Here is a 60,948-nt window from a genome sequence, read left to right on the forward strand (position 1 = left end):
TCATTCAGTTTAAAACCCATTCAATAATTAACCTGGTAATATTCTAATGCAGACATGACCTTTCCCTGACTATACTCTGAAAACAAGATGGAGACAAAGGATACATTTGTAGTTAAGATATAGCACTAGAATGCAGAAGGAGCTGAGGTCTGTTCCTGGCTCTGCCACAGTTTTCCTATGCAACCTAGTCAGATTTCACAAGTGAAGCAGGGTTAGAACAACTCATTACTTGGGAAATTTCTAAGGTCCTGTCTAACCTATATTTTTGTGTTAATGTCTAACTCATAGGAACATAAGAATTCCCTTACTGACTCAGATCCGAGATCCAGCTAGTATCAGTTCAGTATCCTGACACTAACAGTGGCCAGCATCAAATGCTTCAAAGGAAAGTGCAAGATAACATGCTATAGACAGATTTGGAATACTCTGTCCTCCAGGAGAGTCTCCACTTAACCCCTAACAGTTAGAGATTGGTTTAAAACCTGAAGCATATGGGGTTTTATTCATTTACTTTTATAACTCTGGATATTCTTATTATCCATATAAATGTCCAATATCACTTTGAATCTTGCTAAGCGCAAGCTTCAGCAACATCCGATGGCAATGAGTTCCAGAGTCTAATTGTTCATTGTGCATAAAAGAATTTCTACTTATTGGTTTTGAATTTCCTGCCTTTCAATGTTATTGAATGTCCCCTTCTTCTTGTAGGAGTCCCCTTGATCTTATATTAGTTAATTGTGTTAATTGATTGACCATTAAATTAACTAATTTGATTCTAAATGCAAATGTAACACTCCACAAAGGTTTGTTCCTAGTTGAGGATCACCCTCATGCTTGGCTAGGACCATATGAACCAAGGACCCAGAACAAATCTGCGTGTCGTGGAACTAATGTTTGTAGTCTGTCTACAATAGTGCTAGTTAACTGGAAATCAGTTAACTGGAGATAAAACATGATCAAAATTCAAGTCATGACAGGGCCGAAGGAAAACCCAGGTTATAAAGAAAGCAGTGTTGGTGATTCACTAGATGGAAACAGAACTCTTCCCTCTAAGTCATTACCAAAACAACATTCCAGATTGGTGCATGGAGGCTGTGTGTTGAAGGAAGTGCCATCTCTCAAATGAGAAAAAAAATTGAAGTCCTGATCACTTGTGGTCATCCTATAAATTCTTTTCCCAATAGCAGGGAAGTTAGCATTAGTCTACTGATCAATTCCTAGTTTGGGTAAGTTTTGCCTATCTAAATCCCCCTGCAGCTCCTATTGGATATCATTTTCTTCATGTCTTTTCTTAAAGGTTTGTGTAGTATTATTCTACATTAGTAAATTGAGGTGGCCAGAAATATGGTTTGTTTCCAGTGGAAGATTTTGAATTTTGGCAGAAATTCAAACACCAAAAACGGAAAACCTAAATATTTTGTCCAATTGCAAGACCTAGTGGGAGTTATAGTTCAGATGCCTTAATTCCTGTTCTTCTCTATACACCAGGGTTGCTGGTCAAACTACATCTCCCATGAAGCACTATGGGCTCCCCTTTGGAGAGGGGAAATAATGCACCTTGGAGACCCTGGTCATGGTGCAAGGTGGAAGATGCAGCCCAGCCCATAGAGTAGAAGGGGGGACATAAGGCAGCCAAAGAAACTCCCATGAGCCACCTCAGCTGCATTTCCAAATTGAAATATTTTGTTTTTCAGGTATTCAATTTTTCAGCCAAAACCACCTATTTTTTCTATGAAAAGCAGACACTTTCCACTCACAAAAAATTCATTTAGTCTAAACCCATTTGTTGTCCCAAAGCAGTTCCAATGGAACATTTTCAATCAGATTTACAATTAGGTAGTGGCTGTGTTCAACCCTAGAGGTTGCTGCATTTCATTGTACATCAATAGGCTATAAAGTGTTTGAGATCGTTTCAAGTGAAAAGCACTGTACAAATGCATCTGGATGGCTGATCAATGGCTGATGTGTAATGACTCACAGTGGTCTCTGTCCTTTTTCTAGTGGACAAGCGTGCACATTATACATAAAAGAAAACAAAACATCAGATTCAGGCCCTTCACTTCTGAAAAGGGAGGTGACAGATATTAGAGCGAGCATAAAAACTGAAATAACTTCAGAGACAAGAAGTAGTTTCTCTGGATCAAAATTGGGGTAGAAGGGGTGAAACAGCTTTCATTGCCACTGTCCAAGCTGGCCCTATTCTGTGGTTAATAGAGTTCTTCATCCTAGCTCCTTTCACCAGCACTCATTCCACTTACATTTATTAAGAGCAGTTTACACATCTTCCAGTCTTCCTCCTCCACACCACTTGATTAGATGAATGCAGCTAGAGTAAAAGGAAACAAATTATGATAGACCAGAAAGAGCCTGTTTCTCATCATACAAACTAGATAGTTATCTCAGCAATGACATCTCTTTACTTGCTAACGCAAGATAAGTAAGGTACAGTTCCTCTGTGACTCAATCCCTCTTATATTTTTCCTATTTGCCATTATTTTGCTGATTATCTCTGCAAACAAACTGTGCATTTCAGTTCCTTAAGTGATTTTGTTTTATTCTACTTTTTTAAAATCAAGTGACTCATTTCCTGACACACTGGAGAAAAAAATTAAGATCTCCCACCAGAAAATAAACAGATAAATTAGATCAACTTGCAACCCTGGTAACTGAGTATTAACAGGAGACAACAAAGTGCCCAGTAACTAAGCAACACAAACATACAGACATTAAGATTTTCAGAATCATTTAGTTTTGTTGCTGCCACTGATGTATGTCAGGGTGGATTATGTTACCAGAATGGGATTATACAAGTAAAATGATGTAATATTAATGTGGGCGGGACGATGCTAATATGTTGGAGTCAGTTCAATGTGAACTAGATGATGCCACAAGCATGAGCAGACTCAGACTGAGCTGAGTATTTGTGCACTTAAAAAATATGCTGTGCCTTCTCGTCTCACAAACTTGAGTCCTTACTAAACAGTACATCACATTAATAAGCACAGCATGCTGTCGGTTTATGGTCTCTGTCTTTAATATATGATCTCTCATTTCTACACTGCCTGGCTGTCAAAGTCCTGATACCTAGAACCATGATTAATTTAGGAGACAGCGTGGACCAGGGGAATCAGCAGAAGGTCAGCAGTCAGGAACAGAGCTAGTCAGAACCAACAAGTCTCCTGCCAGTTCGACAAACCCAAAATTCTTTGCAAGTTTGGGTTCCTTGCCAGCTCGCCTGCCAGAGCCCCAGGGTTTCCAGAATCCATGGCTCCAAGGCAGTCCCAGAGGTTCAGGACTCCTGGGCCAGCTGTGCTCAAGAGTCAGGCAGCCCAAATACCCAGCTAGCCCAGCAGCCCTGGGGTCCCTGGGACAGCAGATCCTGGGAGCCCTGGCAGCTGCTGAATGCAATTGGCATTGTCATTTTCACCACTGAAATAGAATGTCAATTTCAGTCAGCAGCAACCACTCCCAGGAGCATATTTCATTTCAGAAACACCATGTGTTTCCGGAACAAAAGGTAGAGGATTTCGGGTTTGCAAGAAATTTTGAAAAATGTAGCTTTTGTTCCAAATTGGAACAAAACCAAATTTTTAAATGCCTAAATTTCTCGCAAACTGGAAATCCTGAGTTTCAGCCAGCTGGAGTCAGTGCTAAATCCTTGCTCCATCATCTTTTTACTCTGTGACCATGGAAAGTCACTTAAAACTTTCCTCTTCAGTTTCCCATCTGTAAAATGAAGATATTAGGCCCGAGCTGAACATGAACTCTAGGCCCTCAGCAGCAGAAAATCTACTTAGAGGAGTGTACTTTATGTACTTTAAAGCAATTTCTGGCATCTGGCACTTCCTGGCCCCCCAGATAGTCTGTAGCTTTAAATTTTGCAGACTCTGCAGTGCCAGAGGGCAGAAAGTCCAGTCAGTTGTAGGGCCAGCTCTGATTTCTGTAGCTGGCCCTATTTTGGGAGGGTTGGGGGACAAATATAATGCTGGTAAACTATGGAATCTGTGAAACCTTTGAAATAATCTGATATTGACCAGCAGCCAACTGCAACAAGTTGCTGCTCTATTGCAAGTATATCAAAAGAACTATCATTTTCTTTCTCAGTACATTTATTTCTATATCAGCTGCCTGTATTGTCCCATCCATATTCAATTTCTTGGTCATCCTTTTCTTACTGGTAAAATACTTTGCTTTCTCCAGTGTCCTTGGTCTTATTAACTGAGCCTTATTTCTAGTTGTTCCACAACAAAGCTGAGAAATATTGGGACATTAGAGGCCAGATTCTGCATTAAACTTCTTGGGTGCAACTCCCATTGACTTCAAGATGAGTTGTACCCTGTAACTGAAAGAAGAATTCAGCCCCTAAGTGATCTTATTGGAAAGGTAAAATAAAAATGTCCCAGTTAGTCGGTCTAGTCTGAAAAATTCCATACATCGTGAAACAGTCTAGTTTTGCTGCAGTGGATATATGCTGAAAACTGCTGTGTAACATCAAAAAGATATCTATTCTCCATGTATCATGTTCTAAACGTAGAAAAACCCACAGAAGTGTCCTATAAGGTTTTGTCTACATAAAATCTAAACAAACTGTCATATTTCAGCTTCAGAAGCACATTTTACAGAAAGTGGTGCCTCGTCTCTTGGACCACAAAATTTTCCATCTCATAAGTAACATATGAACCATGCAATGACTCAGAATAACGGTTTGAGTACCTAAATGAGTAAGTCAAGTGGCATTCAGTTCTGCCCCTAGCATGCCAGCTAATTCTACAACCCAAATTTAACATATGCAGCTATATCTGCTTTCCCAATCAAGTTTAGAACTTTTACACAATAGATTATTATGAGACAAATAGCCGGATTTTCAAGAGGCACAGAACACCCTCAATCTTATTAACTTAAATGAGAGCTGCAGGTGCTCTGAAAATCAGGTCACTAGTCTCCACATAACTCTAGTTTATGTTTACATCTCAGATTTGCAAATATCTATAAAAGTACAAGATGATGTTTTTGTCAGGTCTTTTATGGTAAGTGAATTTTAAACAGAGCTTTACATTTAGAAGGAAAGAACCAAGTCATTTCAAAATAAATCTAATAGGGGTTTTATCAGCAGCAATTCACACAACCCGTGTAATGCAGTTTTAAACGAATACAAACCAACTCAAGTGCACAACTTGGAGAAATAATTAAACTTGTAGGTGTAAATCATCCAGAGGCAAAAGCTGCATCAAAAACCAATCAGCCAAATCCCCTGCTGGTATAAATTGCTGTCACACCATTGAAGTCAATGGAGCTACCCCAATTGAGAATCTAGACCGGGGTGGGAAAACTACGGCCCTTCAGAAGTTTTCAGACTCCCCGGCCCTGGAGCTCTTGCCAGGGAGTGAGGTCTGGGGCTTGCCCCGCTCCCGCGCTCCAGCCGGAGAGTGGGGTTGGGGGCTTGCCCCGCTCCACACGTGCCATGGCTCTGCTTGGCTCCCGGAAGTAGCGGCATGTCCCCTCTCTGACTCCTATGTGTAGGGGCAGCCAGGGAGCTCCGCACAGTGCCCCTGCCCCAAGCACCGCCCCCTGCAGCCCCCATTGGCCGGGAACCACGGCCAATGGGAGCTGCAGGGACAGCACCTGCGGACAGGGCAGAGCGCAGAGCCACTTGGCTGCGCCTCCGCATAGGAGCCAGAGGGGGGACATGCCACTTTGTTTCTGGGAGCTGCTTGAGGTAAGTGTCGCCCGGAGCCTGCACCTCTGACCCCCTTCCACGCCCCTGTCCCAGCCCTGATCCCCCTCCTGCCCTCCAAACCCCTCGGTCCCAGCCTGGAGCACCCTCCTGCACCAACCCCTCATCCCCAGCCCCATCCCAGAGCCCTCACCTCCTCCCACGCCCCAACCCCCAATTTCGTGAGCATTCATGGCCCACCATACAGTTTCCATACCCAGATGTGGCCCTTGGGCCAAAAAATTTGCCCACCCCTGATCTAGACCAATGCTGCAGAGTGAAAGCTTGATCAGTGTATCATGATTTCACAATTTATAAATGATTTTTAGAACATCTCATTGAAATTGCCAAGCAACATATGTATAAAGCTAAAGAAAGGCTTCCAAAGTGAGCAAACTAATACTGTAACAAATCTATGGACACATAGGAATGTCATGATTGTCGTCATGGTAAATAGGTAAACAGGTAAATCTGAAGGGTAAATAGATTTTTAAACTCAATATATTTGAATTTTCCCCTGCTATGAAAGTCCATCTGAACTTGAATTTCATACCAACCCCAGTAATCACTCATGTAGCTTTTCTGCACCCCATCTTTCACTTCCCATATAACTTTTGTAGCCGTTTCCTCTCCTGTAGTTATAAGTTCTAGCACCTGCTACATAACACAATATTAAGAATAGAAAATATGCAGATACTCATTTCATTACTTAGTGAAGCACTTAAAAAAAAAATCGCCTTGCATTTTGTCTCCTAGTCATTTGAAGTTTCACTTCCACAGCAGGAAAGTTTATATTTGTGTCTTAGCAAATACCTACCAGATTTGCAAGAAGGAACTTGGTATATAAAACAGGATCTGGAAATTGAAGATTTCACCATATTATCAGGAGTCAGCTGAAGGAAGAAATAGCTTTGTGTTCATGGGCAAATGAGAACAAAATGTTTTGCATATGGTGTTCAGTATTTCCTTACTTGCTGCAGTGTACCTGTTAATGTTCTTTTCTGCTGCTAGTGAATCAGACTCAGCAATTCTGGCTTAGTACCAAAAGGTGTTTGCCCTTTTATACATATTGGATCTTGGCTTATTCGACCATTACCTCTATTCCTTTCGCTGTGGGGTTGAAATGAAAAACCACATTCCCCTGCTATGAAAGTCCATCTGAACTTGAATTTCATACCAACCCCAGTAATCGCTCATGTAGCTTTTCTGCACCTCATCTTATTGTGGGTATTCAAAGAATGTTAATATCATTATAGAAATCTATAATGAGCATGACCTTGCACAAGCCTTGCCAGTCTCATCTCACTTCTTTCCCTGTTGAAGCTAGATTGAGCTAAACTCTTCAAATGTCTCTGTATACAACCACTACTGCAATGTCTTGGTCAATCCACCAGATGGCCTGCAACTATCTAACCCTACTTTTTTCCTACTATGTTTTTAATCCTTATGTCTCTAGAAATAAATTTCTAAACAGGAAATGTAATGCTGTTGTTGATGCTGCAATATACCTGTGCCATGAGAGCAGTTTTCAATAGACCATCCCTCAGTTTCTCAGACTGGCTTAAACCAAATCCAACTTCAAACACTGCCCCATTCCCTAAGGCTGAATCTGGATTCAGCTCTGAATTTTTCAACTCAGTCATATCATGATTATTTATTGAGTGCCAACCATGTGCTCAGAAACCTGGCCTTGGGAGCTTATTTTATTAAAAGGCAGGTTGTGACGTATCAAAAGTACATCTTTGCAAGACTTAATATACAATATGTGGATCATTGAGTTAAGTAAGTTATTACAAATTCACTTAAACCTCTGGAAGAAATGAATATTACACTTTTGAAAAGCACAAGTGTAGAAAGATTTTAAAGAAAATTCCTGCCTTCTCTTTAGAGTTAGTTTTTATTTCTTCTGGTCCAGAACACGGGACAATGATGGGCCAGATCCTGCTCTTATTCACACCGGTCGGTATAAGTAAGCACAGGATCTGGTCCTGTCCCTGAACTCTGTTAGTAAGTGTAGTCACCCGCCTCTAACTTCCAAAGGCAGAAGAGAGTGCACTGGCTAAGAGACAAATTCATAAGATGCTGTCTTCTGATTTACATTGTTGGAATAAGTTAAATTCAGCAAAGGATACAGAGGTATTTATAGAGGCCACAGTGAAATGCTACAATTCATTTAAAAGCAAGTGAAATAAATGTTGAGGACAGAAATTGAATCCATATCCAGAGCTTAATAAAGATATTGTATAGACCCATTGGTTCTGGACAATTCTTGCTTTAGTTCTGCTCTTTTGTCCCTTTATATTTTCTTTGAAGGCTTTTACTTCATACTTTTGCTGGCACTCAAACTCACACACTTCCCTAAATCCCACTATTCATCAGTCCCTGAAAAATCCTAATAAATAAACCATACAAATTAAAAGAAAACAAAAATGGCATTAACAAGAGCCAGATTTAAAAACCTCAGGGTCGCTGACAAATACATTCCTTATTTGTGGTTGCAAAAGTGAGAACTACATACACTACTTAGGGTACACAATTGTACACAGCCCCTTGGCCTCTTAATAAAAAAAAATCTCTCCAATACCTTCCGTTTCTCTAACACCTTCCATCACAAACACTTTACATATTATATGCAGAACCACTAAGGCCAAGTCTATACTTAAAACTTTTGCTGGTATAGTAATGTCTGTAGGTGTCTGATGGTTTTTATGACATTTTTATATAGGCAAAATCCCTCATTGTAGATGCAACTATCTCACCAAAACTGTTTTTTCCTGTATAGATTATTTTGTTTGAGGAGCTATACTCAAAAACACTCTGTACATACATACACTACAACAACATAGGGCTTCATTTCACCAAACAGCAAAGCTGCTCTTTTTTCTTCATGGTAAAAAAAAATATCTGAAAGAGAAAATTTACACATGCAGCTAAAGGGCAAAACTTGATTTCCTCTACACACAAGATTTTTTCATCCATCATTAACCCAACAGCAGTCTGAAAATAGATGGGATGACACATCTTACTGTACTCCAGCAGATGGCAGACTGCTCTCACTAACAAGCAGCAGATAGTGCCTTGCTAGCAAAACAACCAAAGGCAGATTAGACACTGTTCAGAACTCCTAGTTCAATTTAAGAACTTAAAAAACTGTTTTTAAAACAGAGGCATATGTGGCAAGCAAAGAGTTCCCTAAAATATGTAGGGTGTGAATATTACTATGATTGTGTGGAGAGTGCCCAGAGTGTGGTTGGCATTTTCCTGATATCAGAGAGAGCTATGTCCTGCCTTTTTGTTTTTAATATACATACATATAAATTTGTAGAGCTGGTAAATATACATATACACACAAGCTCTACACATTTGAATTAGGCCTTTTTAAAATCATTGATAATTGCAACCACAACAGTTACTTAGGGGAAAATTTTCAAAAGTACCTAAGCGGCTGAGGAGCACAAATCCTACTGAAAGTCAATTGGACATGTGCTCCTAAATTTTGTGGCTATTTTTGAAAATCTTTGCCTTAAATGTTCTGACATCAGTTGCCTCTTTAATGTTGCTTAGTTCATGTTTGCAAGCAATTACGAAGTTCCATCATATTATGTTGTCACTTGGGAATTGTGATTACTGTACCTAGTCTTCAGAAGAATGAGAAGAAGGATGATGATTTCACTGAATTCCATACTAAATGTTCCGCATTTTGTTTTGGGTGATTTCATGCCTCATCAGTGTCACACGCACTCATAGGCACAGCCACCACTGTCAGGACATCAACTCCCTTTGTGGCAAGGCACCTCCTTCATCCCACCAGACTTAGCATTTCCCCCTCTGGCAGTGGCGGGCCTCGGATAAATCAGCCCAACTCTGGGCAGTGTTTGCCTCTCCCCCTTTGGCCGTATTTTCAGGGTAGGCATCAGGGTCGGCCTAAGTTAGGGTGACCAGGTGTTCGGTTTTCGACCAGAACACCTGTCGAAAAGGGATCCTGGCGGCTCAGGTCAGCACCGCTGACCAGGCTGTTGAATGTCCGGTTGGCAGTGCTGCGCAGCGGGGCTGGCAGGCGCTCTGCTAGTCTCCCACACCGCGCAACTCCCAGGAAGCAGCCAGCATGTCCCCCCTCCAGCTCCTAAGCATAGGTGCAGCCAGGGGGCTCCGCACTCTGCCCCCGTCCAGAGGGGCCACCCCCACAGCTCCCATTGGCCGGGAACTGCGGCCAATGGGAGCTGCAGGGGCAGCGCCTGTGGATGAAGTAGTGCGCAGAGCCACGGGGCAGTGCCTGCAGACAGGGCAGCATGCAGAGCCGCCTGGCCATGCCTCTGCATAGGAGCCGGAGGGGGGACATGCCACTGCTTCCAGGTGCTGCTTGAGGTAAGCGCCGCATGGAGTTTGCACTCCTGATCCCCTCCCAGGCCACAACCCCCTGCCCCAGCCCTGAACCTCCCTGCCACCCTCCAAACTCCTCAGTCTCAGCCTGGCGCCCTCCTGTACCTCAAACCCTTCATCCCCAGCCCCACCCCAGAGCCCACACCCCCAGCTAGAGCCCCCTCACAAACCTCCATACCCCAATCCCCTGTTCCAGCCCAGAGCCCTTCCTGCACTCTGAATCCCTCAGCCCCAGCCCAGAGCCCCCTCAGGCACTCCAAATCCCTCAGCCCCAGCCCCACATCAGAGCCCACACCCCGAGCCAGATCCTTCACCCTCCCTGTGCCCCAACCCCCTGCCTCAGCCGTGTTCCCCCTCCCACCCTCCAAACCCCTCATTTCTGGCCCCACCCCAAAACTCACACCTCAGCCAAGAGCCCATACCTCCTCCCACACCCCAACCCCCTGCCTCAGCAGAGAGCTCCCTCTCATACTCCAAACCCCTCCGCTCCACCCCCCAACCCCCTCCTGCACCCCAAACCCCTCATCCCTGGCCCCACCCCAGAGCCCACAACACCAGCCAGAGCTCTCATCACCTGTCGCATCCCAACCCACTGCCTCAGTCTGGAGCCCCCTCCCACACTCTGAACTCCTCATTTCTGTCCCCACCCCCAAGCCCGCATCTCCAGCCAGAGTCCTCACCCCCTCCCGCACCCCAATCCCCTTCCCCAGCCCAGTGAACATGAGGGTGGAAAGAGCGAGCAACGGTGGGGGGAATGGAGTGAGGGGGGGCAGGGGCAGCACACGGGACAGAGATGTTTGGTTTTGTGCAAGTAGAAAGTTGGCAACCCTAGCCTAAGGGGCGATCCTCCACCAAACAAAAAGGAAACAGTCTCACAAATACAAAAACACAGCGGGATACCTTTTCCCCTGTCTCCTCACTGGGGCAGGGTGTTGTCCTGTTGTTTGCCCCTGGGGTGTCAGTCCTTCCCATAGCAGACACTCAGGCTTGGCTTTTTCCCTATGAGGAGGAGCACAGCCTCTCACCCTGGAGAAGCTTACTTCCCTGCTGCGACTAGCCTGGCAGCAGCTTGTCTCTCTCCCTCACCTCTCACCAGAGGAGGGGTTTAAAAAGGTCTCAGGCAGCCCTTAATTGGATTCAGGTGTCACTAATTGACCTGAGGTAACCCCTTCTCAGCTTGTTGGGGAAAAGGGCCTTTAACATTCTAGGGCTAACATACTGGCCTTCCAGCACTGTCTTGCAGCCATCCAGCCTGACTTTGTCACACCTTCTTTAATCTTTTCTTCTCCGGGTCCTCTCCTTTCCCACCCATGGGCCCCTTCTCTGCTTCTTCCTAGTCCAAACCATTTCCTCAGGCTCATATGCTGACAATATACATTTCTATATGTATTTAAATATGTTAATTAAATCCAGGGACAATAGTGACAGAGTCCAATAGGGACTCATATGCATAGACTTTAAAAAGTGCTACTAAGTTCAGGATAATTTCTGCTAAACAGACTCTCACTCTAGACCAGCTCCAGTGAAATCAATGGAGTACTCCAGATTTACACTGTTATAAGAAGAGAATTTGGCTCATCAGCTTCATACTGAAGCCCAAACAATGTGCAAAACTCATAGGTGATGCTTTAGGGAAAGTAGAATACCTTGGCTAAAACAAGGAGCACCTAATGCAAGCCATATTCTCCCCTCCACTTAAGACATACAGAGAGGAGCAAAGAGCCCTAATCACAAAGAAGATCAGAGTGGTATGTACTGCATGGAAAGGAAGGCAGATATATGCTTTGGTTTCCCAAATGTGGAGCCGCCTGTCCTCTTGATGGCCACTATACAAGCTTCCAGGTGAGAACAGAGTGGGAAAGGAGTGTCAGAGCCACAGGAACCTCCACTCTGCAGCACGTTCCCCCTCTCCTCCCCTCCCCCCAGGGCTCTGGAACTGAGGAAGCAAAATGATAAGTTACTGCTGCTCAGGACATCAGTAAACGCCTCCCCCCCAGCATTCAGAGACCACAGAGAGTGGGCAGAAAGGCAGCCAGTGGCAATTTAGCAGCCTTTTTAGCCAATCTGCCACTGGAGCCTGCAGAAGAGTGGAACGTCCCCATTTAGAGCCTAAAATCTATGGGTATGCACAGAGCATGAGCTTTAGGATCCAGCAGAGTGAGGTGTGTGGGGCCCACTACACAGTCTCCCCTATTAGAGAGGAAGTTGTGGCAGAGACACAGGTGACAACACTGCATCTTACGCAAACATTTTAATTTAAGTTTTCCATGCCAGGGAAGATGTAACCCAGTATGCTCAAACTCCTAAGACCTTTGTCTGCTGAGTATAGAAGGTGGTTTCCAGGACCCATTATTGAAAGAGAATGCAACAATGCAAAAAGCATTATCCAAGCTCTAGACAACACAACTCTTTTTTTCTTTAATTAATTTAAAATAGAATTTTAGGCTTCACAGAAACAATGGCGAAGGACTTAATTTATTACAATTGCCACTTTCTGAAAATCTAATATGTGAATTATGCATATAAAATACAACATTTAAACAACTATTTACATCCAGAGGCAGCTGCAATATTAAGCAATAACATTAACCAATTTTTTAAAAAATAAATATTTTTTTACTTGCTACAGTATATGCTAGGTTAGATATTTTACAGTATGAAGGTTGATTTAATCACTTTAAAGTACTTTACCAAGTTCTAAAATAGTCTGTTACTTCTAGATAAAATATTAATATTTCTATAAAATGCACAGCTTATACAGAGACTTGTACATTGCCAAACACTACACATTTCTCTTTGGGGACTGAGCTCCATAGAGTTAGTCACTAAATCTCAAGAGTTATGTTTAAAATGCATTCAGTCTATTTATCCACAAAATACATTCAAAGCCTTTGGATACAATTTATTGCACGTCTCATACTGTAGAAATATTTTGTACTTTTTAATGCTTATTTCCCTGTACATTCATAACTGGTGCAGTCTAATAAAAGGAACGTTTAAGTCTTTCTAAAAACTTCATGAAGACAAATGTGTCTCAAGAGATGATCCTTACCACAGTATTTCAAATCTCAAATATATAGCTTGCAATATGCAGTTAAGATGGTTTTATTTTATACAAGGCAACTAATAATTAGTTCTATTTCTTATATAGAACATACTATAGGTAGCATGGTGCTTTAAAAACCAGCAAAAACAACTTTATAAAACTAGTACCTGAACAATGGGGTTTTTGTGAGCCACAATCTTCACATAGAGAGAGAGAGAGATGCATTCTGCCAGCATCGTTTTCACAGTAAATTCTATTTTATTTAGGTTGCAATCCTGAACTCTTGCCTCAAAAACTTCCCATTGGGTATGATTCTGATCTCATATGAGGCTCCATTAACTGCCATGGAATATGCTGGTGTTACTGAGATCATAATCAGTCCCACTAACTTCAGTGAAAGATTTGCCTGAAGACAGCTCAGGCCTTTGGGCGAAACCTTGCTCACTACATCTAAGTTATCTTACTGTAGGGTGATCAGATCACCCAAGTCAAATATCGGGACACTTGGGCGTGGCGGGAGGGGGCAGGGCAAAAAACAAAACACACCCTTCCTCCACAAGCGCTGGAGGGAGGCCCGGGAGACGCAGGGGAAGCGCGGGGCCAGGGTGAGTGAGAGTCCAGCCTGGCCCAGAGCAGGCAGGACTCAGTTGGGCAGTAGGAAGAGTAGGGGGCGGCCCGCGGGGCCAGACGGCGGCTGTTCTCCCCCCCTGGGCAGTGGGACTCGGGAGCAGCCACTGCTGCAGCTCCCACTGCCGCGGGGGGAGGAAGCGGCTGATGGCCAAGCTCGGCGGCTGCGGCTCTGGCGCCCGGGCCCGAACCCCCCGAGCCTGGGCCTGCTGCGGGGACCCAGCAGCGCGCACGCTGCGCCCAGCCCCTGGCCAGTCGCGTCTGGGCTGCTGCCCAGTTGGTGCAATCCCGGAGCGGCCCCGGAGTGGGGGCAGCAGGCCCCAGCCCCCCCCGTCCCGCTCGGGTCCTGCAGGGGAACGAATGAGCCTGGGCTGCCGATGCCTCCGCCCCGGGATTGCACCAGCTGGGCAGCAGCCCAGACGCGACTGGCCAGGGGCTGGGCGCAGCGTGCATGCTGCTGGGTCCCCGCAACAGGCCCAGGCTCGCGGGGTTCGGGCCCGGGCACTAGAGCCACAGCCGCCGAGCTTGGCCATCAGCCGCTTCCTCTCCCCGCGGCAGTGGGAGCTGCAGCAGCGGCTGCTCCCGAGTCCCGCTGCCCAGGGGGGGAGAACAGCCGCCGCCTGGCCCCACGGGCCGCCCCCCTACTCTCCCTACCGCCCGACTGAGTCCTGCCTGCACTGGGGCCAGGCCGGACTCTCACTCACCCCGGCCCCGCGCTTCCCCTGCGTCTCCGGGGCCTCCCTCCAGCGCTTGTGGAGGGAGGAGGAATGGTGAGCCTGGGGAAGAGGCGGGGATTCGGGGAGGGAGCCAATGGGGGGGGGAGGGGGCGGAGTCGGGGCGGGGGGGGGGGGCACGAGCACTTCCGCGCTCCGGAGCATTTCCTTGTTTGTCCCGCGTCCCGACCAAGGAAATATCGGGACAGTCCCGATAAAATCGGGACGTCTGGTCACCCTATCTTACTGCAATCAGTAGCAGCCTGATCCCTACCTCACTGAAGTCAATGGCAAAACTCTTAAGGAATTCCATAGAATTTGGAGCTGGCCCCAGGTGGGCAGAAGTTTACAACATTACAAATAAAAAGTTAACGTGTAAAGTTAAACAGAGGGTGTTTTAAGGCAAGGCTGAGATCTTGTTTCAAATGCTGATGAAAATGGGGCCAGATTCTGTCCAATCTGCAATGTGAATATCTACTGTATATTCTACATTCTTTATCTGCAGAGCAATACAGACCTTTACTATGGTAAGAGTCTCACACTGCAAACTGGAGAGAAGAATTTCACACTATTATTGTAAAAACTGTGATACAAGTTCCATATTCTTCATTCCTAGATTATTTATAATTATTGATGTGAGGTAATAAAGAATTGTAACAGAGAATAGTGAAGTAACAATGAGAAGGCTAGTATTTAATAAGGGCTAAAAATATAGGCTCAACATATATAAATGGGGGGAGGGATAGCTCAGTGGTTTGAGCATTGGCCTGCTAAACCCAGGGTTGTGAGTTCAATCCTTGAGGGGGCCACTTAGGGATCTGGGGCAAAATCAGTACTTGGTCCTGCTAATGAAGGCAGGGGGCTGGACTCGATGACCTTTCAAGGTCCCTTCCAGTTCTAGGAGATAGGATATCTCCATTAATTTAAATTTAAACATAGGATTAATTCAGATAAATTTGGTTTAGTGCAAATAAACATAGCAAAACAATGTCAGGATTTTAGTTTGTGGCATTCACAGAGGAAACGTAAAAAAAAAAAAAAAGTCAGGTGCTGCAAAAGTTAAGATTTAAACCATGCAACTTTAATGTTGCATTAATGCAAGTTTTTACATTTCATTTTCTGGGTTTTTATTAAAAGGAAAAAAAGAGTCCCTGGGTCCATTAATAGGCAGCAGAAATTGGTAACTTGTGCCTCTTTATGTTGGCCACACATTAAAAAATTTTCAGTTGTGAAATATTCTACTAGTTTGAGATAGCCCCTGTCCCAGAAATGAGGAAAACCAGGAGAATCAATCACTTCTCACAAACAAGTAGAGTTTTCCCCACTGTAACTCAAAAATAGCTCAATAAACAATCTGCTCAGATTTAAAAAGAGAGAGAATGAGCTTACCTTGGGGCAGAGACCAAAAAAGAAAAAAAGGTCTCCTCTTGGGCTGGAAATTTAGGAAATCTTTTTGAAGCAACCTATACAATTCTTTAGGAGGAATATAATTCAAATTCCAGGATGGTTCAATAATTCTACAGAAACGTTTTAAATCCTCTATTAAATTCTATACGATTTTTCCATAAGGGAAATGGAAACAAACAAAAAAAGGAGAAAATAATATAAATAAAGAAAAAAGGACTTAAACTGATAGAAGCAAGAGGTAGAAAAACTGAAGAAGTAGGGAAACAAAGAGAATCATGAAAATGCAGCTAAGAAAATAGATAAACCTATATTATATATATATATATATATAAAAAATTTTATAGAGAGTGAGAGCATGAAAAAAAATGAAGTGACATGACTTGGAAAACCAATTTTGAATAAAATGAGTTGGTAAGAGGCAGGACAATTTATTTTGCACATTGGAAGATGAAAGCAGATGCGGGAAAGGTAGAATTATATAATTATTTGTTTTTCTTTATAGTCAGAAAATTTCCTATCAAACTTGTTTCCTTTCTTTTACTATGTCATGATAAATTCATTTGTTGCCTGTATTTTCACTAGGGCACTACAGAATCCCGCAAGTGCTTGGCTCCATCTGTAATCTTATTCTATGAACCACTGTAATTAATGTAGTCGAAATGTTAGGATTTTGTGGGGTAGCAATTAGATTGGGGAGGTGATATTTTCTAGCATTTAGTAGTCAATCTGCAGCATAGAATTTAAAAAGCACATAATATTTATAATAGAAATCTAACATGGAAGTTATGCTTATATATGAAGGACAGTTACTTAGAATAGAAAATCCTTAGCAGGGATACTATCTTTATTATCTGTAGCGCTCAATGCACATCTAAGCCACACTCCAAAGAATAGCAGCAGCAGCCTTGTTTCTTTAAAATTATCTCTGTGCATGATTTAATTCCACAGTTTAAGTAAAAATGCTGCCTAGATTTGATGCAACAACAGGTCTAGCACAACTTCGTGTTATTAAAAAAAGGAAAAGTGCAAGATTAAAACTTATGAGGAAGGCAGTTGTGGGTTCAGTTTTTATTTTAGTATCAGATACTGTACACAGAAAAGTAATATTAGTACAGAACAAATAGTAGGAATCCAAAACTGCATTGGAGCCATTTTTTAAAATTACTTAAAATAATTGGGTTTACACTGGATTTCAGAATACCAAAAGTGATTTTGAGTAAGAATATTAGACATCTTTTTAATAGATCATTTTTGTGCTATAGACCATTTTAAATTTTTTCTCTTGGTGTCAGTGTGTTGTAGGGGAAATTCACAAATATTTTGTTTCTTTATTATATGGATAAAGCCTAAGGGAATAGTGAGAATAATACATAGGAGTTGCTGGATGCTGAGCACTTTGGAAAATCTAGCCCCAATTGCAGGCACTGATCACTGTTGAAAATACAGCCTCATATTAATAAAACCGTATCTGAAAAGAAATTGGAAGTACTTTGAGCTTGATCTAGCTCCCACTGAAGTCAACGGGAGCCTTTCCATCAACTTCAGTGGGAGGTGGATCAGGCCCTTTCACAGAGAAATTCCTTGCATTTAAAAACAAAAATTGTCAAGTGGTTTTGAGTTACAGTGTACGAGCTCATATGCTGGATTCTTCTATTTTTTCACATTCGCTGATATTAAAAAGATCCAAATCATCTTTAAAATTTGTAAACAGATAAAACGCAGGACTAAAACAATTCTCTTGTAACAGAATTGTAGTGGTTGGTTACTTTTCATTTAATTTTCAAATAAATATTGTAGATTAGAAAGTGTGCATGTGACAAAACTGCCTGGTATAATTTACACATATGGAACATATAAAAATATTAAAAATATATATTCAGTTTGACTTTAAATCAAAACATACAGAAATAAAACTTACTAGCTATTCATTAGACAGAGTCTAAGATTTTTAAAGGTATTTAGGCATTGTTCTACTCAGCACTGCAATACATAACTGATTTAGGAGCCTAGTCCCATTGACTGTCATTTTTTAAAATGAGACTTTGACCATGTAGATAGGCCCTGTTAGTGTGCAGCAAGCCCAGGTGTAAATCTAGAATGGTCTAGCCTGCCATGCTACCTCATGTTAAAAATTATTATTTTAAAAAGTGACTTATTGGTACTGGGCTCCTAAGTCAGTTAGGCATTGCAATGCTGAGTGGAGCAACACCTAAATACCTTTACAAATCTGGGCTCTACCCTTCAGTCTAATTAAAGGGCCACAAATAACTAAATCTTCACCTCACTTTAAGCAGTGTAAAGTGACTGTATAAATTCTATGAACATGTATGCTACATCTCACTAGTATCGATTTAAAGAACAAACAACATCCACTGCACCAGAAATCAACATGTCAGGATAAAACAAGGATCACTGACACTGCTGACTGAAGGCTACATTCCTGGTTTTCCACAAGACCCAATGACAGAGATTAGTCACACTCACAAAAACTATCGAGTATCTATATGCTATGTAAGATCTCTTGTAAAGATTTCCTCCTCTCTCTACACCATAATAAAAGACCATATTGCCCCAAATCAGAGGTGTTGTGAAGAGATTTGTAGATCTAATTTTATATTTCCTGGATTTTGTGGGTTTAATATATATATATATATATATATATTTTTTTAAACTGTGTTTACAATGGGTATAAGAAATTATTTTTGTAATAAAACAAAATCAAAAGACTTATGAACAGAATCTGTCTCAAAGTTTATGAGAGTTACTTATCCACATGCCTTCTAATCCATTACAGGAAATCATGAAATACCAGAATATTTACGAACCTTTGAAAATGCCTACTGATACTACACTTTTGTAAGCTAACATTATGGTGAAAATAACTATTCAGGGATTGTTTTGATGTCCTGTTAGTTATTTACCTGATACCCTGGGGCCGTTAATGAGATGCATATTTGACCCTTCTGAAGAAATCAGAACGGCCTTATGTCAATGAGCACTTTTGGACAATGATGCCGGAACCGGGGGGGGGCAGGCCCCCCCCCCACTTTTTAACATGGGTGTAGTTTGAGGGGTAGGGGTGGTATTGCCCTCCCAAACTGCAAGCCTTGGGCAGGCTTAAAGCGGCACCAGCAGGAGCTTCACTTTGCAGTGGGGGGGGTGATCAGCTCCCCCCCTTCCCCCCGTGAAGCACAGCCCCTTACCAGTGCTACTCCATGCCTGCCCAAGGCTTGCAATTTGGGGAGGCAACGCCACCACAAAGTGCAGCCCCTGCTAGCATTGCTCTACACCTGCCCCAGGCTTGCAGTCTGGGGGGGGGGAAAGAGGGACGCTAACGCAGCCCCCCAAACTATACTCATGTTAAAAAGTATGGGGGAAATGGTCCCCTGACCCTTCCAGTTCCTGCACCAGTGCCGCCCCTCCACCCCCCCACAAAGTTTCTGGCACCCTTGGCTCTTTAAATCCATAGATTTTCTTCAACTGTTGCACATGCTTATTACATTCCTGTGCTAGAAACATTGAAGAAGTTCCTGTGTCTGCAGAGTGGATTGGACTTTTAAAAAATAAGTTAAGTATGGGGGAAGTGGTTTGTGGGAGGGAAATACATGCCCCAAAGCCAGGTCAGAGCACAGGAACTGCAATACAGCCATTCATGAGTACTACTGCTCCAACCTATAGTCTTGAACGCTCAGAGCCGGCACTAGGCGTAAGCAGACTAAGCAATTGCTTAGGGCCCTGAGCAGATCAAGGGGGCCCCCTAGTCACTTTTTATTATGTGTTGTGTGAGGGCGGGCCAAAATATTCCTGCATAGGGTCCCCAATGGGCTAGAACCACCTCTGCGAGCACTGTCTGTACCACTCACTCACAGTGTGATTGCTGCTGGTTCACAGTTACAAATCTTGTGGACTTCACCCTGGCCCCCCTCAAACACAAACATCTGTGCTGGTGTATACGGGGTACAGGTTAGCTTGTATGAGTCTCTGCAGCTGGATCAATTTCACCCAATAAATTGTGCTCTTACAGCAAATAACTTTGTTAGATCTTCTCACTCCGCAAAATACCAAAAGACACTAAAACATTGACTAATGGTCTATAAAAGGTTGATTAAAAATGCATGCTTTTTAGATTACACTGTAGCATTCCTATAATTTTTCCCCACAAATACCAGGAAATACTGCCCAAATTACTTTTCCTCAATTTGATAAAAAGAAAAAATGGTCCTTGGTTGATATTTTGAAACAGTTAGCTCAGAGTAGGTGTTTATGGATGTTTGATTAATCTCTGAAATAGGGGTACATAACAAAAATACCACCAAACCTTAACTACGGTGTTGCAAATGGAGCTGTTAATAACAAATATTTTAAGAGAGAGAGAGAGAGAGAGAGAGAGAGAGAGAGACTGACTGACTGACTCACATGTTTACTTTAGCTTCACAGTATAAATTTTCAGTGGAACATTCTTATTTGTTTGGTTACTAAATGATAAATATAATATAAAAACATATAAATGCACTTTATTGTAATATATTCTACAGGATTCTATGGGAAAACACCTAAGAAGCTCAATGAATTTGGCCTGTTTTTGGTTTGAGGCTAAAACATATGTGGTTTCTTTTGCATACCTGTTTTTAAACCCATACATTCCATCAACAGTGTATTTTGGTTTTAACTAGAATAAAAAGCTTAAAAATAATAAAATAGTTTAAATATGGAATGTTGTTTCATAGCTCTTAATATCAACTTGCATTTTAAAAACCAACATGAGTTGGTGATTTGCTTTATAAAAACAGCAAAACCAACTAAAAGCTGCAGCTGGTTGTAGCCAACTATGAAGTTATTTTTCAGTGCTGTGGTTTGGGCACTTAAATACTGCACTGTATATATGTGAGGTAGACAGAAAAAAAAAATCACATGTAAAAAGATGGAGAGTGATTCCTTCCTCCTCCCCCCAAATCACCCATTTAGGCTTTCGAATCTTCATGTACACAGAGCTGTGAAATAGTCTTCTTAATGCGGAGCGCAGTCAGTCGAGCTGCCCCATTAGCATACCAGCACTCACGCATTATTCTACCCATGATTCGGAGTGCCTTAAAACAAAGAAAAAGAGGTTTATGATTAAAAATCCACTGCTTCGGTGCAGCAATCAATTAAAAATACTCCAATGCCAGGTGTACTTTGAAATAATATTCCAGCAGAAATGACAGAAAAGTTACCTCATTGTTTTGGTTCAGTCAAAGAGAAAAAGAGTACTTTGATATTCAGTGCTGTCAGGTCCATTTCACTAGATTCACCTTAAAAATGCCACTTTCTTGCATTCAGCAGGGGAGGGGTTTTGAATGGGTATCAGGGGATGCCACACAATGCCCAGCAGTGGGTATTTGTGGGGGGAGCAGGAAAAGGGGTACAAGAGTGCACACAAGGTGGAGGCAGGACTACGCACCTCCCTAAGGCCTGCTGCCTTCCCATATACTAGAGAGAGGGGTTCGGGTTAGCGACTGGCTCCAGAGTGACCCAACCTGCACATTTAAGTTCTTTCACGCTTTTCAAAAGCCCCTTGCTTCTGCCAGCTAAAAAGCTAGACATCCAAATCCCATTGAAATACAATGGAAGTCTGGCACCTAACTCCCTTGGGCTACTTTGAAAATCTCAGCCTTAAAGAATACATTTAAATATTCTTCTAAAAATGGGGGGGTGGGGAGGGAACTCACCTCACAACTTTGCCACTGGTTTGGGATATTTGGTCTAAGTTTCTGTTCACAAACTACCCTTCTCATATCTTCTATTGAGGGATCCGAAGGCACAACATCATAATAAGGCAACTGGTACTCCTCAATGATTCCTACAAGAGGAAAAAGAAACGATAATCTCTAACTAGGTTCCATACTAAACATCACTGTCCTTGTGCTCACTCATTTAGGGTAGGTCTACACTTACCCGGTAGTTCGGCGGCAAGCAAATCGAACTTCTGGGTTCGACTTATCGCGTCTTGTCTGGACGCGATAAGTCGAACCCGGAAGTGCTTGCCGTCGACTGCGGTACTCCAGCTCGGCGAGAGGAGTACGCGAAGTCGACGGGGGAGCCTGCCTGCCGCGTCTGGACCGAGGTAAGTTCGAACTAAGGTACTTCGAACTTCAGCTACGTTATTCACGTAGCTGAAGTTGCGTACCTTAGTTCGAATTGGGGGGTTAGTGTAGACCTGCCCTTAGATACACCTGTTGAGTTCTGGGATGGAAGAGCCTTACCCCCTTCACCAGAAAACCTTTTGGATTTCAGCAGTAGATAGGCCAAAAAGACTTGGTTGGAGGCAGCCCTGGGAAGAAGGCCACTAAAGATAACAAAGATAACACTAAAGATAACAAAAGATAAGGTGAATGGTCTTGGGTCCTTGGGAGAATGGGACTCAGGGGTAAAGAAGATCTGGCTGAAGTGGGGAGAGAATGGAGTTTCATCTTCTTGGTTCAGAACCATATAAAATCCAAACTAGCAGAGGTTTCTTTGTTGCCAACCCTTGCGACCTAAACTCTGCAGAATGTGAGCGGGTCTATTGCATTCCCTGATAATATGAGTCCCTTATTTTCATATTGCCAGCACACAAGTTCATCATCTTGGGAGGTTAGTTTTGTGGGTTTTTTCAGATCAAGATTTTGAAAGATAAACTTCCTGCAGATTGGAAACCGATCAGTAGGGAAACTGCATGGGAGGAACTGGTTTTCTAATGAGTTCTACTATATACATTAGTTTCTTTGACAGGGGAAGTGAAAAATAATTTACATATCTGTTTTGTTGCTTTTGATATTTCAGAATAATTAAATCAGCTAGGCATTAACTGCTATTTATTCACTTGTTAACTCTTTCATATCAGTAATTGCTCAACAGGAAATTTTTAAGTCATACAACTCTTTCTCCTTCCACAATCTGGAAAATTCAGTTAAAAATGATGTTCATACATTGTATGAACATATTTCCTTTAAAATTATTTACATTATTTTTATCAAGTCTGGAATGCAACACAAAACAGCCAAAAATTTTACCTCCAATTGAGCATCTTCGTGATATCTCCCAGTACACCAGACCAAGAGAGTATATGTCTGCACGTTTGAAGGACTCAAAGATGCTCATGTTCATTACATCATCAAGTATTTCAGGAGCCATGTACCTTTAAAACAAGTTACACACACATGCACAGTTTACAAAAGTTCTAACAAAGATTCTAGTATTTGACATGGAGAGGATTGGGAACAACATGTTGGAGAGCCATCCTCAATTACCATTGACTAGCGTCAGCGTGTCATTGACTAGCGTGTCAAACAAGGGACTTTCTATGATGAAAATCCTTACATGTTGCTAAATGATTAATAGCCATGCAAGTGTGAGAGGTAGGTAGCTACACTGGCCAAAGAGCTTTATTCTACCTCCATTTATAGTCCATCTCAATGCTTATTTTGCTTTTCATTAATAAACTGTGCTCTACAAGACAAACTAATTGAATGTAATGAAATTAGTGTGGAAAAGCACCAAAGACTTGAGAGAGAATGAAAATGAATTCTAACCACAGTAAAGAGTGGAGTAAAGGTAGCAGCTGAGCATGCAGTCAAGGATGCAAACGTGTTGCAGTTACTACCCCCAAGAGTGCTGACAGGATGCAATGCGGTTGTCATCACCGTGGGCAGGAGGACCTAAAGATATGTGGGGTGCATAAGGTGGCAGCCCCGCCCGGAGTGCCCTCCTGCAACAGGTTGCGGCATGACAGGCATGCCTGCCTCAGTTTCCCTTTTTTAGAGTCCCTAACTCCACTTCAGGCTCTCTTGCTACACAACCACCCTCCTTAGGGCTGGTTATAACAAATGGTCCAAAATATAAGTCCCAAACATATAGTACATTTCTCATGCTAGTGCAAGCAGTCATTAAAACTCCAGACATCTTGTCTCTTGATGCCCCACATACCACACACTGGCCCCTTTGACCATGGCAGGACTCCCTGTGAGCCCTCTTCTGTCCTTGTACCATGACAGCCACTCCAGGCCTTCAAAATGGAGTACAACCCTGCTCTTCCCAGCAGGTATCCCCACCAACCCCCAGAGAGCCTCTCTGATGGGAGCACCCTTGCCAGGGAAGCATCCCTCACTCGCCCTTGCTCGCTCCTGACTCCAGCCCTGGAGATGTCAGCAGGTAAGCTCTTCCGTTGCTCCCCCACCTTCAGCCCTCTCTGGCCTCGGCTCTAGCTCTCCAGCTTAGAGCCAGCCGGCAGGCAACTCCCCTCTGCTGTGGCTCCTGCCTTCAGCCCTGGCCTGGGGATGCCAGCCAGCAAACCCCTCTTGCTGCTCTTCTTGCCTCCAGCCTTCCCCCAGGAAACACCTTCTGCTTCATTCTGGGACCTTCCACAGACATCTCTCCCATGCCCCTGACTCCCACTTAGGCAGCTCTGATTCACCAGGTCTCTTTTCTCCTTGCTCTACACCCAGGTGCCCTCTTAGCCCTGGCCAAATTGCAGTGTGCTGATAAGGCACAAGTGCACAGGCCCAGCTCCCACTTAAAGGACCAATGTCACCCTGTGATAAGATGTTTAACAACTAGTCTTTCATCTGACTAGCTTGAGTATTCATATTAACCAGATACTTAAAGCTCCCCTCCCCCGATTTGAAAGTATCTTCTTTCCTTATTGGTCCTTTTGGTCAGGTGCCAACCAGGTTATTTGAGCTTCTTAACCCCTTACAGGTAAAGGAGGGATTTTATGCTACTCTTAGCTGTATATTTATGACAGCATGCCTGCTTCATACAGTACTCAGAAATTGCACAGAAATGGAAATCACACTGAAAAGATATTCCCTAATATTTATAGAAAAATACTTATCTTGTCTATTTAAAATGTCTTACCTCTTTGTTCCCACTCTAGGATTCTGAGGTATGTCAATTGTGTTCAATACAGCATCATGTCTCACAGCAAGTCCTAAATCTGCAATGGCACAGGTTTCATTTTTTTTCACTAAGATGTTCTTAGATTTCAGATCTCTGTGTGCAATAGCTGGTTTGCCTGTTAAGACAAAAAGGCAACTAAAAGCATTATTGTGAATCTTAAAACATAGCTTGTTTACTGACATCCCCCATCTCAACATAGAAAAATTAGGGCTGTATTTAGCACAAAATAGAGTTTCTGGATGTGTACCAATGCTAACTAGAGGAGCCTAACGAAGGCATCTTTTGTTCATACATTTCCTTTATTCCCAAACTGTAGTCATGTTTCAAGAACCAAAAATATCTTGTTCTCCATGCTTCTATTCTACTCAGATATGCATTGGCTGGTGCATGCCTCTTATATCCCAGGTTCTCCAATGGACATGTAAAAAAACTAGTCAACACTGGAGAATCCCCTGGATTCTGTGGCACTCCAGTGGAGTGGACTGGAGAACTTGTGGCAGCTTCAGATAAATAAAAACCTCCATTGTATAATTTAATTAAAATGATGACAATGAAATGAAAATGAAAATCAGTATAATATTCCTTACACTGTTTGAAATTAAATTCAATTAATTTTATGCCACTCCAAAATTTTCTATTTTCAGTGTGCTGCAGAATTTGTACTGCTAGATGTTTGGGCAGCTGTGTAGACTGCAAGCATCACTAAAAATGTAATGTGTCTTACTCTCTATTTATAAAGCACCGTCTACATTTAGGGTTCTATTTAATTTATTTTACAGTCTTTAAAGACAGCTACTAAGATACCAAACTGTTTGTAAAAGAAGTCTTTACCATTCCTTCTGACTAATAAGCTAAAGCATTTTTGTAAATACCACCCAAAGTTTCCACTCATATTTCCTAAAAAGGATATATGAAAGAGAAATACAAATACCTTGTGTACCAACTATCTCCATATGAAGGTGTGCTAGACCACTACCTATTGAAAGTGCCAGCTTAATCAGACTATCAATGGTCACCGCATTTCTGTTTAAATAATCAAATAAGGAGCCTTGCTCGTGGTATTCAGATACAAGCCACAGTTGAGTCCAAGTTCCGTTATCTACCAAAAGAAAATAATCTTATTTAACATTGTAAAGAACTAGCCCCATATAGATAGATAGATAGATAGATAGATAGATAGATAGATAGATAGATAGATAGATAGATAGATAGATAGATAGATAGATAGACAGACAAAAGGATCCGAATTTTCAAGTTGAGTGGATTTAAAAAAAACCAACCACACCTCTTTAATCACTCTTTTTTTAGCCCCCATGCCACAGAAGTGGTTTCAATTCCAGAATTTCAAAGTGGATATGCACACCCACGAAGGGAGGCTGCACTGCATCCATTTTGCATTGTGTATCTGGTATGTTACACAGCACAGAGATCCCAACAGATTAATGGCCAGAGTTTCATAAGTGCTTAGCACTAGTCTTCCCACTGAGAACAACGGGAGCTTCTGGAAGCTAAGTCCTTTTGAATATATGGCCACCAAAAATGAGTGGTGCTCTGTTTCCCCTCACAAGAGCTGGTGACAGTACCAAAAACCAGAGAACCAAAGGAAATGCAGCTCATTGTTCTGCAGTGATAGCAAGATCACCATCAACTCTTGTAGCTCTTGGAATGTAAAAAACATTAGTTCATCTTTAAAGGTTTTTGTACAGCAATCCTGAATTTCAAGACATTCTCATATCATACTTTACTTCCTTGGCTGTATTGCCATATTTAGTTCTTTTCCTGCTATGAAGGTATCTATATAAAGTGATCTATTTTTATAGATGTATGGCTTAAAGTGAAAGGTATAAAGCATTGATGCAGCTTGATTATCAAGTTGATAGCATAAATAAATAGTCAATCTTTCAGTAATATTTTACCAAGCATTATTCTAATTAATGAACTACCTGATAGATATAGGACTCATTTAAACTTTCACTTAAATCAGTGAGGCCCTGATCCCACACTGAACTCCATTCAAACAGACCCCTGCATCTGTGCAGAGCCTCAAGGCTCCATGCAGATACAGAGGTCTGCTTAACACAGGACTGCAGCCTAAAAATTGTAAACTGATCTCACAATCCTAATGATCAGATTTAAAATTAATTTTCCTAATCAGCTCCTCAAATCATTAAAAACACATCCCTGTGTTTTAGCAAATTAGAGCAGAGGTTGTGGAAAAATCAATTTCATTGGGCTGCCATAGTGCAGAGAACAAACATTGTGAAACTATGTTTGGAAATACTATATACCCTTGTTATCAGCAGCAATGAAACCCAGGATGTTTTCATGTCTCAGCATAATTGTCTGATAGATTTCTGCCTCACGAAACCAAGACCTTTCATCCCTCGAGGAGAAGATTTTCACAGCTACATCTTCCCCACACCATTTTCCACGCCAGACTTCACCAAATCGGCCTTTTCCTACTATTTCTTGAAGAACAATTGTTCTTGCAATTGTTCTTTGGACCAGTAGAGGTAAACCTAATGAACAGAATGAGGATACTTGTAAAAGAGTGCATTAGCAATTATTATTAAATTCAAATTAAAAACATATATTCTAATATGTTGTAATTACCATGGCCTTACAAGTAACATACACACACACTTTCTTGTGACTATTTTTTCCAATTCTGACTAACAAAAGTGGATAAACATAGATGGCATAAATTATGCACAATCCTTGTCAGAGTGAGGGATTGTAAGTCTACCTCTGAAACATTCCTTGAACTGTATGTATATTGTTATGGTTCTTTATGATTTTTCAGTTGAATCTTTAGTATAAGAATGTGAGCAACCTTCCACATATGGACATAGGGATAAGCATGACTTCTTGCTCTAAACTATCCTAGCGATGTTACTAACTCCAGACGTCCACATGCTGAAGCAGCACTGAAGCAGCATGCTGATGCAGTAAATCATTTGGCTCAAAAATAAGTAAAGCTGGTCAGTAATATTTCAATCAAACGGCTTTTCAGCAGAAAACGCTGATTCGTTGATACCTAAACTTTTCATGGATACATACCAGCTGCAACAAAATGTTCACAGAGAAAGGTTTCTCATGTCCGGGATGGAATTTCTCATCAAAAACCAGAGAGAACGGTTCAAGTCTCTGCTCTGCCTCATTTAGAGTAGGGACTTAAACCTGCCTTTTCAACATCCCTGGTGAGTGCCCTAACCACCAACCTGATGGCTATTCTGGAGATGGGGCTTGTCTGCCTGCCTGCCTCATTTTTCACAAAAATCTTCAAAAAGGTCTTGGTTGTGTCCTGGTGGGGAAAAGGAAAATTTTCTCTCTCCAGCAGCCTCCAGTGCCAGTCTCCCCTACAAAACTCCATCTCCCAACTTTCTCCCCCGTCACTCTGGCATGTCCAGCTCTTGTCCCCTCTGTATTCAAATCAAGCAGCTTCCTCCTCCATGTTGCCTGGGCCTAGTAGGGAAGTCATTGAGAGCAAAAGAGAAACAGTCTCCCTGCTCTCAGTGCAGGTGCCCAGACCAGCATGGCCTGCAACATATCCCAAAACTGCAACTGCAGGGAAAGTCCTGCTTGGCCACAGAGGATAGCATGCTCAGTGACACAGAATCTCCTGAGAATTTAGTAGCTAAAATCTAAGTCTCTGAGTATGTGCAAACTACAATTTAAACTTAGCTAAATGAGGATGGATTTTGAAGGGGATGGAAAAGGCATGTCCCTCACATAAAGGCCATGTCCCTGCCAAATTTTAAGTCCCTGCTACAAACTGGAGGGTGGGAAGAAGGGGGCTACAGCTTTCAAAATAAAATAAAATAAAATAAAATAAAGAGGGCCACATTTTTAAAAAAAAAACATGGGCAAAACAATGTATTTTTCCCTAGCCGCCTTCTTGGAAATGGCTGAACCATTTTGGCTCCAATTTTCAAATAAATCAGCCTGCATGGATACCCAGATACCCAACATGGAAAATTTCAGCCTAAAATTATTAAAATTGAGCAAAAGCTATAAGCAACCCAAAACTGGGTCTTATAATGGGAAGAGTCGGGCTACCTTAATAATAGGAGGTGCTACCTGTCCCGCCTATAATAAAAGAATGAAAAACTGGTCTTATTTTGGAGCTAGAATTAAGCAGTTTTAGTAATCTAAAGCTATATTTATTTCAACACAGTTTTGGTTGTTTTGCTCAAGAAACACCCAATAATCACCATCATGAGACTGACCTTTGAATTTAGGACATTTATCCTTGATAAACATAAACATGCATACAAAAAGAAGAAGCTTACAAAGTACCTTTAAATTCTATTATTGTTTGGATCATCTAACAGTGACTCCTGCTTCACTTGGTTTATTGTCAGATTTCTCTTGAATTATCAAAAAATCCACTCTCTTCTGGCAGCATTAATCCAACTAACCTCAACGAAAAACTATATTTTTGTAGGAAGTACACATAAGAATGCTTCTAATGTGTTAATACATTTTGTACCAAGTATTCCAATCTTTCCATAGGAATAGTATCAAAGGCCTGTTTTTAGAAACAGTGACATTTAGGTTTAAACAACTGTAATTTTTAACTTGGTTCAGATTATCTTTCTTCTGGCTGTTCCCTGTTACCCCTGTATCCCACTCTTACGCCATAACAGCTGTGGCCTTACCTACACACAAGATTTGCCCCCTGTTACAGCCATGAGTGGGCAGCTACTGAAGAACACCCTATAATATGAATAAGCAAAAGCACTATTTGTTTGAAACCGTGCTAAGCTGCACCAGTGTATATTGTGGTTTTCTCTCTGTTAGGGGTTTGCAATAATAGTTACACAACTAACTAGCCAAAGATGGCTGTAACTGTGACAAATCCCCAATGTAGACAAGGCATAAGTCTATTGACTGCACTCAACAAAGAGCTGTCTAAAATATATGTTTTATTAATTCTGGTTTTCTTAAGCACTGTTTATTTTCAATTCTAAATAAACCATTCTAGTTACAGAAATCTGGCCCATACAGCCAACAGCCCAATATGATAATTATGAAGTATGGAGTTTGCATTGTGGCATCTTTTCATATCACTTTAACTTAACAAGATCCCCACATCAGTTGACTCATCATACCATGCAATTACCCTGATGAACATGAAAATCTCTTTAGGCAATACTTTGTCTTGACAAACTCCTAAAGCTATGACACAAATTTCTTTCCATAAGGCAACACATTTCATGCAGTGGGCACAGTTTTTTAATCTCTTTATCATGAGAAAGATACTATAGGTTCTAGTAGTACTTCCCATTCTAAGTGTTAGGAATACCCACACAAACCAATAGTACTGTACTTGACAGTGGAAACTTTAACTGCCATCACTTCGCCTATTGAACTAAGAAAACTGAACACAATGTTGTGATTCTGTTCTCCTGGCTATTCATTAATAAATATAGAAGTTTTAGTGTGCTTAGGAGTGCATACATACCAGATCCAGACCCAGATGTTGTCATATCATAAATAAGATCTTTAAGAGTTTTTCCAGAGTTTACAAGGTTGCACTCAGATAGAGGTTCTTCAATATTTTGTTGCTTCTTCTTTCCGAATGTACAATGACGGCCTTGACATGTATATACAATCAGCATTACAGCTATAGACAAGATACAAACTGGCACAGTAACTATCACTGTCAACACCACAGGTCCTAGGTTTGGTCTGCTTGAAGATTCTGAAGCTTTTAAAAAAAATACATTACAACAAATCAATATACAGTGTATTGTAAATGTTTTAAAATTTTACTTTTAAGGCATTACCCAAAATACACTGAAGTCAATAGGAATGTCTTTCCAAATTACTGAATACACAATGGACTGTGGGTAAAAGCCCTACTTTTTATGGGTATGTCTACACTTCAATGGAAGCCCAGGGTTCAAACTCAGGTTCAGACCTAACCCCCCTTCTGTCTACACACAAATTACACTGACCCAGGGCGCAGACCCAGGGTCCTAGGACTCCATAAGGATGGAGAGCCAGAGCCTGAGTCAAGCCCTATTGCTTTGCAGTGTAGATGCAGCCCCACTGGACTCGTGTTCTGGGAGTCTACCAACAGTATCCCACAGTCCTGCTGGCTGACTTTTTTGGTCCTCTGGACACTCAAGTTTGGTGGACAGTCAAGTTCTCCTACATTGCACTGCACACAAAAAAAGGACTAGAGCAGTCACATTTTGGGAGGGCACTAGAAAGTCTTGGAAATGGATGGCTAGACTCAGGCCTGCATAATGAAGTGTAGACACTGGAACCCCAGGATGGGACCCAGGGTTCAACAATTCCTGACTTTGGGTAACTTGAGTTCTACTAAGCCAGGGTTTACATTGCACTGTAGACTTATATCCTATAGTTACATCATCACAGGTTAATGTACATTCACATGTAAGGGGGCAGAAAAGTTTATATTAAATTACCGTCACCCCTGAGGTAAAAAGTAAGGTGAAATTTAATCTCTCTCCCCAAACTCTATTTCCATCTCCTATTTTGGATCAATGTATTAATCATTTTTACTCCAGGAAAATATGTATCTGTTCTCTAATTTACTCAGAATCAGTGCAAATACTACTCTGGTTTCAAAAAAAATAAAATAAAATAAAATCCAGTTCCAAATACAGAGGCAATGTCACAATTTTGCACCTTCATAGGTTGTAGTTGTAACTCTAGAATTATATAAATTCTGGTAACCACAGTAAAAAAATCACTGCAGCATGTGTGTGCAAGCCAGCTGTACAGAATACTCTCAACAGCAAAATTCTCACCCTGATTCCCCGCAAAGCCCTTTAATGTAGTGGCCAATTCTGACCTTGGATGTATTTACACAACTCCCTTCCAAATCAATGAGATGCACCTAGCAGTAGAATGTGTCACACGGAGTATGTCTACACTGCAAATACCTTGCAGGTTATTAAAGCCTGGACTCCAGCCAGAGGCTGAACATCTACACTGCAATTAAACAGCCCCTTAGCCTAAACCCCAGGCGCCAGATTCAGCTGGCATGGTTCAGCTGCAGGAGTCTAATTGCTGTGTAGACATACCCTAAGCATTCAGATACTGTGAAATTTATCTCAGAGCAAAAGACTGCACCAAGCACTCAATGAAAGATGCAATTTACAGGCTGTTGTAATATACTCTAGCTACTAAGCACTGTTCTTATAACTTCTAAGAGCCTGCAGATTGGTAGGCTTTATAAACTTACGCCTTTATAAATTCCTTACAATAGTCACAGAAAAAAATCTCACCAAAATAAAAGTTCAAGATATTGCATCTATGCTAAATCTTTAGACTTGCACATAATTTTGTACGTGAGAGAAAAAGCAATCCTATCATGAGAAGTTGCAAACACAGAGTATATGTTCACAAGAGGAAAATGTTATACATGCTACTGTAGTGTATATATAATCTTCATAACAATATTTAGAATACAGTTAAAACTTATAAACTGCATGTTTTCATGAATGCAACACAAATATGGAGAGACCAAAGTGTTATAGGCCAACTTACTTTTCAAAGTACAAGAAGTCTAGAAAATACCTTGCTACAGTTACACCTACTACCCTAAATCTAGCAAATTACTTACTTGCAGCAAAGTTTAGTCAACAGCTCAGCTTTTGTAAACAATGTCATCATAGATAAGCTAATCGCTGAATTGCAGAAGCAAAGCACTGATCAGACCCCTAGAGATAGAATTTGACAAAGAGCACTGAATGAACCAGACTCTTAAGGCCTTACCCATTTAATGAATTTATACCATTTAAAGTTTTAGAGACAAAAGTCTTGATCTCAGTTTATGAAAATGTTAAGGTACACATACAGTACAGTCCAAATTATACCTCAGGGTTTCAGGATACAGTATATCCAAAATCTCGGGATAAAGGGGAAGAGATGAAGATAGAGGGAGATAATGGCTGGCCCACTTTGAAAAATATATAATATCTATATTGTATGTAGCTATGAGAGAGACAAAGGTAAGTTATAAAGCTTTTTGAATCTTAACATCTATCATTAAATAATTCTCTGATCACCTATAATTTCCCACAACTGTGAAAACTGATAAAAATAGAAAAAATATTTTAAACCCATAGTTTTGTAGGACTGAAAATTTAAAGAGAGAAAAATCTTTTAAAATGCTTAATAAACCTCTATATTATCAGTCAAAATTATAAAATAAAAATAAAAATTGAATTCTGCCAACTACACGCAATTGCATCCACACTGACGAGGGAGTGCGAAAGTTACCAGTATAGTTAAAGTGATACAATTTTCTAGTGCAGACGAGCCCTTATTCTCTTCTGCTTGTTGCATCAGAGAGAAATTAAACTAGCCTCTGCCGCCAACCAGGAAGCAGGGGGTAGGAAGTGCAAAATTCAGTCTGTTATTAATTTAATGATTGGCAGGAACGCCGCCAGCTTTTCTGCCGCCCTAGGCGGCGGAAGGTCCCGCCCTGAAATGCCACCCCCCACAGAGGCAGCGGAGGGTCCCGCCGCCGAAATACCGCCGCGGTCACCTCCCCCCAAATTGTAGTGCCCTAGGCGACCGCCTAGGTCACCTAATGGGTTGTGCTGGCCCTGATGATTGGTTAATTATTTTAACCAATGTAAGCCCAAACACACAGTGAATCTATCAGACAGGTCCTAAGAAAAAGAGCACAGTGGGTATGAACTCACACAAATGGGACAAATAATACAAAAACTTTCAAAATATACGTGACAAAAAAAGAAGGCACAATCAGCAATTCTAACCTAAATGGACAAAATAAATGTGTAATGCTAATCTCTTCGGGAACATAAGAAAAGGATTTTCTTCTTAACTATTTAAAGCCATCAAGTGAACATTAATCAAAAAGTTTAGCAACCCTTATTTAAAACAATCAACTACTTACTATATAAAAAGAAACTGTCTCTAAATTAATATGTATGAAACAGAGCAGCTGCCTAATGATTTCAAACTACAGTATGAGGCATCTTCCAACTTTTATTAAAGGGTATTTTTAAGCAACAGAAGAGAATGCTATTTTAATATTAAACAGTTGACAATACATAATTTTTATTCTTATACTTTACAAAGTTTACTTGTTTTTAATATCTATAATGTACCTTTGGAGAATGTCCACAAAACCCTGAGGACTACAGGATTGGGCCCCAAATTTCAATATATGCAATATATCAATTAATTAAAGTTAATCAATCCAAAGCAGCGGTTCCCAAACGGGTTCGTGAACCCCTGGGGGTTCGCGAAATGTTACAGGGGGTTCTCGTGAAAAAAATTCCTAATGGCAGACAGAGCTGTCCCTAGGGACCGGGACAACTTGGGGCCAGCAGCCTAGAGCCCCTGGACTTCCAAGAGCTAAGCAGATCAAAGCAAGCATATCTATCACGCTGAGGAGATTTAAACTTCAAGACTCCTTATAAGAAATGGAAAGGGAGGTGGATATTTTTTGCTGTTTTTAAAATTAAATAGACAGCTAGTATTGTTTTTAAAATTACTATGAAGAACAAGTTTAAGCTTTGTTGTTACGTGCGTTGTTTGCCTGGACTGCTCAAGACCTGAATGCTTGTGTAGGAGGAACTCTTTGAGTTGGCTTCTTAAATACCTTCATGCTGTTTCACATCTGATACTCCTTGATGAAACATAGGAGCCTTGTCTTATAACAAGCTTATTCAAAGTGATACAAGCTACAAAAGTGAGATCTTGGAAGTGTTGCCATTTTCATAAAGTAATAAAAACACTGTAATGATAAATAATGAATAATAATAATAATAATAGTGTGTAATAAGCTTGTCATAAAAACAAATTTTATATTTCCAAGATCACTGCTTTTATAATTTATACCCAGGTAAAGGAGAAAATCCCTGGAAATATTCATTTTTAGGAGGGGGGTTACGAGACTTGACATTTTAGTGAAAGGAGTTCACAGGTTGTTAAAGTTTGGGAACCACTGATCCAAAGCATTGGCTGCATGTACAAAAAGTTCATTAAAAAATCCATGCAACACAAACTAACAGTCCACAAATAATAGCCTTCCAACCCCCCACCTCATGCTCACACACTCCCCATCTCATTCTGTGTATTGAGAGTAAACTAAGTAAAAGATAAAATCTCAGGAAACTCAACACAAATGGGTCCACTGGAGCCATAGCTAGAAGTTTATCAGAAGAGCAAAAGAACTACTAAATCAGCTCTTTGTCCCCAAAACCAACTCCTCACTGTTCCTTGAAACAATTGGACTTCTGGAAGTTCCTTGGAATGAGAAATAGGACCCTATAAGAAATGCAGTAAATACAGTCACAACATTGCTGGAACTGGATATTTCATGGGATCATCCATACATCAGTACATAAAGAGCAAGAGCATTCCCTACAGTATTCCATCAAGACAGACAATTAGAAAACTAGACTAATGGCACATCTACCCTGCAATAAAACACTAGCGGCATGGCAGGCCAACGTCAGCTGACTTGGGCTCGCAAGGCTTGGACTGTGGGTCTAAAAATTGCATCTACGGGATCAAATTGGTTTTCCAGAAACCAGCGGACAAAGAAAGAGCTTTTGACATAGAAAAGCTGTGTTTAAACTGACTCAGGGGCTCCCTTCTAATCCAGCAAATGGATAGAACCTTCTGGTCTAAGGGGCGTTCCAACCTTTGCCGAAGGGTTGAGAAGATTTTGACCTACTAGAGCCCCATAAGACTCAGGGCCAGCTCTAGGCACCAGCAAAACAAGCTGGTGCTTGGGGCGGCACATTTTTAGGGACGGCATGGCCGGCGCCAGAATGCCGCCCCTAAAAATGTGCCCCAGCCGCCCTAGCTCACCTCCGCTGCTGCTGCTGCTCGCGCGCCGCTACTCGCCCTCCCTCCCAGGCTCTCAAACCTGGGAGGGAGGGGGAGCAGCGGCGCGCGAATCAGCTGTTTCGCGCGCCGCGGCAGCTCGGGATCTCTCCCTCCCTCCCAGGTTTTTCCTGCCCAGAAACAGGTGATGGCTGGAACTCTTAGATCTATCTGGGCACTCCTAGAGTGGACCGCAGAGGTGGTGATACAGGTGCAGTTACCCTGAAATTGTGACACTATTGTTATTTTAATCTCATCCAATAAATCCTCATTATTCTATTCCTGAATTGTAGTACCCGAGATACAGGGCAGAAAATGTAATTTCTACAAAAAGTCTGTCCCAAGCACAAAGTCTAGATAGATATCCTGTCTCCCTTCAGTGCTTTGATTTCAAGCAACAAAGTGCACATGAAAGCTGTCAATTTTTTCTTCACTCTTTCTCCCAGTTTTCCCCCTCTTTGAAGCTGGAATCCCAGAAACATGTCTGGGGAAGAACAAACTAAATCTTTAAAAGTAGAGTCTGTATCTCATCATATGTATGAGTTTGTCACCAAATCATAAATGAATAACATTACAAGCTGCATATATTGCCTAAGACCAATCTATCCTATTACTATGAACACAAGTATATTAAGTTAGGAAATACTAATATTGCTTACCATGCCAATAAAGTTATTGGGTTTTTCTTTATTGTCATCATGGAAAAGGGCAAGCCAGTCAATTTTGCACCTGGGCAGATAAAGTTTCATGACAATTTTGCAAGCCTGTACACAACTCTGTGCATGAGTTTCTCCATCTGTAAACTGGGGATAATGGTGTTTACCCAGCAGCTTGTCACTTGGAAACAGCGCCCACTGGACACACTGGGGGAAAATATCATGGGTGCAGCTTGCCCCTGAACCACAGCAGCATGAGAAGTTACTAAGCCTTGTCTCAGTTAATATTTCAAGTCTATCTGATGATAGGGAAAATGGGTTTTATTCAGTGAACACATCTCTAAGTACGATCAGTCCATGATTTGGTGACATATTTAGTACATTTGAGATGCACATTACATGGTTTCTCTTTCCTTTCTCCCATGTCACAGATTTTTTTCTTCCTCAATTATACATCAACCTGGCCAAAAGTCTCTCCAAATTATACAATAGCCTAGTAGCTGTACATCAGCTACTGCAAAGTTGGAATATGACCTGATAAACTAGGAAGGTCAGCCACCTATTAACTGAGTTTGCAACCTGGGGGGGGGGGGGGGAAACACCTCACAGATTTTATTAGCAACTCCTCAAAATAACCAGTTACACACTGAAAGTACATAGATCCATTTCCCCTACGAGAAATAGAAGCAAAAGAAGACCCATCAGGAAGCAGTGTACCAAGATTTGTTTGGACTTTACCTATTGGCAGAGAAAGGTCAACTCAAGTCACAGATTTGTGCAGGAAACACTAGAATTAGAAATATTAAGCAGAAGCAAAAAACTCCAAGCAATATAAAAACCTAGACAATACTGATCAATGCAAATTAATTTTGCACTCTATTAACATTAACCCAGGGCAAATTTTATAAAGGGATATAAATCAAGTCACTGCCAGGAGCTGTTATTTTGTCAAAATTTAGCTATCCAGACTGTGTTCGTGTTTGCATATTTTTATTGTCGCACCTTTCCACTTCCTCAGATGCAAAATAAGAATTATTAGTCTTGGCTCATGTAAGAAAATCAAGTTGTCTGTCTCAGCCAAAAGGAGGGAAAACAATGAGAGAATTAACAGAAAGATTCTGTTGTTGAACAGTACATGCTGCCATTTATGCTTTTACTAAGGAAATTCATGAACAGACAAATTGCACAAAGTAAACAAACTGCCTTCTGGTAAGAATCCCTCATGACACCTCTGTCAACAGTTAACACAAACTTTTTAAAAAGCCACTTTTGACATATGCAGAACATGAGCTTTTGCTTTAGGAAGTATGGCATACCCAGGTTATCAGTCAAAACTTGTTCTTCCTACTGAACTAATCTTACATTTGTGGGCAACATTTATACATTTCTTGTGCTCTGCTTTAAAAATTTTTGTATAATGAGAATTTGTTCACCCCCATCCACCTTGATCTGAAAACATACCCATCTATGTGTTTGTGAATTTGCATGGTTACAAGCAGGGCTATAATTTCAAAGAACACATTTTAAGTTTTCAATAAAGTGTAATTAAACATGAAATTGTTCACACAAATATTTGCATGCAGTAAATGCCAAATGCCAATGGAAATAAGGTCTTGTGGATGCACAAGCTGGGCACTAAATCACACTGGCAAACCATTAAACTATCCCCAGTTTTGTTTTTTTTATTTTAACACTGTGTTCATAATTTCACAGTGATGACAGATTGATCACTAACACGTGCCTGCTCCTGATTGTGCTCTCATTTGCACTAATGCAAACAGCTTCTTTTCCCCACTCATTTAATCAATGGCCTTCATAGTCAAAAAGAAAATTAGTAGCAGACAATGGCCAATTCCTACTGATGCTGTGACCAAAATGTTAATTATCTTCAAATATATTAACTTCTCACCAAACTCCCTTTAAACCTCTCACAAGTATTTGTAAATTTTCAGCCCAAATGTTTTGCAACTACTTGTTCCTCAGCGTTAAAGTTCTACTCTTTCAGCAGTGTAGGTTCTGCTGTGCTCATGGGAGTAAAGACCAGTAATGTTTATTTTAGTCATGGAGGCAAAACAGATATTGCTTTGCATTCAGAGGTCTGCAGATCTGCTGAGTAAGAAGAAGCTATTTTACACAGTAACTGCCAGTGGTCTCAATGTGCCATTATGGCAGCTGGAAATAGCCAAGATTCAGGGAAACTCCAGCAACATCCTTCCCCTGGACACACTCATATCAGCTGCAGGAACATGGTTGGCACAAAAGCCATTATCCTGGCTCTTAGACAAGCCTGGGAACTTAAATTTGTAACTTTGTTAGACACTAAAAACCATGGTCTTAATAAAGACACTGGTTTAATGACTTATTATAACAATTTGAAACCCACTAACCCCCGCCCTTTTTGTCCTATGACTACAGGGATGTTAATGGGCCACTTCACCTTGAATGGTCCCTTAGGATATGCCTACACAGCAAAGAAAAACCTGCAGCTGGCCTGTGCCAGCAGACAAAGGCTCGCAGCGCTTGGACTGTGGAGCTGTCCTGAGCCCAGAAGCCTACACAGCAAAGAAATAGCCCCACTGTATGAGCCCTGCAAGGCAAAGTTGGCTGGCACAGGCCAGCTGTGGGTTTTTCTTTGCTGTATGGACATACCCTTAAAATACATACTAACTACTTATGCTAAACTATCTGCTTGATCTTGTATTTAGCTGTGACACTCTAAGGACCGTTCCCAGACCTGAGAAAGAACTCTCAGCTCAAAAGCTTGTCTCTCTCACCAACAAAAGTTGGTCCAATAAGAGATATTGCCTCACCCACCTTGTGTCTCTAATATTTCCAGGGACAGACACACCAGCTTCTGGGACACTTTGCACCAGAAATATAGGGCAAAGCAGCCCTAAGGGATCCAGAGTTTGGGGCCTACAAATCCAGTAATTTCCAAGAAACCTGCTTTCACTTGGACCTAGACAATGTTTGTCCTGTAATATGAATAATATGTAAAAGGACTGTCAGAAAAGATTAGCAATCAAGTAACCTTGGCACTTCTGCAGTTCCATCTAGCATGAACTCTCCCAAATGTGTAGGGCAAAGGGCTCAGTTTTTAGCCCAAGCAGATTACCCTCACTGCTAACAGTAATAGGAAACCAAATGTTTTGCAACTACCCGTTCAAATGTTGGAAAGACACAAAGCTATAGAAAGCACATCTATGAATAGATTGTTAAATTTGTTCCATTTTTCCAATAGCTGCACATTTTATTAAATCAAGAGTATTTTGATTCACTGTGCTATGTATTGTATGTATGTAGTAAAGCTGCTGACCAGAACATAATTACTACTAGTATCTGTCTGCAAGTGTCAACTGAAAAGGATCATTCCTGCTACGTGTCAGTATTTAAGGGTTGTAAATGTTTATGTAAATTTAAGTAGATTTATCTCAGACTCCCAAGAAGGAATATACTCTTCCTTCCAGAGGTTCTAATTTGAGTGATTGACTGGGAGCTGAGAAAAGTATACCCACCTATCACTTTCCCTCTTGCAGTCAGTCAGTCTCACCTCCCTCTCCCAAGTCCTTTTTCCTTCTATCAGCTCCAAGTGAGAGTTCTCCCCCTAAACTACTGGGTAAGACAGCAACTCCCTCTTGCAAGCCTCCTGCTTCCCTCCAGAATTTTCTGCAGAATCCTGCCCCATCTTTCTCTCTTCTGCAGGTGCAAACTTCTGCATAGCATCTGCTTTCATTGTTGTGTGCCCAGACCTTGTCTCTTGGGAGACAAAGATGACCTACAGGCCCAGACGAAATGGAGAAAACATTCTATACAAGACATCCCCAAACATATAGACTACAGTTAGGAGCCAGAAAGATGGTCAAGGTTGGGAAAGCAGAGGAATAAATGCTGGTGTGGAAAAGGCAAGGGGTCAGATTTGCTTATTATATCCTCACACATCTTTTTGTAAGAAAACCATGAAATACTCCCACTCACCTCAAGTCTGTCCAAAATACTGCTGTGAAAGTTACCACACACATCCCTTTTGATTCTGCATTTGCCTCATCTTACTGAATCAAATTCAAGCTCCTCATCCTCACTTAGAAGGCCTTGCCTCTGGTCTCATTTCTGAGTGTCCCACTTTCTCCCAACATTTCTCCTCTTACTACTCCCATCTTTGTCACACACTTTCATCTTTGTCTTTCTATTATGCTGCTCCCTATACATGGGGTTCCCATTTCTCATTTACCAAGTCTCCCCCGACACCCATCTTACTTCCTTCATACTACGTCTTTAACCCACAGCTTTCAGGAATCTTTCCCCCTTTGTTCATTTCATCGGTAATTCCTCCTTTCTCTACCTTCCCTGAACTGCTGTCCCCTATCTCATTTTTGTAATCCACCCTAAATCTTCGGAGCAATAGACATATATAACTTGCTGAGTAAAGTGCTGTGTAACATCACAATATAAATGACTAATTATAATACAGACTACGAATATGTTAACATCTTGTATAAAAATAACAGGCTTTACAAATAAATGCTATAAGGTTATTGGAATAGGAATGGATTAACTAAAAACTGCTGAAGGGGAAAAGTGCAATGTTTTTCTGTAATTAAATCCCAAATGGAAAAAGCAGCAAATAATCTTTTCACTGTTACAACTTTTGAGAACGCCAGACTCAAATATGGCACCAACTTTATGGTATAGAGTTCCTAGAAGAGTAAACGCTTTTCTCACACTTGCCTCTCTAATTGGAACCAGGAATCCCAACTTACTTGGCAAGGTTCAATGACACACCAATATAACACTGGCAGCTGTTACAATCCTTTTGCAGAATTTGAAAACTCAAGATTTACAAACAATTTTGCTGATGCTATAGAAAGAAACGATTTCACTCTCATATGCTACACTATGTACTGAACAGTGAGGTCTTAGAATGTAAGGTTATCCCAGTGTCCCAAATAAACATGATACTCCAGACTGGCCCTGAATTGTACAGAAAGCAATACTACACACTTTCTTTCTCCCATCTTTGTCCTTCTGATCTTTATATTAACAGACTCCAACATGAGCTTTACTAATTTCTCAACCACATATATCAAAAATGACATGCCACTTAAAATTACAGGACTCTAGAAGTAACTAGTCAAAATGAGGAGAAAGATGTTACGAGTCATGACAGCTGCCCGTACCAATGGTTAGAATAAAAAAAACAAATGCAGATATCCCCCTGCCCACAGGTGGGAGGGGAGTTTCAGTCACAGAATTAACAACTAGCAAGATAAAAATGGGTGTGTAATTATCCCCCTAATTGGAAGTGTACAAACGTTTTCCAACCTCTCTATCCGGTTTGCATATCCAAGACATTTAATTCCAGACCTCAACCTTTAAATATTTGTATGTCCAGTTTAGACTATAAAATCCTTGGGGGCAGGAACTTGGTCTTACCATTTATTTGTAAAGCATCATCACCTGTGACACTATCAAATGAAATAATTTCTGCAGGGCCTATTCCCTTGGCAAAACACACACACAGCTCTCTGTGACCAAGCAATCTTTAATTCACAGCCAAAATGTATGTTTCTTTGCTGCTGCTACACAGTATGTCTCCATTATAGTGGTTACAATTTTGTGAAAGGTCTAAATAGGACACCAGGAAATCAGTTTGAAGTCTAAACTAAGATACTCCATTAGAAAGATTTTTTAAGTAATCAAATTTCTTTTACTTCCTTCACCAACATTCCACTGTCAGCTGTGCACACACCTTCTGCTGACTACAGTGAGAGCTACACGAGTGTCCGAGGGAAGAATGTGGACCTATGGATGGATCTAGACTGTTCTCAGTGGTAGCAGATGACAGAACAAGGAGTAACGGTCTCAAGTTGCAGTGGGGGAGGTTTCGGTTGGATATTAGGAAAAACTTTTTCACTAGGAGGGTGGTGAAGCACTGGAATGGGTTACCTAGGGAGGTGGTGGAAGCTCCTTCCTTACAGGTTTTTAAGGTCAGACTTGACAAAGCCCTGGCTGGGATGATTTAGTTGGGGATTGGTCCTGCTTTGAGAAGGGGTTTGGACTAGATGACCTCCTGAGGTCCCTTCCAACCCTCATATTCTATGATTCAAAACTGCAATATATCTTTGCTCCTGTCATGATAATTCAAACACAGCCTAATCGTGAGATACTGCTTACCTATAGGCAGGTGGAGTGTTATATTGTTGCAGAAGTCGGTGTAGCAGCATTCTGTTTTTGTAATGTTTTTAGAACTGTGACAGAAGACTTGAGCATTCAGTTCCGGTAGGGATACACATGACTTTATCACCTCTTCTTTGCCATTAGTTAGCATGACTGAAGCCCAACATGCTCCTTCAGTTTGGCAGGTGAAGTTTGTATGCTCACACAACTGGCACACACATTTCAGACCTGAAAAATATTTTTAAAGGTATTATTTTTCACTAAAAACAATAAAACTTCATAACATACAATGTACATTTATTTAGTAATTCAGAGCAAGGAAGATTGTCTTTTGTTTAGATAAGGAGACTGGGAGTCAAGACTCCTGAATTCTATTCTCAGTTGTGCTATGGATTCATTGCAATACTTCTGCCAAGTCTTCTAAGCCATCACTCAGCAGAAGACTTAAGCACATGTTTAGCTTTATACATGTATAAAAAAAAAGGGAGAGAGGGAAGGGGCTCTGTCCTCCCACTGCGCTGGCTCCCCCATGGCATGTTCAGCTGCTCTCCTTGGCAGCCGGGCCCAGGCAGGGAGCAGGATGGAACTCCTCTCAGTTGCTGCTCTGTGCGGCATAGCCAGCTGCCTGGGAGAAAGCCTGGCTGGGGAGGGGCAGCAGCAGCTTCTCACTCTCTGCCGGGGCTCAGCTTCTGGGGACAGGGGCTGAGCATGCCAGGGGAAACAGGAGGCTCTGATTCACTTAGCCGCTGTCCCCAGAAGCTGAGCCTGGGCAGGAGGCAGCCCACAGCAGCCAGACATTCTCCCAGGCAACCACTGCACTCCACCAGACAGTGTCCCAGCAGCCAGAAGAGGCACTGGCCCCACCCCTTCCACTCTGGCTCTGGTCCCACCTCTTCCCCTCCCCACCCAGGCTGGCTGCTTGACCCTGCATGTCTCCTCCCCTGAGCGTGTGCCTAACTTTAAGCATGTGAGTAATCCCATTGACATGCTATAGTGCTTTCATGGACACAGCATGTATGTGCCATAATACATCTGTAACGCCAACAGACCCCAGTCATCGTCGGCCAGGATCAAACCTGGGACCTTTGGAACTTAAGGCATGCATCTCTACTGCATGAGCTAAAAGACATGTCTCTTACCCAAGACTGTAGCAGGCTCACCAATCTCTAGGTGGTCTAGGTGCCACTAAAGGGGGACAGTGCCACACCAAGCAGGCATGGGTTACACGTCCAACTGCAAAATGAGTATGACATATACCTACCTTGCTGGGGTATTGAAAGGCTTAAATTAATTTCTGTAAAAATAAATCTTTGATATTGTGAATGGAGGTTTTATAATAGTACACTACTTTAAAGAAAAAAGTTTACAAGCTACAAATTCATTATAATACATGTCCATCCCTGTAGACCAAATACAAGTAATAGATGCATTTGCTGCCTTTTACCTCAGGCCCAGGCATTTACAGGAATAATTCTGCCCCCAAATCAAGCTGTCATATGTGCATTAAAGTTTTGCTTGTTTTAAAGAATGCCTAATAATTAAAGATCACAGTATGCAATTAAATATGAATTAATTAATGAAGACTATATTTTGCAAGCTCTATTGAAAAGAAAAAATGTCATGGTCACGCTGAGTACATGCTGTCAGTTTTAATGCTAGTTTCTCCATGACATTGGTCTTCCCAAGAGAAGGAAATAGTTTCTACCCCCCTCTCTCTTCTTTTCAACAAGGGGTACGGCTATTATTCTGACATGTAAAGTCAGACATGTAAGTCTTTACAAGCCCATGGAACAGGTGGGTGTCATAATACCCCAAGATTGGACCCAATGTCAAAAAGAGTCAAAAACCTTCCCTTACTTCATCTACCATGTTTCTCCAATGTTTTATGACTGTTTGGTACAGTACATATTTAAGCAACTCTTTTAAACAGACAGTTTTGGTATTGAACCCCTATTTTCTAAAAGCATACCCAATTTTCATTCGTGATTAGAACCAATTATTACTTATTAATCATGAACAATACAAGCAAACACCATTTATAAAATGGAAACTAGTCCAACTTTTTAGTATTAGAGCTGCAAAAAGAATTCAGAGTGACTAATGTACTCAAGCTCTGCCTGTTTTTGAGAGCAGAATGAAACTGATCAATTCTTCAAATTCACAAATTTCTTAATGAAAACTTTCCCATAAGAATTAGCTTGCAAATACTTGATATTCAAACTCACAAAGATGCTGTATTGTTGGTTATATAAATCATATGGTATAGTTTCCATTTCCTAATTAGACATAACTAACCAACTCAGTGTGTAAAATTTCACACATCACAATCAAATGTACAATTTGAAGTTTGCTTTCTTCTACATATTGACATTTGAGCTTAAAATTTGCTTTTTCTCTGGCAGTCTGTCTAATAAAGCTCTGCAGCTCACGTTTGTAGAAGCTAAATATGACAGGCATGAATTAATTTGAAAAAGTATTTGCAAAAAAACTAATATTATTCACTCAGCTCTGCTATTTATACCATTTTATACTTGAGTCCTGCTGAATAGACCAGCAGGAGTAAGGAGAAAAGACATCCTAAGTTGCACAATGGGCAAATGAGAAGGACAGGAAAGTGTATCTGTGCTTATATGAAAATTTCCTTTCTTTAAATAATAAGGTCCACAGGGCCATTACAATGAGCTCTTCAGCTTGCTTGTAGCTTGGGGACAGAACCAGACCTGGCACTGGCTGAAGAGGAGTGCCCCGCACCCTGAAGTTCCCTCCAATTGAGTATTTCCACAGCCAGGATAATTCAATTTTACTTTCCTGAATTACAGATTGTGTTAAATATATACAAGCACAATAATTTCTCCTACTGCAGAGCATAGAAAACTAACCCTAACAAACAATCCCAAATCTTTGGATGTCAATTTCCTTCTCTACTCTGGATGATCCATTGTCTCCAGGGTGGGCCAAATCTGTGGACCTTATTACTTGAAGAAAAGAAAATTTCAGGCAAGCACATAAATTTTCCGATTCTTCATTGTGCTAAGGTCCACAGATCATTACAGTGGAATTTACATAGCAGAGTGCCTTCAGGGTGGGAAGCAAGATTAGCCTTTAAATGCAAACATAAAAAATGAGGTATATTATATATCCTCCATCTTCCTCTGGGCACCAAGGCACTGAGAAGACTTCTGCCAAAAATGGCATTGACTAAAGACTGGATGACCAAAATGCAGAATAGATGAATTTATGTATTGGTAGCCATGTGACCACCTAGCAGATCTCAATATAGGAGACACGACTACTCTGCTCTGAGATTGACTGGACTTTGAGATGCTTAAGAGAAGGAAGAATATTTCTGAATTTATTTTGGGAATGCATGTTCCAAGTTGTGAGGACTACTTCTGTGAATAAAAAGTGCAATGCTAGCTCTCATCTGAGAAAGCGCCCAACTTCAGAAACTTGCCTTATTGGAGACAGTAGCTATCAGGTCATCTATTTCAATGGAGAGGAAGTATAATGACACCTCCTTGCAGGGGTTCAATCTGGGTAGTGCTCTAAGGAGTAGAATGAAGAGCATGACCTTGGAACTATCACCTTATGTGTCTAGAATAATGGTTGTTGCCCAAAGCAAGCATCTAATGTTAGCATTTGTACTAAAATTCTTTTTGTCAAACATGCCGATATTAACCACAGAGACTTGACCTTTTGGCTTGGGCATCCTTATGGAAGTGCACTGGTTGTTAAGATATGCACTTTGTACCACAAGAACAATACGTTATGTTTACTGACTTCCTTTTAGGGAACATGAGAATGAATCACTTCATCCATGTGTCCATTTTGAACCTGTCTTGAGGATTGGTTTTTGTAATAGCGGGCCTCTGAAAGGAGACCTCAGAAGGTCCAGGGCTAGATTAATCAGACCTGAGAGCCATTGCCTTTTCAGCCAGAAAGTCTGAAAGAGTACCACTATTTCTCTCTTTCTTATCTTTGGTATGGTCCTGGGGAGGACTGAAAAGGTGTGAAAGGCATACAGCAGAGACGTTGCCCATCTTTGCAAGAGATCATTCACCACATCACATCCCAGATCTTGACACATGGAGAAGCCACAGGGCTTTTTACTGCTGTGTCAAAAAACAGAAAGTCAAATCACTAGCCCATCAAATGGACTTACAATGAGTGAAGATAGTTCGGAGTAGAGATTCCATTCTGCTTAATTCAACATTTACCAGGTAGGTCTTGGTGTTCATCTCCTCCTCTATGGGCACTACACATAGACATAGCAACCTTTGCTGTACTCAGGGCAAGAGAAGTTGATTTTTCTCAGTGATAGGGCAGATAGGGTTATTCTTATATTGTTTATGAAAACTCCATCAGACACACTGATGGCACAATCAGAACAAGTCTGTTAAACAGGGAAGGAACAATGCACCAAGACATCAGTGAATCATTAGGTTAGGGTGGATACTGTGCTCTTTCTGACATCATTCCCTGGACTGAACTGGGACTCGAATGAGCCCCCTCCACTACCCCCAGTTGACATCTGACATAAGAATAGCTCTGCCTTGCTCACTAAAGGATGGATCCATTACAAAAAATCTAATAATCTGAGAACATAAACGGGATCTTGATTTCTGACAACAGAAGTGATATGGTGAGAGGCAAAGGAGATAACAAGAATTGCTGGCTAAATTTCATATGAACTCTGGTTCACTGAAGCAGGTCTGAGAGAGATCAGCAATCTCAACAGACTTCAATAAGAACCAGATTTTTCTTTCTTTGATGTCACTTTTCTTTTATGGTCACCTTCATTTTCTGTTAACATTCTTCTGAGATGAGACCTTACACCTGATAGTAGACATCCTTAGCCCCTGGCTATAATTGACTTCCTTGGCATTATATGTCTGTGTTTGTCCTGAATTCAAGATACTCCAAGAACACGGTGTTTTCATTTCAGTGTTCTCTCTGTATGGAGGGCTGATCAGAAAAATTGTACAGGAGGAGAAACACATGAATTTCCTTCTGCCTTAAAGCCAATATTAACTCAACCATAATCTTGGAAGAGATCCCAGTAGCACTTATCAGATTAAGTGGTAATGACTGAAACTGAAAATAAAAAAAAGATGGCCTTCATATGCAAAATGAAACAATTGTCTGCGGGGTTATAAAATGGGAATGTGAAAGAAAAGCCTCCTTTAGCAACTGATTCAGATGGAGCCCTGCTCTGTTTATTCCTAATTCTCTGAAGCTAAAAATAGGATGGGAACATGTATTGCTCTAATCTGAAGTAGATGATGGATGGTTTCGTTCATGTCCCGGCATTTTCATGGTTGCATGATACTGGGAATGGGACAAAGCTGCTCCTGTGATTCTTGCACAGTTCCCTTTCTGGACAATGTCCAGTTTCCTCCTTTTGACCAAAGACCTGGCACCAGCTGGGGTCTGACTCCAAATGCAGCTGGTTGGAAATCATACAGATAGTTCTGAGGGGAGCTACAGATCTTGCCTGAGCACTTGTTCTAGCTACTACTTGCAAAGCGGTATTTTCTACTGCCGTACTTCAGGTACTGCTTCAGTCTGCTATCTGACCAGAGATATGCAGGAAATTGTTTTCCTATCCTGCAAAAATTTCCAAGATTCCCATTCCACAGAGACAAACCAGAGACATTCCAAAATGTTTCGCAAAAAATCAGAGAGACTCACCCCAGAATAGCCAATAGCCTGTGGTTAGAGCACATACATAGGATGTGGGAGATGCAAGTTAATAACGCTGCTCTGAATTAGGCAGACTTGTCTTCTGACTTGCCCTGCCTCCATTTTCCCCACACTGGTTCCTAGTCCCAGCCACTCCCCTTCTATTCCCCCCATCTGATCTCAACATTCTTACCCCAGCCAATTGGATCCCAAGTTCTCCTCCCCGACTTATTTTCCTCACTGGCTCCTGTCCCAGTCTCTGCACCAGCTTCTAGTTCCAATATCTTTGCCAACCAGTTCCTTCCCTCCCTTCCCCATCCAACTCCCTGTTCCAGCCTCCCCTACATCTCAGCTCCCAGTCTCTCCTCACCACTCCTCCAGTTCCCAGTCCGAGTCTGTTTGCACAGTCAGTCCCAGTTTCTCTCCACCCTCTCTCCTATCCCAGGTTCATCAAACTCCTTGTCCAAATTTCCTTTTCCTCTCCCACAGTCCAAGTTTTGTGCTGAATTCATTCCAATCAGACATCTTTCTCCTCTACGCTGCCTGTAGGCCAACAGGGGGGTCATAGAGATCACAGAAGAGAAAGGAACCCTGCCCCAACTCAGCCCAGAGTATCTGGGAGCAGCCATTACAGGGAAAGTCTGGGTTCACCTGTGAAGCCCTGACCTGGAGGAAATATGTTCAGTCTCTCTCTGGGGATGGTGCATGTCCAATCATACGTAGGAGCTGTGAGGTGAAGCACACTCAGTGAGGATGGAAGCTTCAGAGATTTTAGCTGATGAAATCAAAGATGTCTCTACTGAGCATATGCAAACTGTGATTTTTCATAACTTGGGCAGATTTTTAGGGAGATGGCAAAAGATACATCCCTGACACAAAGGCCACCTTCTGCCAAATTTTAGGCCCCTGCTCCAAATCACGGGGGTGCTAGTGCTGTTCAAAGAAAAGGTTGCATTTTTTAACATGGGCAAAATAACATATGCTTCCCTAGCCTTGTTCTCAAAACAGCCAAACAATCTGGACTACAATTTAAAAAATAAAAATAATTAAAAGAAAATTCTATACCCACAGAGACTGAGGCATGCTGGCATCCACATTTTCATCCCAAATAGTTAGTTTGGCAAAATTATAAGCAATTGAAAACAGGGACTTATAATGATAAGTGCAAGGGAACCTTAATAACAGGCAGTGCAGCAGCCCCACCTTGGCCTATAATAATAATTCAATAGAATTACTAAAGGCCAGTAGCCCATAACATCTAAAGTTATGGAAGAAAGGTCAATTCTGCTGACACCACTGTAAAGCCAAAAAACCAATTTCAACATCTTCCTGTTCAGGGAAGGGGAAAAAAATATCTGTTCTTGGTAGAAAACAAGATTCTAGTCTGCAGCTCATCCTTCCCCACCCACCTCCCTTCTTAAAGGGCTAGGGGGATGTTTTTGTTTTATACCACAATTAATGTTAGTTTTTGCTTTGTCTTCTAGTCACAGGATTGTTGACTAGAATTTCACAAAATGCCCAGATACCAAGTTGACACTTGTCATGGATACTAAGGGCTGAAATTCTGGTCTTCCATGCAACAAAACCAGACTAAATGACTCTAGGAGAGGGTGAATTAAATCCTGCCATCCAGGTTAGGGGCAGGGGGAAGACATTTATGTGGCCAGGCTATAACTATTTAGAGCCAGCTATTACTACAGCAATTGTGACCTGTACTGATCCACTAGACCCACTTGATATGTTCCAATCACTCCCCCAGTTCACCCATGACTTCCGGCATCCTTCTATGCCTGCAGAGAAAGATCTCGCTGAATTCAGTTCTATAATACATTGGGGATGCAGAGTCCACTTGCATGGTGTCCACATTAACAGGACCCCCATACTGCATGAAGCAGGGTATGAATGAGCTCTCCTACAACATCTAGTGATGCACTGGAGAAAAGAGACTTCAGGAATATAGATATGCCTTCTCTGCCTAGGTATGCAGCATGATGGAACTGCTTTCCCAAAATGATCAATTTTGGCTGGCTTTAGTTTACAAATCACTCTAGTATTCGAATGTAGGGGGTAATGAAATGTTGTTATCCTTATTGTATGAGTAAAGGGTAGCAGAACTCTGCCAAGGCCTGCCCTGATTGAGGTCACCCTAAACTTAGCCTCACTTGCTAAGCGGGGGACAGGGATGCCAAATTCCAGTGAAGATGAGGGAGTATGGGGACAGGTGTTCCTACCTGGTGGTGTGGACTCTGGCTAAAGAGTCCTAGACACCATTTGACCTTCTCCTCTCCAGCGTTTAAAGGCAGAGCAGATTAGACTCAATTGATAGTCACTGTTTCTGTTCAGTGATTACCAGAGCTGAAATCCCTGATAAGCAGGTCTAGGGGCTATGCCTTAGACCTGCTGTAGGATAGGGGTGAAATGAAATACAATGCAGAGGCAGTACTGGCAATGAGGTTCCCTGCTACACAGTGAAATCACTAAAGACCTGAGTTAAGTGGCGGAACCTCAGAATACGCACGCACAAGTGGCAGTGAGTGTCCAACAGCAGCAAGCAAGCAAGCAGCAGCTGACAAAAACAGCAGAGGCAGTGGCAAACAGCAATTGCAGAGGCATTCAGCGATCACAGAGACATTGCTCAATGCCCACCCCACCCCTTTCTGAGTTGGGAGGTCAACTCCTATGAACACACCTCTGAACTCTGGGTGAAACCAAGGACAGCCAACTGTGAGTGGGGTGCACTGGAGGGAGAGGGGAGTGATGTGTTAAAGGGATATTCATTTGTCAGACTCTCCCACCGCAAGGTGGGAAATTGAGGCAAAGGACACTGCCCAATGCACTGCAGGGTCGAGTTTTTGCTTATGATTGCATGCTTTTGAATGTGGTAGTAGTGTTTTCCCTTTCCCTTCTAATAAAAGTTCCCTTTTGTTCTACACAGACTAGTGCCTGTGGGGGGGGGGAGGTGGTGATAAATTTTCCCAGATTACTGGGTTGGGGCACAAGCCAGTTCTGTTCTGTATTATTAAGAGGAACTCCTACATCAGGGGTAGGCAATCTATGGCACGCGTGCCAAAGGCGGCACGCGAGCTGATTTAGGGGCACTCACACTGCCTGGGTCCTGGCCACCGGTCCGGGGGGCTCTGCATTTTAATTTAATTTTAAATGAAGCTTTTTAAACATTTTAAAAACCTTATTTACTTTACATACAACAATAGTTTAGTTATATATTGTAGACTTATAGAAAGAGACCTTCTAAAAAGGTTAAAATGTATTACTGGCAAGCGAAACCTTAAATTAGACTGAATAAATGAAGACTCGGAACACCACTTCTGAAAGGTTGCCGACCCCTGCCCTACATATTAAACTCAGCCCTGTTGCTGCCAACTCCACCTGGCAGAAGGGTTACATACAGAACCACAACAATTCTGCTACAGTTTGTATCTCCTACTTCCACAGAGAGGCTGGGAAATTTTCAACACACATTTTCTTTAAAAATTCTGGGGGTGAGGAAGAAAGGAGAGAGAAGAGTTGTCTTCATAATGGTTTGAACACGATGAAATACATCTTGCTTATTTCCTCACTGCTAACATCAGCTATATCTAGCAAACCCTGCACAATCATCCCAAGAAGAGCCCAAACGAATGCATAGCATTCCCCTATCCTACAACACAACTGCTTTCCCATAGATACTGATATGCATGTTGATGATGGTGCACTGATGGAGATGTAAGCAAAAGAACTTTCGCAACATTAGAACCAATGTAGCAAAATAAAATTCTTGTGAATTGGAAAAAGACAAAATAATCCAAAGGGGGAAAATTGTGTATTTAAGCTTTGATAGAAAAGTTTATGAATTAGTAATGGAAAGTGAGAAAGAAAGCAAAACAATGTGTCCTTAAAACTTTACATTCTCTTGTTCTTGGGAAATTAGGAGAAAAGTGACAAGACTGAAATATGTCCTCAAGCAGCTATGTTTGGCATCCAGTTCTGGTTGCCCAATTCCTTAAGGATGCAATTCTCTAGCAGCACTTATCTACCAAGCCCTACACCTTTATGCAAATAAGGAAGTGCAGCTGTCATATAACCTGCCTGTGCATCCCCCTACACACCACATGCAAATTGGTACTATGGCCCAGCAAAGTCGGGTGGACAAGGCCACCATGGGGGGCCGGCTAGAGAAGCATAACATCATTAATTACTCTCTGAAGGACAACATTTTGTAGTCATTAAATATTTGTTCTTCAGAACAGAATTACTAATTTTATGCTTCTGGTTCATTGAGGCTAAAAGGACACCACCAAATTGAACTCTAGTTAATTTAGGGGAAAAAAATAGTAGTTCATATACACAACACCAGCTTCTCGATACCTCAGCCATTTTTTGCAGTTTTACAATAGCATTTTTTTTTTTTAATTAGAAATTGTGTTTCTTCTGCATTGCTCTGTGAAAGACCCACACAAACAATGGAGAAAACTGACTACAGGCCTACACAGGATAAACGGAAATTCGATACACACAAAATTCTGTCACATGCAAAAAATGAACGAAAATAGAGAAAAAGCTCTCTAATCTTTCAGGTATAGAACTATTGGGGGAACTTTTAACAATAGCAGGGAAATATTTTCAGATAGAAGTATGACCTTTAAGGCAATTGTGTCCCTTTAACTTCAATGGGAGTTGAGGGCACGCAACCATTTGTAAGCAAGACACTGCTCTGGCTAAAGGAAAAGATGATTCCCCCTTCAGAATAGCAAGTAATCTTCACAGTTTACATACACAAAGACAATTTTTTTTTTCTTTTAGGCTTCAGTGTGACCAATGGTAATGGTGGGAATAACATGTAACATAGCCTAGTGAAATGAACACATACACATGGGCATAGCCAACTGTGGGTAGGGGACTAAGCCCCTCACCTCCACCCACCAGGAAAAAAAACAAAACTAGGGATAACATAAATCAAGGAAGAAAACACTGAACTTGGAACAGAAGCTCATTTATCTCACTTTATCACAAATGGAAAAATTTAATCATGGTACAAAATGACTCAAAGTGATATTCAACAATTATTTTTAGCCCTAACTCCCTCAAATAAAAAGTTGTCCATGCTCCTGCATATAGTAGAAAGATCTAAACTAACAATTAGTTTATTGATTCAAAGGAAAGCACAAATGAATAGTAAATTTTTTTGCTACTCTTCAGTTTTACCAGTAACAATTCAGATCCATTAAACACAATATACAATACTCCCGAGGGAATTCTGCACCAAAAAAATAAAAATTCTGCGCACATTTTAAAATTCTGCAAAATTCTACATATTTTATTTGTCAAAACAACACAATATAATCACACCATTTTCAATTATTTGCTGACAAGTATTTTGAAATAAATAACCAAAATAATTGAAAATGGTGTGATTATATTGTTATTGTGTTTCTATGTTATTTTGACAATTAAAATATGCAGAACTTTGCAGAATTTTTTATTTTTTTGGTGCAGTATTCCCTCAAGAGTACCAGGGTTCTGTGTGGCACAATATGGGTGTGGGCAGCTCGGTGGGGAGTCTGGGTGCAGGGAGAATGGGTCTCTACAGAGCAGTCCAGGAGAAGGTAGTTAAGGCTCAGGGGAGGCTGGGGCGGGCTTGGTAGGTTGGGGGGTCAGGGTGCAGCTGGTTAGGGCTCAGTGGGGTGGGGGGTTCCTAATGCAGGGGGATGAGGCTTGGTGGGGTGGGAGTTTGGGGGGCTCAATGTGGGGGTGCACAGAACTCCTGACACAGGGGATGAGGCTCAGCAGGTAGGGGTTTAGGGGACAGGGGTCACTGTACAGGGAGTTGCTGCCCCTATCCACCCAACCCCCATGCATCCAGACCCGCCCCCACCAAGCCTCACCCGCCCCTACACCCAAGCCCCCCCGACACTGTGCAGAGCTTTCTGCAGCCAGGGGAAGTTTCTGGGGCTTGATCTGTATAACCCTGCGTGGATACAAAAATGTGGATCCGCATCTGATCTGCATCCACCAGGATCAACCTACAATCCGACCCGCGATCCACTAGCCATCTTTTACATGTATCCGCACCCACAGCAGCAAGCTGTATCACAAGGGAGAGGAGGGGGGAATCAGGTGTGGGGTCTTGCAGGGAAGAGGCAGCATAAGAGTGGGGACTGGGGGAAAGGGGCAGTGCAGGGGCGGGAGAAGGGGCAACACAGAGGGAGGGGCTGGGGGGGAAGAGGCGGCACGGCATGTGCTGCTCCCAGGGGCTCATGAGCGACAGCACATGGCAGCAGCAGTGCATGTTGCACCACAGTGGGGCAGAGGGGTGGGGCCCTGGGGCCCCACCTGCTCCAATCCCCATGGCTGGGGGCAGGGCTCGGGACTGGGAGTGTGGCCAGTGCTGCCAGGCCAGGCCATGGTGGGGATGCTGGCGCTGCCTGAGTGGCCCAAGCTACTGGACAGGAAGCAGCGCGGCGAGCAGGTGCTGGACTGCCCCAACTCCAAACTTCCACCCAGCCCCAGCCAGCAGCTGCTGCCACTGGCCCCAGGCACACTGTGCCCCCCAGGCTGCCAGAGCCAGACACCACAGGCCAAGCACCACCAGTGAGTAGAGCCCTGCATGGTTGTATCTGCATCTGATCCACTATCTGCAAAAATGATCCGCGGATATGTGTGTCTGCAGATGCGGATACGCACGGATATGAAGCAGATATCTGCAGATTGGCAGGGCTCTATTGATCTGACCCAGCCTTGGCTACTCCGTGTAGGGAAGGGGGAGAGGCAAGGGGAACTCTGTCTCCGTCCTTCCACCCCCCACACTCAGCTGGGACTAACATCCCTGGGCTGCCAGGGCATCCCCTGACCCCCCCACCCTCCAGTGATTTACCACTAGCCCCGGCTGCCTGAACAGACACATCTGAGCTGCCGGGGAAGGGTGAGCAAGTACTGGTGCAGATTCTCTTTACTTCCCACAGAAACCATTTTCTGCAAGGAAGCAAAGAAAATCTGCAGGGGGGGGGGAGCATTTTTCTGCTGTGCTGCAGTGGCGCAGAATTTCCCCAGGAGTAATATAAGGGCCAACCCAGATAAGTGAACAACAGATGGAAGATCTGATGATTTGGGACCGGGGGGGAGGGAGAGTTTAAAAATTTAAAAGAAACACAAATGCCACAAGTATATAGGACAACTCCAACAAGAAAAAAAAAAAAGCAAGAGTACATTTAGCATACGCTGGCTAACAGTCTACCGCAAACTGGAAAAAGAAATTAAAAACTGAGGGAATAAGCAAACTCAGTACCATTTATGAACCATAGGGGGTTTTGCACTTCACCGCCAAGCCATTTTCACTGTAAAGATACAGATTACCAAGGTATTAGCATTAGGATTATGATTTAAAGGAAGGTTATCTGTAATACCCAATAGCTTCAGGGCAGTAGAGTGCATCACAATAAAATTGAAATTGGGTTACAAATTAAGTGTTTATTTTGTATTATTGTAATCAGAATCTCTGTCCTTAATCCTGATGAGAGGAAAAGATAAATCCTGATAAAATGTTTCTATTTGGAATAACTTCATTTACTGTGCACTTAAACTTTTACTGTCACATTTGTTCATAACTATTTAAAAGAAAAAACGAACCACATTTTACCCCAAAATGAAGCGAGATTTTGGTCTCATTTAGCACAACTGCCTGGATTTCCTGTTTACGGTTACTTAGGTCATAGTAAACTCAAGCATGCCTCAAAGAGCTTCCAGTGCACAGACATGGCAACATTACTTCATGAGATGGTGACATTTCCCAACTGCACTGGCTGGCATGTGGTGTGTATACATAGCTCTGCTTCCTCCCCAACCCAATTTAGGGCACCATGAGCTCTAGCAGGAGTAGGGAGTGATTAGTCCCTCACCCACCGACTGCAGACCTTTACTCAGATAGAGAAGCATCTTATTGCCGTCTGTAACAGGGTGTAGCAGTGCCCTCTTTGCTCCTGCCTCTGCTCTGTTCCAAAAGTCACTCAGAGACCTTCTGGCTCAACAGTCACCGGTGCAGTTTATTTACAGGGTGCAATCCCACCACTTTCTCACCATCTACAGCTTGGGGGTTTGAGCCTTAAGGGCTTCTCAATCTCTGCAACCAATAGGGAAGCGCTACCCCCTCTCCTTCCACTCTCTGGCTTCCCCCCTACTTCCTTCCTCTGGGCCTGAATATTGCCCCCGGCTAATTAGGCTGGCAGCTGTTTCCCCTTCACCAATCAGGCACAAGTTTCTCTAGCCAGCCCAATTTACCTCTCTTAATTGGAGCTGGCATGACAGAGGTCTGGCTCAGGAGTCCCAGCCCAGCACCCTGTCACACTTCCCTATCACTGCACACGTGCAGAAGGACCAGGCAGAATGTGACTCTTATCAAATAACTATACAAAAGATAAGATGTCAAATAAAAAATTGCAAAACTAGTCTTATTTTCTTCAAGATTCTACAGTTTTCATGATTGAAAAGGAAAAATAAGTTTTTAAATCTGGCTTTTGAAGCTATGATTGATGATTTAAAATTCCTAAAATGAATTTAAAGTGCCCTTCATGTATTGAGGAGATAAAGAGACAACTCTGAAAAGGATTTAAGGGTCAGAGCGGACAAGCAACTCAACATTAGTTCCCAGTGCAATGCTGTGGCAAAATGGGTTAACACAATCCTTGTATATATAAACAGAGAGAAATGAGTACGAGTAGGAAGTTGATTTTACCTCTGTACTGCACTGGTGAGACAGATAGTGGCATACAGTTCTGATGTCCACATTTCAAAAAAGGATATTGAAACACTGAAGCGGGAACAAACAAGGGCCACAAAAATTATTTAGGGGCTGGAGAAAATGCCTTATAACAAGAGACTTAAAAAGCTCAAACTGTTTAATTTATCAAAAAAAAGATTGAGAGGTAACTTGATTAGAGTGTACAAGTACCTTCACAGGCAGAAAATACCTGTTACTAACAGGCTTTTTTTAAATCTAACAGAGAAAGGCATAACAAAGAACCAATGACTGGACACAGGGCCCAGACAAATTTAAAGTAGAAATAAGGCACACATTTTTAACAGTGAGAGTGATTAACCAAACTAGCATAGGAAGAGGTGGATTCTGCATCTCTTGATATCTTCATATTAACACTGGATGCCTTTCTAGAAGGTACGTTTTAGTCAAACACAAGTTATTGGGCTCAATACAGGGTAAGGTGCCAACTTTCTATTTGCAGAAAACTGAACACCCTTGCCCCGCCTCTGCCCTGCCCCTTTTCTGAGGCCATCCCCCCCGGGGAGTCATGCAGAGCCAGGTAGGGAGCCTGCCTGTGCCGCTGACCAGACTTTTAACGGCCCAGTCAGCGATGCTGACCAGAGCCGCCAGGGTCCCTTTTTGACTGGGCATTCCAGTCAAAAGCTAGACACCTGGCAACCCTAATACAGGGGTAATCATGTGAAATGTAATGGCCTATGACTAGATCCAGTCAAACTAGATGATCTTATGGTCCCTCCTGACCTTAAAACTCTATATATCCATGAAACGAGAGCTACTGAAGGGAAGAAGAGAAGAGACATTATAATGGAGAATTATAACAAGATGCTGCCAGCTAAGCAGCTAAATTTTATTGATTCAATAAAATTTAAAATGGCTTATATAAAAAGGTGTGTGAAATAGTCACAATGAGAGATGAATACATTCAATATTTGAGTTCTTTTGTATTAACTTAAAAATTTGAAAATAAAAAAACCTGTGCCATATTCATTGTTCGTTGACAGGACAGCTCCAGCCCTTCTTTTAGAAGTTCCAACGCTGTCCTCAGAGTCTGATGTCTCCGGACTTGTCTGCACTGACACCCTGAATCAGCACGGCTGCAATCGATGTAGTGGCATCAATTTAGCAGATCTGGTGAAGATGCAGTAAGTCGATGGCAGAGCACTCTCCCGTCAACTTCAGTACTTCACCTCCCTGAGAAGTGGGAGCTAAGTCGGCAGGAGAGCATCTCTCACCGACATAGCGCGGTGTAGACACCGCATTAGGTCAATATAAGCTACATCGCTTAGAGGGGTGATTTTTTCACACCCCTTAGCGACGTAACTTACATCAACTTAAGCAGCAGTGTAGACCAGGCCTCAGTGTTGTATCAAGGAACTCGGAGGCTAACGATACATCTTTGCAGTCTCTCTCACAAGAACATAGGAATTGACCTGCAAGAACACCAAATGGCCTTTGTGGCCTCCAATATTGAGCTCTTCAAGAGGTTTCAAAGAAACAAAAAACTGTGATCTTCGAAGCTGTCAATAAAAATATTTAACATCAATGTTAGCAGTAGAGCTACTTCAGATACTTATTGTTAACATCTACTCCAAAGTCAGACTTGGCAGCCATTTATTCCTATTTTGATTCCTAACATTTAAACAGGTTTTTATTCCACGACAGGTCTACCTCTTACACTCTAGTACTAAGGCTATGTCTACACTGCAGATCTTACAGTAGCACAGTTGTTGTACTGCTGCAGCTTCACCACTGTAAGGTCTCCCATGTAGCCGCTCTATGCCAATGGGAGAGAGCTGGTATATGGGTACAAAGGTGCCTTACAGTACTATCGCTCATTCCTCTTTCCATTCTATCTTCTCAACTATTTTCTTACTGATGTAAGGCTCAACTCTCGATAGTCCCTGGCTCATCTTAGCTTTTTATTAATTATCTATTATTAATTATTAAGATTGGCACTATATTGACCACTTTTAAGGCCCTCAAGGTAGTAGCTGATTTTAATAGTAAATTACATTTTGTGAATAGCTCAGCTACTTGGTTCTTTAGTTTCTTTCCTTCTCTCTAAGTACATAAAGAGAAGGACAGGAAAAAAATATGGGTGTGTATGTGTGTATACACACACACACACACACACTATATTTGTGCATATACCATATATAAAAAAGCACAATACAAGTTAGAAATTACTAATTGTGCAAGGTAATTAACAAACTGAATGAAAGGTTCATTCACACACTGTACATACATTCACCAGTCTGTTCATCAAATTATACAATATTTTCTCCTTGATCAACATTTAAAGCTTGTATTTTATCATTCAACTTCTTGGTAACACTCTGTGCAGAACACAAGGAGTATGACAGAGAATTCAGCCTCAAGATTCACTGTGTTTGTAGCTCACTATGACTGCAATCCTGTGGCATAGAAAGATCATCATGTGATAATGCTTCAACATAGCTACTTCTTTCATAACGAACAGATTTTCTCTTTTGGTATTTTGACATGTGTCTCTTATTTGACTATTCTCAACAGCAGCTTGTCCTACCTCTGGTCCTCTCACACAGAAAGCCAATAACATACCTATTCTGAAAAAAAAGCTATTTTAGACAATTACTGTGCACCAGATTCCAGCTGTGTAAATTGATGTAGCTCCATTACACCAACTGAAGATCTGCTCCTGTATGTTTGTTTTACACTCATACCTTCTCATATATACACACAGAAAATGGCATCCACAGAAACACACATGCCTTTCATAACATCTACAGGGATGATCTTGTGGTTTCACATTTTATTATTAATTCCCATAAAGAAAAAAACTTTAATTAAAAAAAACAACGTGTCTTAAGGAAAGCATGTGTAATGCTGACAGACCCCGGGCATCGGTGGGCGGGATTAAACCTGGCACCTCTGGAGCTTAATGCATGAGCCTCTACCACATGAGCTAAAAGCTGACGGGCTGTTAGCTAAGGCTGTAGAGCAGACTCATTTTATTTCTCTCACTAAATGCCACCAGATGGGACAGAACACCATACCCAAGAGGTGTGTAGGTTACACATACACTTACAAACTCTTAAAAGACAGGAAATATCTAGTTAAGGTACCCCTTTTTAATAAATACATTATATTCACTTCTATAATTAAGTCCCGTACACTGTCAACATGTAGTGTATGGCTTATATTACAGTACATGCCTCAAAAACAACAAGGAATCTGGTGGCACCTTAAAGACTAACAGATTTATTTGGGCATAAGCTTTCGTGGGTAAAAAACCCCACTTCTTCAGATGCATGGAGTGAAAATTACAGATGCAGGCATTATATAATGACACATGAAGAGAAGGGAGTTACATCACAGGTGGAGAACCAGTGTTGACAGGGCCAATTTGATCAGGGTGGATGTAGTCCACTCCCAATAATAGATGCGTGTCTCAGACACTCTATAAACCCCAAATATTAACAGGTAGCTGACTTTGATTTTATGTACAAATATTGGGCCCAATCCTGCAATAGGCTGGGTACCCCCCACTCCCACCGAAATAAATATTGACAATCCAAAGGTTGCTGAAAGAAGACCAATAGAGAGTCTGGAAAGGCTAATTTATGAGGAGAGACTAAGCATCTATTCAGGTTGTGAAGGAAGAGGGGAAGGCAGCTAACCATTTCTAACATTTTAAAGTATCTACCATGGATGAAGAAGATTTATAGGAAGTTGGCAATGAGTGGGTACAAGAAGGAGTGATTGGATGAAATGTAAGAAAGGAGAATGTAGGTGAATATCAGAAAAAAATATATAATAGATGCCCTCAGTGCTCCCTTCAGTGTCACCATCTGAGGGGGATCTAAAACAGGGCCAGCCTGAGATGGGAGGCACACAGAGAGGATGGGGGAAGGTTCATCAGGTCAGCAGCATGCTTCATGCATTATTCTTCCTGATCCCGTAGGGTATGACTACCCTGCATCTAGGAGTGAGCCTCCCAGCCTGGGTAGGACAGTCTTGTGCTAGCTCTGCCAGAG

The 60,948-nt window shown here is 41.8% G+C and overlaps 1 protein-coding gene across 4 annotated transcripts; it reads right to left on the bottom strand.

The window, feature by feature from the left end:
• Window positions 1-20,847: 20,847 nt before the first annotated feature.
• On the bottom strand, window positions 20,848-42,700 carry ACVR1C (activin A receptor type 1C). 4 transcript variants are annotated; one of them, XM_065413848.1, is made up of 8 exons: window positions 42,478-42,700; window positions 30,270-30,515; window positions 27,091-27,321; window positions 25,734-25,901; window positions 24,761-24,917; window positions 22,918-23,042; window positions 21,595-21,725; window positions 20,848-20,973 (listed from the first exon to the last, which is right to left on the bottom strand). In XM_065413848.1, the coding sequence occupies exons 1-8, from the start codon at window positions 42,629-42,631 to the stop codon at window positions 20,848-20,850; spliced, it is 1,338 nt and encodes a 445-aa protein (XP_065269920.1). In that variant the 5' UTR covers window positions 42,632-42,700. The 4 variants fall into 4 exon arrangements, with proteins under 4 accessions (XP_065269920.1, XP_065269918.1, XP_065269919.1 ...); XM_065413846.1 differs by having other exon boundaries at window positions 30,270-30,509; window positions 42,478-42,631; XM_065413847.1 differs by lacking the exon at window positions 30,270-30,515 and having other exon boundaries at window positions 42,478-42,631.
• Between the last annotated feature and the right edge of the window lie 18,248 nt (window positions 42,701-60,948).

This window comes from Emys orbicularis, chromosome 11 (assembly GCF_028017835.1).
Source record: "Emys orbicularis isolate rEmyOrb1 chromosome 11, rEmyOrb1.hap1, whole genome shotgun sequence".
Lineage (NCBI taxonomy): Eukaryota > Metazoa > Chordata > Testudines > Emydidae > Emys > Emys orbicularis.

What these genes read in the sequence shown, in the direction of transcription:
- ACVR1C (XM_065413848.1), bottom strand. Translation starts at nt 42,631, where the DNA reads ATGCTAACTAATGGCAAAGAAGAGGTGATAAAGTCATGTGTATCCCTA. An exon ending in AACACTCCACCTGCCTATAG is followed by an intron (nt 30,516 to 42,477) that starts GTAAGCAGTATC and finishes TTTTTTTAAAAG; the next exon opens with CTTCAGAATCTTCAAGCAGA. An exon ending in AACATCTGGGTCTGGATCTG is followed by an intron (nt 27,322 to 30,269) that starts GTATGTATGCAC and finishes TCTGTTCATTAG; the next exon opens with GTTTACCTCTACTGGTCCAA.